The 72,089-nt window shown below is 39.6% G+C and overlaps 1 pseudogene; it reads left to right on the top strand.

Moving 5' to 3' along the window:
* Nucleotides 1–33,918: 33,918 nt before the first annotated feature.
* Nucleotides 33,919–34,813, top strand: LOC103288135 (heterogeneous nuclear ribonucleoprotein A1-like; annotated as a pseudogene).
* Nucleotides 34,814–72,089: the final 37,276 nt, after the last annotated feature.

Genomic DNA, 72,089 nt, shown 5'->3' with positions numbered 1-72,089 from the left:
AGTTTTAATTTAGAGAAACTTCAGGCTATTGAAGTAGAGGCAACCAAAATGGTGATTTAAATTCTCAAAGAAAAGTTGGAAATAAATCATGAATTTATGTGCTATTTTTAAACATTGAAATAAATTGCATAAAATAAATTATTTTTTTAGAGCATATGTTACAAAAATGTTAATTTCATCACATAAACTATTATATATATAACAATTATATATGAAGCAACATCTGGAACTAAAAAAACAATATGAATTATAGGTATTGTTTTTATGCATGTTGTATCTGGAACAACATATATTTTATTTTAAGAGTAATGAGAATTGTTTAATATCATAAAATAATCCTCAAGCACCCTGTGCAGTCACTGAGAGCATCACACTAATTCCTGAGTACCTCTAGGACTGTAAATTAATAGAGAAAAAAGCAACAGTTAATATTACTGTAAAATGTATTGCATTCATGTAATCACCGAGGAAGAATTTTATGAGTTAATCTGATTAATTGTGAGTTTCTTAATTGCTTTCTCCCTGAGGATTTTCATCATTTAGATTTTTCCCACATTCCAAAGCAATGCTTCTCACTGATAAAGGAGCAGCACAACCCACACATTTTCACACAGTACAGGGATGCAGTTGCCTTTTTTCAAGTACGTAGGACAAGAGATACGTAGAAGCATTTTTCTGGGTCTCAAGCTATATTAGTCCTAATATTGTATATTGAGGATTATGGTTTGCACAGTATTAGTACTGAGTGCTGGATCCTATGTGTCAATATATGTAAAGGATCTGAGATTTTTACCCTACTTTTTAAAAATATATTTTATTGATTTTTTACAGAGAGGAAGGGAGAGGGATAGAGAGTTAGAAACATCAACCAGCTGCCTCCTGCACACTCCCTACTGGGGATGTGCCCGCAACCCAGGTACATGCCCTTGACCGGAATCAAACCAGGGAGCTTTCAGTCCGCAGGCGGATGCAGTCTATCCACTGAGCCAAACCGGTTATGGCTACCCTACTTGTTAATATGTTACATAGATGTTTGCAGAAGAGGTGAGACTCCTGGGCCAGAGACAGAAGATTTTGTTACTTACGAAATAGCAAGCAAAATGAATTCCATATTTGCTCAGCCCGTGGGGTTGATGAGGAATAGCTCAAGTGGATGCTTTGTATACAATAGATCATAGTTGAAGAACCCCAAGTTTAGAAAACCCCATTCTTAAAAGGGAGATGCTACCAAACCTTCCCAACATTTGCCCAGAAGGGAAACATTACCTTTCATACCCAGATCAGGAAGTACATCTCCAGAGGGCGATGCTATTTCTATCTCCCAAAGCTAAAAATATCCGTGAAAAGACAGAACAAACAAAAAAAAAAAAAAACATGCAGCAATGCAAGAGACCGTGGTGAATATCTTCCTATCTGTGTCCATGTGTTTTTTAATAAATTGTTTTATGTGTGTTTATGACATTCAGGACCTTATAAGGCACTGGGCACAAAGCAGAAAATTCTCTTACCCAGATCAATGGACGATGCTGACAGCAGTGAATAAAATGTCTTATTTCACAGAGCTTATATTCTAGCAGTAGTGAATAGCATTTAAAATAATTAAATCCACTATAGAAAGTCTGGTAAGAAAATATAAAGCAGAGTAGGGAAATAAAGAGTTGGCATAGCCTGGGTGAGGAGAGTAAATGCTTACTTTAGAAAGGGTGAGTAGGAAAATTATCCCACAGAGACCTAAATAAATTGTAGAGGGCTTATGCAGATATTTGAACTAAAATTGGTCCATGAAGAGGAAAACAATGTTTATAAAGTCTGAAAGCAAGGGCCTGCTCATCATGCCTAAGACGTAGAAAAGGACCCAATTTGAGATGAATAGAGTGAAAGGGAGAGAAATAAGAAAGTAAGAGAGATGTAAATAAGGCAGCTGTGTAGGGCCTTACATACCATGGAAAATTCTTTTTATTTTAGTCTGAGTGAGATAAGAAAAACTTGGAGAGTTTTGAGTGACATGATGACTCAGGACTGCAAATGCCTACTCCCACTGCTTTATGCAGTCTAGGTGGTAGGATGACAAGGGTGGAAAAAGATAGATTAGTTTAGGTAAATTACAAGAGTTAAAGTTTTATCTGACAGTAGTAAGGGTAAAGATTCTGGATACATTTTGAAGTTATTGCTATCAGCATTTATTGATGGAATGAATGAATGTGGGCTATGAGCATGAGAGAGAGTCAAAAATTATTGCAAGGATTTTTGAATGCAGTAACTAGAAGAATGGATAAGGGACTTTGGGATGAAATGTTTTTTGGAGAAGAAATCAAAGTTTTTATTTTTTGACGTCAAGTTTCAACTATTAATTTTTATCTGAGAAAATACTTTGCTAAGGAGCTGGTGAGCCAAACAACACTCCTATCTCTTCCAAATAGGGTAGGGGTTAATTAGTGTAAATTATAATTTCAAAGGCAAAAATATTTTATCTGATAAAAATTAGAATCATTTCAATGGTAATGTGAGGTTTAGAATTTATATTCCCAGAAAATTTGTAAAATAGGTCTTTTAAATAAGTACATATTGAGGATAATTTTATTTCTAGCATTTGTTATGAGAGCTGGGAAATCCATTAATTAATTGCACATTTTTATTATGAGTTCTAGGAAACCACAGGAGCCAGGCCATTGAGGGTTAAGTAAGGAAGCTATTAATGAGATTAGCTTATATTGTAAAAGACATAATTCAACAAAGACTAATTAAAATGTCTTAGAAGGCTAGTCATGATGCAAATATAAAAACAAAAACATGCTCACATATCCATATACATTTTTAGACATACATGATTGTCAAAAGTTAGTTGCATCATAAGCCATATAAATTTTCTTTGAAAAATAACTTTAGTGATTTCTTCTGTAAAACAAAAGTTGCTCTGAGAAGTGTTTTTTTTTTATGTCAAGTTTCAACTATTAATTTTTATCTGAGAAAAGACTTTGCTAAGGAGCTGGTGAGCCAAACAACACTCCTACCTCTTCCGAATAGGGTAGGTGGGAATTAGTGTTGTAATTAGTGTTGTAATTAATACACAATAAGGTTATACTTCAAAGTAAAAGTATAGGGATGCATTCTTATATTAAATGCAAGTCACCAGTGTGATAATTTCTAAAATTTCTCCTATGTTTTAAACAAATCAATGTAAGGAAACTGAATGCAGGGAACTGCTCTCAGTGTTTGAGCCATTTTTCTGGCTTTGAAGAATCAGAGCATTGTGTTGTTGTTTTTCTCTCTAAATATATGGAAAGAACCTGAAAACTCATTGCTCTTGGCTGCTTGTAAGTTCAATGTCTTGTGAGTACTGCTTACCTTTTGTTTCCTACTAAAATCTGCTGTCTCTGAAACAGCATAAGATGAGAAGGTCCTTATTGATAGTTTATGAAAAAGGAGAAATAAAGCTTATATTTTTAAAAAAAAGCTATCTTCAAGAATTTGCCTAAAAATTTGGGCTAGACATTAATCCAGTGTCTCAAGAGATGAGTTAAGATGCAATATTTATAGATTATCAGCAGTTTTTCATTTTTATATTAGTCATTCATCATCAATATTTACTAAGGGTAGGGACTACAAAAATGATCAAGGCAGGGTCTCCACCTATCTTCAATATGTCCAGTGTGGTGATAGCCAATTAAAGAAAAAACTGCAATTTACTGAGATTAAGAGCTAGCTTTGAGGTAGGGATGGGGCACTTAACACGGTCTTGTTTATTAGGAAAATGTTCTGAGAGAAAAGACATCTGAACTGAGCCTCAAATGGTGCAGAAGTAAGCCTGGTAAAGAGAGACATGAAGCAGGTCAGTCAGGTATATGGTCAGGGCTAGATAGTCCTTCCAAGTATTTTATGAGTTCTTCACAATTTAAGTCTAAGCTGTCATGGAAGATTTTCCTGACAACTCCATTCATATTTGTCTACCCTAATCCCACTATAGTTTTTACTTCATCACATTATCCTGTGTTATTTACTTCAGAGCACTTATCTGAAACTAACTTCTTTATTTTTAATTTATCTACTTTACCTCAACTAGAATATAAATTAGTGCCTGATGTTTTATCATCATCATATTTCTACTACTTAAAAATAAATCAGACATGTATGTAGTATTCTAAATACTAGTATTTGTTAAATGAATAAACATGTAGAGTGCCAAAGGTGAAAAATAATTTAGCTCTCTTGTAGAAAGCCAAACAGTTATAATAGGACTAGAGGCCCAGTGCACGAATTTGTGCACTGGTGGGGTCCCTCTGCCTGGCTGGCAATTGGGGCTAATCAGGGCCATCTCGCCCAATCCCAATCAGCCAGACCCCAGCAGCAAGCTAACCTACCAGTCGTAGCATCTGTCCCCTGGTGGTCAGTGCACATCATAGCAACCGCTCAGTCGACAGTTCGGTGGGACATATAGCATATTATCCTATATAATAAAGAGGTAATATGCAAATTGACCATCACACCCTCACAAGATGGTTGCCTACGACCAGGCTGGCAAAGGGGGTAGTGAGGGATGACCAAACGACTGAACAAGCAGGCTGCGTGGGGTGACCAGGCCAGTAGGGGGGGCGGTTGGGGGCAACCAGGCCAGCAGGTGGGGTAGTTGGAGGCCGGCAGGGGGGCAGTAAGAGGTGACCAGGCTAGTAGCGGGGGGGCAGCTAGGGACAACCAGGCCAGTGGGAGGTGCAGTTGGGGGCAACCAGGCCAGCAGGGGGGGCAGTTGGGGGTGATTAGGCTGGCAGGGGGGCAGTGAGGGGCAACTAGGCTGATGGGGGGGCAGGAGGGGGGAACCAGGATGGCAGGGGGGGCAGTTAGGGGCAATCAGTCCAGCAGGGGGGGCCGTTAGGGGCGACCAGGCAGACAGGTAGGTGAGCAATTAGGAGCCAGCAGTCTAGGATTGTGAGAGGGATGTCTGACTGCCAGTTTAGGCCCGATCCCGAGGAGCCCAGATTGGAGAGGATGCAGGCTGGGCTGAGGGAAGCCCCCATGCATGAATTTCATGCACTAGGCCTCTAGTGCTTTTATATATAGAGATTGTAACTCATGGCGTGGAATGCTTGGCATGCACTTTCCCTCCAGCTCCTTGGAGACCCCATGTCCTTCTAAGGCTCTGCTCACCCGCTTCAGCTGCCACACAAAGTAAATTGCATCATGTGCATGGAAACCCTTTGCAGGCTCCATGGGTGTGTCTTTACTTTGCTGCAGTTCCACTTACCCCAACATAAGGAGAAACACCCTCATTATCAGGTAACACCATCCTAGTAAGACCCCTGCTCAGCCTACTACAGTGGTTTTAAATAGGCCATGGGTTGCCTAGATGGTTTGGCTCAGTGGATAGAGCCACAGCCTGTGGACTGAAGGGTCCTGGATTTGAAGGCAGGCAGGAGTGCAGTTGGGAGCCAGCAGTCCTGGACTGATGGGATCGGGCCTAAATGGGCAGTCGGACATCCCTCTAGGGGTCCCAGATTGGAAAAGGTGCAGACTGGGCTGAGTGACACACACACCTCCATGCACGAATTTCGTGCACCGGACCTCTAGTCTATTATATAAAAGCCTAAGCAACTGAATAACTGTTTGACTGGTTGCTATGATGTGCACTGACCACCAGGGGGGTAGACGGTCAATGCAAGAGCTGCCCCCTGGTGGTCAGTGTGCTCCCAGAGCCAACCTCCTGCAGCCAGCCAACCTCCTGTGGTCCCTCCCCCCAGCTGTCCAGATCAGCCCTGATTGGGACTGGGTGAGACGGCCCCATTGGCCCTGTTTGCCAGCCAGGCTGAGGGACCTCACCCGTGCACGAATTTGTGCACCAGTCCTCTAGTTATCAATAAAACAAGAAATGACAAATGTTAGTGAGGATGTGGAGAAAAAGGAACATTCATGCACTGTTGGTGCAGCCACTTTGAAAAACAGAATGACGGTTCCTCAAAAAATTCACAATAGAACTACCCTATTACCCAGCAAGCAGTTCCACCCCTGAGTGTTTATGCAAAGAAATCCAAAATACTAATTTGAAAAGATATGTGCACCCCTGTGTTTATTTCAGCATTGTTTATAATAGCCAAGCAATGGAAGCAAATTAAATATCCATTAATAGATGAATGGATAAAAAATGGGACATATATACCATGGAACATTACTCAGCCATAAAAAAGAATGAAATCATGTCATTTGTGAATAAACCTATTGGTTATTATGACAAGTGAAGTAAGTCAGACAAAGAAAGACAAATATATAGTATGATTTCACTTATATGTGAAATCTGAAAAAACACAATAAATGAACAAACTAAACAGAAACAACCTAATATATACAGAGAACAATTTAATGGTTGCCAGATGGGAAGTAAATTGAGGGGAATTAAGAAGTACAAGTTTCCAGTTATAAAAATAGTCTTAGGAATGTAAGCACAGCACAGGGAATATAGTCAATAATATTGTAATAACTACGTATGGTGCCAGGTGGGCACTTGGCTCATTGGGATGATCGATTTGTAAGGTATATAAATGTCTGATTGCTATGTTTACACTTTATCTTAGCCAAAAGGCCAAGAAGTAATAATTACTATGTTTTACACTTGAAACTAATATGATATTGTATGTCAAAGCTTTAACGTAAATGAAAGATTTTAAAGAAACAGAAGAATGTGCCTGGATCAGTGACTACCAATCACAAAGAAAAGCAAGAGAAGGGCTCATTCCACTGAAAGAGACTCTTAGCTTAAGAAAACTAGAAGTTGGATTGTAATGTAACCAATATGGTTTACATAATTTGAACTTTATCTGCAATTTTACAACTATTCATCTGTAAGTCTGTTGCTCGCTCTCATTCCTATTTATACCCCTTGAAAATCTTTCATTTTGAAATTCAAACAATCTAAGGTTTACCACAAACTATTTCCTCTTCAATGTCTTTCTTAACTATTCCTGTGACAAAAGAGTGCTTCCCTACAGTTGTTTATAGTCAAAACAACATATAACAATATGGATGACATTAATCCATGTAATATTTCATCTCCCAACATTAACCTAGTTTAGGTTTTCATATTTCTACTATTGCAATTCTTTTTCAGTATATGAATATTTGATAAAAATTTATCAGATTGGATTAGAAGACAACTATTGTGTAATTCCAATATTCACCAGAGGTTTTCCAGCTGAAAGTAAGCCACAAAATGCCATGATTCCAATAACTGAATATCCAAAAGCTATCTAATTTCTGTGATATAGACAATAACAATCTCTAGAGGGAATGCATTTTTTTGTTGAAATAATAAGCCATAAAATCTAGGGGAAAGATTATTGAGGACTTTGTCCAATACCCTGTTTTTATAATTGTGGAAACTGAGAGCAAAAATATAATGAATAGGCTAAGATGCCAGGGATCCTGACCGCTACTTCAATGGTCTTTCTATTCTACTTGGTCAAATTATCTGTATATATTACATCCAAGGCCAGATTTTTTTTTTTTTTTCCAGAGAGGAAGAGAGCAGGAGAGATAGAAACATCCTATATAATAAAAGGCTAATATGCAAATAGACCGAATGGCGAAACAACCGGTCACTATGACGTGCACTGACCACCAGGGGGCAGATGCTCAACGCAGAAGCTTCCCCCTGATGGTCAGTGTGCTCCCACTGGGGGAGCATTGCTCAGTCAGAAGCCGGCCTCACGGCTGGTGAGTGCAGCGGTGATGGCAGCAGCCTCTCCCACCTCTGCAGCAGCGCTAAGGATGTCCGACTGCAGGCCTAGGCCTGCTCCCCGAGGGGAGTGAGCCTAAGCCATCAGTCAGACATCCCCTGAGGGCTCCCGGACTGTCAGAGGGCACAGACCAGGCTGAGGGACCCCCTCCAGTGCACGAATTTCATGCACCAGGCCTCTAGTCAATAATAAGAGAGAATCATTGATTGGCTGTCTCTTGCACGCCCCCTACTGGGGATAGAACTTGCAACCAGGGCATGTGCCCTGACCGGGAATCTAATAGTGACCTTCTGGTTCATGGGTTGATGCTCAACCACTGAGCCACACAGGCCAGGCAAGGCCAGAAATTTTAAATTAGTTATTTCATACTTTGATTCGGCTTGAAATTTTTTTCATATTCTGATTATGCTCTCTAAGTTAAATAGGCTATTCACTGCCTTTACATGCCTTAAATAAGTTTTGTATCCACACAACTTCCTTTCTCATTTTGGTACTATCATGACATACTAAATTTATGAGGAGAGTTATGGCAATGGACAAGAGGAAGCTTAACAATCCATCAAATTTTAAGCATTTTAATTTTTAATCATATTTCTAAACTGTTCTATTATGCCTAACTATACAGCGATGTTTTAAAAAGAGGGACATTTGCTTGAAAACCCAAAATAACCTATCACTAATTATGTCAAAAATTCTAGGCAAGCCATTTGTCAGAATTGCATTAACATTTTATGGACAATAGAACAAGCTCTATCTGCTTTAAAATAAAATACACTTTAAAATCAGATATGTATTTTTGTCATCTTTAAAACAACAAATACTGTACCTAATTGAAATCTTGCTGTGATGTTTAAATATTAGTAGATCTTAAGTGAATAAATGCTCTCTGGCCCATTAACTCTTCTTCTGTCTTAGAAATAAATGATTGATTTCACAGTAAAGCCTTAATTAATATAACTCAGAGTACTAGATATGCTGTACAACCATGCTATTTAGCCAGTTTGTTTATACCATATACAAATTTCTCTTTGTACTCATTCATTTTTTAGGCTTGTTTTAGTCTCTATTCAGAGGCAGACCTTACAGAGCTGGAAATAATGTATAAGAAAAATAAATATGCTAAAAACAATTCCTATATGAAAACCTTCATTAAGTAGTGGTATTCAAAGTAATGAAACAAAGGAGGGGAAATATGTTATTTCTATATGAAGACAACAGTGGCCCCGTATTATTCATTCTAAAAAAAGGGCATGACCAGTAAAAATACTTGTTTCTCTAACAAAAATATCACAATTTTCTACTTTGTTCAAAGATATAGAGATTATATTCTTTTTTTTTCTCTTTTGAAAGAGTGATTATAAATATCCCCCTAATTTTCAGTCACTTATATCCTAAGCTGCAATTGATAAAGCAGAACATAAATTTTACAGAAGAAAACATAGTAAATATTTAAACTTATATTCATTCACTCATTCATTCATTCATTCATTCACTTGTTCCCTATAGAGTTCTTTAAATTATTTAAGACTGCTGATTTTTCTCTATTGTTTTATTACCTTCACTAATGTTCTATCTGTAATTGTTTTCCCTCTAGCTTAAAAAATATTTCAACCTAAAAACCACATTAGTACTTAGTTACTTGACAATTTGTTAGTTCATGTTCTGCCAACATATTTAGATGATGTATTTCAAGTAAACACTAGAATTTAATTAATATATTATTTATTTAATATTAATGTTAACACAATTGTTATCCCTTTTATATGAATTATTTCTCCTCTAGAAACTGATGAGCCAAAATATGTACTGTGTTCCAAAGAAGGTTTACCAATCATGTGATATTACAAAATTTTCTTTAGTCTTGAGCTCTGCCTTGTAATTTAATTCACAGATATGAAGTCATTAGGAAAAATGAGAATGCCAATGTTTCTGTTGCTCTTTGAAGTAAGATTCTCTGAAGATGCTGCACCAATAGGTATCAAGCCAGAACCTCAGAAAAGAGGAGCCTGACTACTTTCTATAGTCACCCAGGCACAATTGTTATATCTTCAAGTCATCTAGCATTCTAGAACTCTCCTTCCTTTTATTATTAGGTAAACTAGAGGCTTGGTGCATGTATTCGTGCACTGATGGGGTCCCTCAGCCTGGTCTGTGAGGATCGGAACAAAACCAGCTCTCCAACATCCCCTGAAGGGTCCTGGACTGTGAGAGGGCTCAAGCCAGGCCAAGGGACCCCACCGGTGCATGAATCCATGCACCAGGCATCTAGTATGCATATAAGATCTTTGGTTAATCGCTTCCTGCCCTCCCCTCTCCCCACATCCCTCTGAGATTCATCAGTCTGTTCCATGATTCCATGCCTTTGGTTTCTGCTCCTGCATTGAACACCTGCCCCTTGGTGGTCAGTGCGTGTCATAGCTACTGGCCAGTTGGCTGGTCAGCCTGTGGGCCAGTCGCTAAGGCTTTTATATATATACTAGAAGCTTGGTGCACGAAATTCGTGCATGGGAGGGGTTCCCTCAGCCCAGCCTGCACCCTGTGGGATTGGGCCTAAACTGGCAATTGGACATCCCTGTCACAATCCGGGACCACTGCCTCCTAACCCCTTACCTGCCTCCCTGCCTGATCGCCCCTAACCACTTTGCCTGCCTGCCTAATTGCCCCTAACCACTCTGCCTACCTGCCTAATCACCCCTAACCCCTCTGCCTGACTTTGTGATGCCCCTAACTGCTCCCCTGCTGGCCTGATCATTCCTAACCACTCCCCCCTGCTGGCATGATTGCCCCTAACCACTCTGTGCTGGCCCTGGCCAAAGTGGCTTTGTCCAGAAGGACATCCAGAAGGACGTCCAGAAGGATGTCCAGAAGACGTCTGGTCTATCCAGTCTAATTAACACATTACCCTTTTATTAGTAGAGATACTAGAGGCCCGTTGCACAAAGATTCGTGCAAGAATAGGCCTTCCTTCCCCTGGCTTCGCTCCCGGCAGCCTGGGAGCCTGCAAGTCCTTGCTCCCAGTGGAGTGCCACTCCTGTAGCTCCCTCCACCCCCCCCATTCCCCTCATAGCAGGTGTCCCGCCCTGCCCAGCCACTCCACGCCTGCCTATACAAATGAACTCAACATCTTTGTTGGGTTAATTTGCATACTCACTCCTGATTGGCTTATGGGCGTCATGGAGGTATGGCCAATTTGCATATTTCTCTTTTATTGGTGTAGATATCCTATCTAATAAAGAGGTAATATGTAAATTGACCATCACTCCAACACACAAGATGGCTGCCCCCATGTGGTCAAAGGTGGCCGCCCCCATGTGGACACAAGATGGCCACCACAAGATGTCTGGCAGGGGAGGACAGTTGTGGGCGATCAGGCCAGTAGGGGAGGGCAGTTGGGGGTGACCAGGCCAGCAGGGGAGGGCAGTTAGGGGCGACTACGCCTGCAGGGGAGGTAGGTTGGAGGTGACCAGGCCTGCAGGGGAAGGCAGTTGGGGGTGACCAGGCCTTCAGGGGAGGGCAGTTGGGGGGAACCAGGCCTGCAGGGGAGGGAAGTTGGGGGTGGGGGAACAGGCCTGCAGGGGAGGATAGTTGTGGAGGGGTGACCCAGGCCTGCAGGGGAGGGTAGTGGGGGGGGGGACCAGGACAGCAAGAGAGGGTAATTGAGGGTTACCAGGCCTGCATGGGAGGGCAGTTGGGGGTGATCAGGCCTGAAGTGGAGGGTAGTTGGGGGGACCAGGCCTGCAGGGGAGGGCAGTTGGGGGGAAACTAGGCCTGCAGGGGAGGGAAGTTGGGGGTGGGGGAACAGGCCTGCAGGGGAGGATAGTTGTGGAGGGGTGACCCAGGCCTGCAGGGGAGGGTAGTGGGGGGGGACCAGGACAGCAAGAGAGGGTAATTGAGGGTTACCAGGCCTGCATGGGAGGGAAGTTGGGGGTGACCAGGCCTGAAGTGGAGGGTAGTTGGGGGGACCAGGCCTGCAGGGGAGGGCAGTTGGGGGGAAACAGGCCTGAAGGGGAGGACAGTTTGGGGGGGGGGACCCAGGCCTGCAGGGGAGGGCAGTTGCAGGGGGGACTAGGACAGCAGGAGAGGGCAGTTGGGTGTGACCAGGCCTGCAGGGAAGGGAAGGCTGGCAGGGGAGGGGAGGGGAGGGCAGTTAGGGGCAATCAGGCCTGCAGGGGAGCAGTTAGGCATCGATCAAGCTGGCAGGTGAGTAGTTAGGGGGTGATCAGGCCTGCAGGCAGTAGTGGTTAGGGGCAATCAGGCAGGCAGGCAGGTGAGCAGTTGGGAGCCAGCAGTCCTGAATTGTGTGAGGGATGTCCCAGATTGGAGAGGGTGCATGAATTTCGTGCACTGTGCCTCTAGTATATATATAGATTAATGTGTGAAATCTCCCACATAAAATTTTGGTAAGTCTAACATCCTTCCAAATATTTCTATGGGTATAAGGAAGTATTTGCTCTTGAAGGTTACCTATTACATGTTGCTCCTTAGTCCATAGTTACCTCAGTCTTCCTTGTAATTGGATCTGTGCATTGCTGCTGATGTCTTGGTTCCCTTTTGTGTTTTATTAATAGCTTTGTTGTGCTGTAATACATATACCATATGACCCTCCCATTTCTTAGTTCTGTTTTAATAACAAAAACATGAGAACAAGCTCCTTCTCTTTCCCTAAGGCAGAAATTTCCTGGGTTATAACAGACAGAAAAAGTACTGAATAATTTAATGTCAAAATGGGGTGCCTCTTGTCTTTACGCCCTGTGGGCATTCCTGCTTTAGAAGAATCCAGTGTCAGGCTCCTCTTTTCTGAGGTTCTGGCTTGCTACCCTATTGGTGCAGCATCTCCAGAGAATCTTACTTCAAAGAACAACAGAAACATTGGCATTATCATTTTTCCCAATGACTTTGCGTCAATGAATTAAGTTAAAAGGCAGAGCTCAAGATCAAAGAATATATAAGGAAGAAAGTAAAAGATTTATTCTTCCTCTTCTGGTTTTTTGGTTTCACCTTCCAGTAATACAAGTAAGGCTTAAAAGTGCTATGTTGTAATGCTTGTGCCAATATGGCGTTTGGAAGTTTTGCCTAAAGCTAGATTTTCTCCTTTCCATTTAGTAAAAAGCATTTTGAGTTGAATACTTAGCTACTAAAAGCAGTCCAAAGATAACCTGCGTTAGAATTTCAGGAGAATTTTTAAAAGGTTGATCTCTATTCCCCAACATAAATGTAAACAATCAGGATTTCTGTAGATTTTGCATTTTATTTAAGCACCCCAGATAATCCTCAGATGCAACAAATTGTGCTTAGTTTATTCATTTTCATTCTCGCTACATAATTACAAATTTTCAAATATTTGGCTTTATTCACGTTCCTTTAATGCTGATGAGTAGTGTTAGGGTTGCAAATATTTTCTGTATATTTTGTATTTGTAATTACCATTTTCAATCAAGTTAACTTTAATTTAAAAGAAAAAACAGTTAAAATAATTATTCCATTATTTTTAAGATTTAGAGTAAACCCATTTCTGGGATTCAAACTGATGACTGACAAATTATTTTCTATATTATTTTACCTTTAATTTAATTTTAATATTCTTCAAATTATTTTGTTAAACTGCCAAAAAGTTATTGACTATTTCCATTGTTTTGTTTCCCTATTTTAGTGCAACTTAAAGTATTTTACATGTCATTATTTTTTAAATAATCTTTTCAATGAAATTTTAAAAATTTATTTCATTGTTGAGGGGCATTTGAGTGTTAACCTTCATAGATTAGTGTTATGAACATACAAGTGTATGTTAATTAGTAAATGTACGTATGCATTTTTAATGATACACTAGAGCAGTGGTCGGCAAACTCATTAGTCAACAGAGCGGCAAACCGCGGCTCGTGAGCCACGGTTTGCCGACCACTGCACTAGAGGCCTGATGCACAAAAATTCGTGCAAGAGTAGGCCTTCCTTCTCCCCACTGCTGGCATCGGCTTCCCTCCGGCCCCAGCTTTGTCAGGAAGAACATCTGGAATGATGTCCGGAGGGACATCCGGTCTAATGAGCATATTACCCTTTTATTATTATAGATTCTTCAGAGTGAAATTATAAAACCACAGGTTATACATATGTCTAGATATAGTCTATGCCAGTGGTCGGCAAACTGCAGCTCGTGAGCCACATGCGGCTTGCGAGCCGCAGTTTGCTGCTCTGTTGACTAATGAGTTTGCCGACCACTGGGATAGGGGCTTAATCACAAGGAACAACAACAGCCTGTAATTATTGGAATTGAGAGTCTAGTCCAGTGGTCGGCAAACTCATTAGTCAACAGAGTGGCAAACCGCGGCTTGCGAGCCGCATGTGGCTCGCGAGCTGCAGTTTGCCAACCATTGGTCTATGCTATCAGTTTTTCAAGTGGCAGTTATGGTAATTTCAGTCACTTGACTTCCTCACCAACATTTTGTATTTTAGCCAGTCTGGAGGGCTGTGAAGTGGAATTCTAATGTTATTTTAAGATTAATTTCCTTGAAGACAAAGACGTTGTGGATAGTTTTATGCATTACTCTCCATTTGCATATCCTCTTTTGAAAAGTATCTCTTCAATTTTTGCTCATTTTTGGTTTCTTGCTAATATTTTTCTTTTTAAACATATTTCTCAACAAATAATAAGTTAATTCTTATTGCTACAATATTTTATTGTGTAATTATTACTCATTGTTTTAATTCCTCCTTCCAAGTATCAACTTCTCTTCAAGATAATCCTCCTTTCATTTTTGATGTACTTGCACATTTTAAAGGTCTAACTAGAAGGCATTTTGGCTATACAAAAATGTATACTGTGTAGGTTATAGCACTCCAACTTCTAATTAAACTTAGAAGTTAATATTTGGAGAGATAAAAGATAAGACATAATTTCATCATTGCAGTATTTTCAATGTTGATAAATTGGAAGCAAACCAAGTTTAGTACAGGATGGTAAAATAGTATTATCCACACTTATGATTGAAAATATGTAGCCATTAAGTTTTTATAACAGATTTATACTTATTGACAATATAAAATTTTATTATATTGCTGAAAAAAATTATAAATATCAATTTTGTAAAACACTATGTATCTATTACACATATATCAGTGCTCTGAAAGATAGATAGAAGAATTTTAAGTATTATCAGTGGATATATCTGGTTGGTGGAATATCAGGTGTTATTCTTTATATTTTTAACTTCTCTAAACTTTATTTATTATATCATTTTACAAACATAATACAGATCATGGGGAAAATAAAGGTCTTTCTCTTCTTACCTCCACCTTTTAAGTGCAATTCCCAATCCTGAGAATGTTCTGTTTCTATAGCTCTACTTATTTAAATCTCACCTGTTAAGGCGCAGCTCAAATAATACTTCCTCTAGAAAGTTTGCCTTATTTGGAACACTATAAAAACACATGGTCTTATGCTTTGAATCTTAGTTTTAAATGATACATTAATAAAACAAATAAATTAAAATAAATAAATGATACATTAAAAGTCTCCTTACAATTTTACTTTGATAAAATAAGCATAGAGAAATTAAATACTTTTCTCAATGCCAGGTATATGACAGACTACTAACAATGGTCTTAGATCATGATAGGCCACAAAATAAGGTACAACAAAAATAATCTTCTCAAGATTCAAAACACATGAACTTTTAATGTGTAAGAACATAGATAAAGGCTGTATAAAAGTAGTTAATTTGATAAAATAACTGGGGAAATTAATGAACAGACATGTAATTTGATCATTAATACAATTAAAATGGGAAACCCCAAATTCAGCAGTCACTCTTAGTGATATAGAGAGGAATGAATCTTATTTTTATTACTAGAGGCCCGGTGCAAAAAAATTTGTGCATGGGGGGTGAGGGAGGTGTCCCTGAGCCCAGCCTGCAACCTCTCCAATCTGGGACCCCTCGAGGTTCGGACATCCCTCTCACAATCCAGGACTGCTGGCTCCCAACTGCTCACCTGCCTGCCTGCCTGATTACCCCTAACCCCTTCTGCCTGCCAGCCTGATCACCCCCTAACCACTCCCCTGCTGCCTGATCGATGCCTAACTGCTCCCCTTCTGGCCCGATTGCCCCTAACTGCCCTCCCCTGCAGGCCTGGTCCCCCCCAACTGCCCTCCCCTGCAGGCCTGGGTCCCCCCAAACTGCCCTCCCCTGCAGGCCTGGTCCCTCCCAACTGTCGTCCCCTGCTGGCCTCATTGCCCACAACTGCCCTCCCTGCTGGCCATCTTGTGGTGGCCATCTTGTGTCCACATGGGGGTGGCCATCTTTGACCACATGGAGGCAGCCATCTTGTCTGTTGGAGTGATGGTCAATTTGCATATTACCTCTTTATTATATAGGATTATTTCAAATATAATAATTCTCCTGCCCCATTGTATCACTTAAACATTTAAAACACATATTGAAGCCATTCTAGAGATTATATTCTCATTTTTAAAAGGAGATAAGACATCTAGTTACCTGAGAATAATTATTTCAAGTTAGAGGTGGTTCATTTATCTTGCCAGTTTGAGGTTGCGCTTGATAGTGATAGAGTCTAACTTTAGTGCACTGTAATTTTTTACTAGTTAGAGTTCTTGATTGACAAAACAGAAATTAAAGCTGATTAAGTTCAGCATGAAAAATATTTAAAATTGGGTGGCTCACAGACTTAACAAAAATAAGTCAAAACAGAGCCCAGAAAATGGCCTTGGAGAAAAATGAGCCCAGATAGCCAAACCATGGACCTATCACCCTGGAGTATCTCAGGGATAGTTAGAATGTTATGCAGGATTCACTCCCATTGGCCCTTTTATTTTTGTGTCTAGACTCCCAGTTCTATTACCATCCTCACCAAATATACTAGATTTATCCACTAGGATCATCTTCACATTTTCCATGATTTAAAACATCTGCTTTAGAACTCAAGTTTTGAGTAGAGCATCCAACTCGCAAAATCTATGTGACATGATTATATTCTTCATGCCAGGGGTTGTGGAGACAAGCGTCATTTTCTAATCAAGAATAAAAAAATAGACTAATTTCTCAATCAAGAGGACTTTAATATTTGGTAGAAAAGATATAACAGTAGTTTTTCATGTTCAAGCTGACCTTGGGTTTAAATATTTGAAATAACCAATAGCTTTATTTTCAATACACATACTTATTTTCAGGCCTCCCTAAATTAAATTTATTGTGAAAATAGTTAAAGGTAAGCCCTAGCCTGAGTGGCTCATTTGGTTGAGCATCATCCTGTTCACCGAGAGGTCACTGGTTTGACTCTGGTTAAGACACATGCCCAGGTTATGCGTTCCCCCTCCAATAGGGGGCATGCAGGAGGCAGCAGATCAATTTTTCCCTCTTCCTTCCTCTCTAAAATCAATAAAAAACATATTTTTTAAAAGTTAAAGGTAAGTTATGTTTGCTATTTAAACTTATATGTAAAACACTTATGATAAATTATGTAAAATACTAAAGTTGCAAAATTTTATAAAATGTGTAAAAATAATACTTATTAAAATATACACAGAAAGATGCTATGTGGTTGTTTTTGAGCTATATAACTAGGCATTATATATTCTTCTGCACATTTTATTTTTTCAAATTTTATAAATATGACATGTACCTGCACTATTTATAAAAATAAAATAAAGTTATTTCATTAAAAATTATTAAAGAATGAGAAATAATAACTCTTCACCATTTCTAACAAAAATGACTTCATAAGGCATTAGGAAATATATTTTATTTAAAAATCAGTTATTCATTAACAGACGCATATTAACTAAACATGAGATAAAATATAAAGAGGCAGAAGAGTTGTGCTTTAGAGAAAGCATAAGATTATTCTATTTTATGAGAAATCAAGTGGTTTTGTGGTATTAATTTTTGTTAGATAACAGCTTTGTTTGTGTGTTCAGTTTTTAGTTAAAAAAATACTCCTTTTTAATAGACAATTAAATCACATCTTATTGAAAACTAACATTCTAAGAAAATATTTCTCTCCACATCAGTTTTTCTGTACCAGAAGAAAATATATACTTAATTTGCAGTCAAGACAAAGTACAAATCTGTAGTACAAGTCACCTAATAAATACATGAAATTTGGTCTTTGCTTGTATGCTTTTTTTATTATAAGCATTTAAATACATATAAGAAGCACAGTAGAAACCTTTTCTGATCTATTCTGTCCTTGTAGTTAATTAATAAAAAAAAATAATGGTGGTAAAATAAGGGGGAAAAAACAAACATGATAATGTAAACTTAATCTACAGTAGATAATTACACGTTTATTTACCAAAACTTGGACTTACTGACAAAGATCTGATTTGAATATGTATGGATCCTCTGACATCAGCTCCACATCTGTTTTTTTTTTTTGTTTGTTTTTTAAATTATTAACCCAAATTATTCCTTTGTTTTTTAAATTATAATTTCCAGTTTAGGTTTTCCTAAAGAGAAGCAAGAATAAAGAAATTTAAGAAGTAATCTGATTGAAGAATGCTCCAAGATTTTAATCTTTTCTTACCTGATTTTTATATGTCCCTTTCTTACACCTAATTCAGTAAAAATATATTTTTAGAAATCTAGCTTTATTGAATTTTTCTAAAGTATTCAACTTATTTCATATAGAAAAAACACACCTTTCCTTTCATGCATAAATCTTTTTTGGATTCTTTATTCATCATTACCAGTCTATATATCCATCCTTTTCATAATTATGTGCTGCCTTAACTTAATTATTATAATTTTATAATATCTGGGAGCAGTTATATCTGAGAAAACAAGGGCATCTACATAGTTCATCTTTTAGAATGTCTTTATTGGTCTTTGCCTTTCGCATTTCTATGTAATTTTCAGAATTAGATCACTGTTTTTCTCCCAAACTGGGATTGGGATTGTGGTTGCATTGCATCTATTTGAGGAAAATTGGCATATTTAAAACAGTAAGTTTTCCAGACATTAACATGGTATAGCTCTCTTATTTTCAGGTCTTTGATATTTCTTAATAACACTTTGGAGTTATTAAAGTCATATTCTTCTTACTGGTCTATTCCTAAGAATTTCATTTTCTGCTGCTGGCATACAGAATGAAATAGTTTATTTTTACTTTTTTTTTTTCCTCATTGACCATTGAATTTACTAAATCACCATAGATCTTTATGGAATTATTAAGTAGACAATCATGGTCATGGCAAATTACAAATAATAACAGCTATTTCATTATTTTTAAGCCTTTTGCATTTTATGTATTTTCCTTGACTTATTGCACTGAGACTGATAGTACAAAGTTAAATACAAAGAGTGATATTATGCATTTTTGTCTTTTTATCTCAAAGTGAAAGCTTTCAACATTTTATCATGAGGGTGATATTTGCTATAAAATTTTTGTTAATATTATCTCCCTAATTAAGCTCTTTTCTTTTTCTACTCACTGATAATTGTTATCATGAATGAATGATGAATCATAGTTTTTCTGTCATGTTTTAAAATATTATGTGATTTTCATCCCCTTTAATCCCTTACCATGGTTAATTATATTGATTGATGCTTGAATATTATATTTATCTTAAATTCTAGAGACAAATATAGTGTGTTTGTGACATTAACTATTTTTATATTGATGGATTTAAATGGCTAATATTTTATTTGGGATGTTTTGTATACATAGTTATCACTCAAGTCATGATAAATAGAAAGATTATTTTATAAAAACTTGCAGGAAGAGAATCAGAAGTTGCATAATCTTCCATGTCTATCATATTTTGTGGCAATTTACAAGTGGCAAGCAGAGCTGTAAAGGAGGTTCTTCTCAAGTAAACTTGTCCCCAGGGTTCTAATGCTTTTAAGCTGCATGATGGTGACTGGTAGCCAAGCCTTTTGGTCACAGAATTATGCCATGAGAACTTTGGCCTCAATCACAGAGGTCCTCATTGGTTGGGAGAGCCCCCGCCCTTACCCAGGGGTAATATGACAGCTGGATCTAAACCTTAAATGTTACCTATTTGGTGTGACAGAACCGTGGCCTGTCATCCAGATCTGCCATGTCATTTTTTGTGGCTAGAGAAGGACCCACACATCCATAGACATGAACGGACCTATTCTTTGTAAAGTAGTCTGAGGGAAGAATCAATAAAAAGACCATTATCTACCAGACTGTATTATTCTTCCATATTCCATCATTTTTAAAATTGGATCATCATAATTTTAGATCAATTTCAATAGTTCTATAGGAAAATGTAATTGAAATTTACATCATTAGGATTTCCATTACCACGTCGAACTTGTGCTCTGCTTGAATGATATTTTTCAAAATAACAAATAAATATTATAAAAAAGTAGGAATATCTTCCCTATTGAAAATTGTAATATTATATTACATGGGCTAACTAGTAGCAAAAGAATAGAATATATTCACTAAATTCACATAAACAAATTACAGATGATTATTATACAAAGAACATAGCTTGTTTTATTATGTAAAAAGAATGATAGTGAAATTTATATAAAAGAGACTATTGATAAAAATAGATCCTCAGATTGCACAATGTGCTTTGAAAGAGTGAACAGATGGATTTTAAGAAAGGTACTCATCTGACCTTTAAAATCCAGTTGCATGATCTTTTATATGTTTGTACAATTATCAAATGGTCATTGATGCTTTTGTAAAGATAATTTCAGATATTAACATTTATCCAACAAGATGCTGTGGGTAAAAGAGTTCACAGTGCACAATCTATGCATTATGTTTGTAAGATTGCATGGCTTTTAACATCCTTTCCAATTCTGGTAGGAGGTGATTTGACACTGTCCATTATGGATAGCTTCCTGGAGGACACTGTGTATATATACGCCTCTCTGACAGCAGTTATCAGCATTACATGTCTTTCTCCATTAGGTAACTTGTTTTACAATTCATTAAACATTCCCTCTCTGAGTTATCTGCCCTCCTCCCAAGCTTCAGAAAGATATATCCCAGCCTTGCAGAACTGAGCAGTACAAAGTAAACTTGCTTTTGCCAAAAGATATGGGAGGGGATGTTATGTGTGATTTTTGGGAGAAGCTTTAAAGTCAGCTTCTATGTTTGCTGTTTTCTTTACCTCTGCCATAGTGATCAGATATAGTCTGTTTCGTCAGCCTGGGTTCTGAAATGTAGATCACAAAACTGAGCCTAGCCCTAGCCGGCTTGGCTCAGTGGATAGAGCGTCGGCCTGCGGACTGAAAGGTCCCAGGTTCAATTCCGGTCAAGGGCACATGCCTGGAACTGGTTCGATCCCCAGTAGGGGGCGAGCAGGAGGCAGCCGATCAATGATTCTCTCTCATCATTGATGTTTCTCTCTCTCTCTCTCTCTCTCTCCCCCTCTCCCTCCCTCTCTGAAATCAATAAAAATATATTTAAAAAAACAAACAAACAAAACAAAACAAAAAACCGAGCCTAGCTGATTGTTAATGGACATGTACTGTCTTTATTCCCTCTAGCCTAGTATCTAAAAACTAGCATGTAGTGAGTATTCAGTAAATGACAGGGATTAAAGTAATTCAATAAATTTTACCTCAGACAATATACAGATGTTTTTTGAATTATGATAGAGTTACATTAGATAGACCCATTGTAAGTTGAAAATATAAGTAAAAAATGCATTTAATACACTTAAGCTACCTACCCTACTGAACATTATAGCTGAGCCCAGCCTACCTTAAACATGTTCAGAACACTCAGGTTAGTCTTCAGTTGGGTAATTATCATGGGTTTCATCTGAAAGAGTTATTGCCTTCCTCATATTTCACCAGAAACAGGAGACACAGATGGGCATTTTGTAGACATGCTAGAACATGAAAATACAAAACACAATATTCCCAAGACCCTGTCGACAAAGTATACTGTGGAGTATCAATTGTTTACTCTCCTGATTGCATGGCTGACTGGGAGCTGTGACTCCCTGCTGTTGCCCAGCATCAGGAGAGTGTCCTACCTTATATAACCAGCCCTGGGAAAAATCAAAAATCAAAATTTGAAGTATGGTTTCTATAGAATGTTTAGCACTTTATACAAAATTGGAGGCCCAATGCATGAAATTTGTGTAAGGGGCTCAGCCCCTACTGCCGTGGCTTCATCCGGAAGGTCATCCGGAAGGACATCTGGAAGGAAGTCCGGTCTAATTAGCATATTATGCTTTTATTATTATAGATAGTATATCATAAAGTCAGACACTTGTAAATCTGGAACCTTCTGTATATACAAAGATATATAATCATTTCTAGCCCTCAAAGGTTTACAGTTTAGTTGAGAACACACAAAAGCTGAATTTTCTAAATTGTAAGTTTATGTTTCTTTTTACATTCAGTCTGCATGGGGGGAGGGAGTCAAGGAAAACTTATTCTGAAAAACATTAACTTGATCTGACACTGGAAATAAAAGAGACAAAGATAGTCTGTGAGGAAGAGGGAAAGCATTCATGTAAGGAAAGGATCATAAGCAAGGGTGCAAAAGATAAATATTAGATAAAGAAGAGTATGCATTTTTCCTATAAAATAGTAATAAGAAAAAAGTATACTAAAGGTAAAGAAAAATAAAATTAAAGTAAAAATAAAGTAATTCCATGTCTGGTTTATTCATGATTTTGTAGATTTGTATGAGCTGTCCAAAATAACATATGAGTTCCCTGCCAAGTTTTACTTTTCTATGATTATTCAGCAATTATACAATCACTAGAGGCCTGGTGCACGAAATTTGTGCAGGGTAGAGTCCCTAGGCCTGGCCTCCCCACCTTCCCGCCTCCTCCTTCCCTCGCTCCCTCAGCCCCCGCTGCTGCCTGCCCCGTATGCTGGTGGTCAGTGCATGTTATAGCGAGTGATCGAACTCCCCCTCTCTTAGTTGAACTCCCTAGTGGACAATTTGCATATTATCCTTTTATGTTTATAAATGGGTTTTACTATGTAATTTAAGCATATCATGTTTTTTGCAGTATAGAACATTAGGAATAAATATTGGAGACAAATGAATAATGAACAAAAAATTCTAATTATTTTTAACAATTTAGTTAATTACTTACTGTTTTACTACATATTGTAATTAATTCACCTATGTATCACCTAAAGAAAGCACCTCATAAGAATGATCCCTGTCATACTAGCCCTGTTTAGTCTTATCATTCTGAATGCTCTCACCTTGTTCTCACCTTGCATCTTGCGCACACATAGCTATGTTCTTCTAGCTCTTGGCTTTTATTTTTTATTTGTATTTTTAATCTCAGATTTTGTATATGTTTCAAATGTCCTGTCTCTAATACTTATAGTGTAACATAATTATTTTTAATCTTATTTTTATGTCATTTCTTGATGTACCTCACTCTGATTCAGCCTATAATATCGGTTACTAACCTTGCATAGCTTATGCAACAGAAGTGTCAGAAAACAATGAGCCTCACATTGTGCTTTCCTGCCCATGTAGTTCTTCAATTCCACGTGCAGTAGTAAAGAGAAGTGGCATTGGCTTTGAATTCTGGTGTCGGCTTGCCTGGGTTTGGTAACAACTTTGCTACTTGTGAACTATGCATACTTGGACAAGCTACTTAATAAATTTATGTCTCTCATCTTCAGTAAAATGGGTTTAATAATATTACTCATCTCATTGGGTTGTTGTGGGATTCATTGAAAAATTCAAATAAATTGCTTGTTAGAGGAGTCTGACACTCATATATACACCATTCAATAGAATCATGATTACCAATCTTGACCAAATTCTGTAGTTGTGACAGAATTCATCACAGAAAAAAAAAATATATGAGATCTACTTAGAAAAATACATCTTTATCTTTGATCAATGCCAACAGTTCCAAATCTCAGCATTTTAGATCTTGACAGAAGGTTTCTGTGCCTTGGCAGTTAGAATCTTATAGATCCAAGGGAACTTTCCAAAATCTTGCTCTTTTAGGGGACTCTTGCATTGGAAAAATACAAAACTCCCTGCAGAACAAGGTCAGAGAACAAATAGTTATAGAAAGTTTCTTTCCAGTTGATTAGCTTTGCCCTTTATAAATTTTCGTCTTACATGCATACTCACATACTAGTCTCCAATTGCCCCAACTAATCTCTTATTATGCACTAATTTTCTAAATTACTAAATAATAGCCAGCTTTATCATAATTGCATGTGTTCATGTTTAACATGATTATAATCATTTTATCATGTTTCTAAAATATTAATAATCTAATGATTATAATCATCAGTAATTGCTATTAACTTCATACTCTACCACATAACCTCAGATAATGCAACACAGAAATGTGACAAAAAGAAGACTGCCATGGATTCCTTTTTTTCTCCAGTAAGCTATTTTAGTGGTTTAGAAGGAAAGTATATGCATGCAAACTTTCCTGAGCTAACAGTTCAAGTTCTCCTAGGGATGTAATTTTATCATGCAAAAATATGTCTGTTGGGGGGGGGGGGGTTGATGACAAATATGTGATACCTTAATCAATAAAGTAATAAAAAAATATGTCTGTTATTTATTCTTATGCATTGGCCCTCAGTCAATAGTATTTATTCTGTCTGCAGAATATCTTGACAATGACTTCTCCCCACATTTGCAGCCACCCACAGAGACAATTATTGCCACCATTTAGACACACAAGAAATTAAGTTTTTATTAGTTTAACTAGAGGCCCAGTGCACGAATTGGTGCACGGGTGGGATCTGGCAGGCCAGCCCCAATTGGGGCAGTTTGGGGGTTGGCCAGTGTGGGGATGGGCTATGGATGGTTGGCCAGCTGGCCCCACTCTCGATCGGGGTGGGGGTGGTCAATTGGGGCCCCCATCGGGCCGGTTGGCTGCCACAGTGCGCGTCATAGCGACCGGTCGTTCCAGTCGTTTTGCCGTTCTGGTTACTTGGTTTTTATATAGAGAGAGTTTCCAAACAAATTATACCATGCTAAATTACAACACATGGAAAAATTTTTTAAAAGATAAAGAGAATATAAGAATTTGCATTTTTATTAAGTGAGCTATCTGTAATTTCAAGTAATGGCCTATATTACACATTTCCCAAATGTGCACACACATGTGCATGCTGAGTGAGCATTTTAGCAAGCATCAAAGTTTCCTGAACCCTTTTGAAATTAAATAGAGGAAACTATGTAAATCATTCTCATTCTGGAATTTTATAGCTCGATAAATTTGGAATTAAGCAATAGCTGACAATCTCAAGGTATTTGCATTCTCCAATGGTGTATTTATGTTTGGTAATTTAAAACTTACTATATATTTATATACATATATACATATACATGTGTTAATGAGGAATAACTTTATTCTATTTTGCAAAGGTTTTTTGGCTGGTCTAATAATCAAATCAACATGAGACAGATTAACAGGAAAAACACACACATTTAATTTCTTATGTACAGGAACCACACATACATGAGAAGTTCAAAGATAGAAAGGTAAAAGGAGGTATACATACTATCTTGAGCCAAGGAATGGGATAGGAGCCTGGGACTTCAAAGGAAGGGAGGTAATTCACAGGACACTAAGAAGAACAGATGTTCTGAAATTAGAAGTTTGCCCTGCCATACATATAGGCTATAAACATGTATTTCTTGAGAGAGCTCTTATTATGGGCAAGACCCCCCTCCCGCCCCCCAATTTAAATTCTTTAAGGGAGAGTTAAACGTTTTCCTGCAGCTCCTACGGGCTTGAGTGCCTTCAGTTCAAAATTATCCTCAAGCCAAAGTGGCACATCTTGGTGAGGCCTGTTCTGAACCCCTGTACATGGTATTAGTAAATCCCTAACATTGAATTTTTATGTTTATTTGTGGAGCCCACAAAGACTAACAGAATTGGTCCTGAAGAATTTGTTATTTGAATTGCCACAGAATGATGTTAGATTAGGAGTCCAGATGTCCTCTGAAGGTTAACAGGGAAAGATTAAACTAATATCAAGGAGCTCCAAACAGGAAATATTCTTTAGCAAAGTTTCTGCATTTTTCCAAGATTTTCAGGAGAACAACCATAATCTAGGGGAAGATGGAAAGTATAGTATACACTTTTAGTTTGGAGAAATTGGAAAAATTTTGTCTAACCATTATCATTTGCAGTCATGCTAATTTTCATAGTGTTGTAAGAAAGAGAATCATCTTTGAAAACAAAATCGTGGGAGCGTTTCAGGATACAAATTCAAATGCCACCCAGCTGAATAATGACCTGGTTGTCTTTAACAAACTTATTATTTTATGTGTGCTCAGTGATTGTCATTTAAAATTACTATATCCTTCACTTCACTCCCATATGGACAAATGCCACCATTCAAACATCATTATCATGTAACCAGTTTGTCCTGAGAAGCTATTGAATATTTCAGTGCTCTCTTCATGTTTAATAAAAGATTGAATAAAAGAGTGCATGGTCTGATGTTATTGTTTATCCCTATGAGAGAAATTGATTACTGCTTATTTTCATGACCCTGTAGGGCCCATTCAGTGGTTGATTTCAGGAAAACTGATAGCATCTGGTCACAATTCTGGCCATATATAGAACCACCTGGGGAGTATGCATATCTATTTAATTGGGCTTTAACCCAAAACTACTGAATACAAATCTCCAGGGGTTAGTCTCATCAAATTATATTTTAACACTAGCGGCCCGGTGCACAAAATTCATGCACGGGGGTGGGGGGTGTCCCTCAACCCGGCCTGCAGCCTCTCCAATCTGGGACCACTGGCTCCTAACTGCTCGCCTGCCTGCCTGCCTGCCTGATTGCCCCCTAACTGCTCCCCTGCCAGGCTGATGACCCCCAATTGCCCTCCCCTGCCACTACCCACCTCCTCTGCTGGGACCCACCTCCTCTGCGCAAGGTGGCAGAAACACCGGGACCGGCCTCCTCCATGCTATGCAGAGCCACGGGACCCCCAGGCCTCAGTGTGCAGAGTGGTCGCCGGGCCCCGCCTCCTCTGTGCGCATGGCCATCTTGTGGCGGCCATCTTGTGGCAGCCATCTTGTGACGACATCACACATGAGGACCACCTAGGCTTTTATTAGTATAGATTGTGGTATGTCCTATTTTACCAACTGTGGAACTGATCAGAAAGTCTAGTGCTCATGAGATACAAAGGCACTTTGCAGATTCCTGCAGCCATAATAAGAACCCTCTGTGTCAGGGAATTATTCTATCCTTTAAAGATCCCTAGATACCAGAGACCAAACTCCAAAATCTCAGTGTATCTCTCTTTCAACTTTTAGGGAGAGTAAGATAGATATGCATCGTAGATTATATTTAGAGAATTTATTAGAATTCATAAAGGATGTTGTACTTTGGGGGTTCCAAAGAACTGCAGGTGCTCATGCTCCTCTACATGTCACTTATTTATGAAAAACTACTTATGAAAAGTATTTCCTATGATCATAGTAATTACATTTCTCTTTCCACCACTGTTGTTTGGGATACTCTTTCCCTTCTTCACCTACTACTTCTAAGTAGCACTTACCTTCATACCAAAACTAAAAGAGCTGGTCAAGAAGGATGTTACTTTGGGAAGAACAGGGATGGTGTGCAAGAGAGAGGATAGGGGAGAATAAAACACACTTAAAAGTAATCTTCTCAAGGGCTCTTTTCCCCACTTTTGTCTCAGGGTAACAGTTTCAATGCCCTATATACTATTTTTCTCAGTTTACTTATATGCCCCGATATTATTCTACATCCTGCATTCCTTCATACTGAGTTCATTTGATGCCTTAGAGAGACAGTCACTGCTTTACTTCTTAGATATAACTAAATCTTAATCCTTTGTATACTCAAAAACTCATGATAGCAAATTTTTATGGTTTGATATTTTCTATAGGATGTAAGTTTTAGGTCATGAGTATAGTTCACCTTACTTGATAACTGATAAATTGTTAGTGACTTCTTGAGATGCTAAGTTTAGAAAAGTTTTAAGACCAATGTATAGTCTCAGCAAGAAAGAACACCCTCATCAATTAGGAATGTCTTTCCAAGTTGCAGGAGGAAAAAAATGGCATTCGTGCCAGGTCTTTGTCTCTGAATTGTGCCCTTCCAAATAAATAAATAAATAAATAAATAAATAAATAAATAAATAAATAGGAAAATAATAATTATGACCACAAAATAAAGTTTAAGAGAGCAATTCTTTTCGTCTTTAGGAATGGTGGAGTGTGGACATGCCTTTTCAGAGGTAAGAAAGGATCAATCTTCAGGCATACTTTTGGGATCTAATTATATTAAAAATCAAGGAAGTACAAAACAATATTATACATATGGTGATATATTTTAAGTGCTTAACAACTAAAGACATATGAATACCATCTTTCAGCTCTTTTAATGTATCCCCATGGCTTATATGCATAAATATTTTTGATGATAAAAGTATAAGTCAAGCCCAACTAGGGTTGCTCAGTGGTTAAGCATCAACCTCTGAACCAGGAGGTCACACTTTCATTCTGATCAGGGTTGAGGGCTTGATCCCCACTAGGGGACATGAAGAAGGCAGCCAATCAATGATTCTCTTTCATCATTGATGTTTCTTACCTCTCTCTCCCTCCCCCTTCCTCTCTGAAATCAATAAAAAAAAATATATTTTTTTAAAGTAGAAGTCAAAATTAGAGGTATTTTATTCATGAAGAACTAGTCAAATGGCCCTTGAATTCAACTCTGAAAATGAGCCATGTAATCAGACTGATTTCTTTTGTACAGTGAAAGAGAATGGGAAACACTTGTCAAAAGGAAGAATGAAAGAGGAAACATCAGGCCAATTCCCAAAGCAAGTGAAATAAGAGAAAGGTGGTGACGGGTAAACTATTTCAGTCTGGAGGAACATGGTATCAGTGGTCCCTTAGACCTGTAATTCTTTAGGATTTTTCTTCTGGAGTTTCCATCCCTGATGTTTTTCTTGAATTCTTTTTCATCAAAGAGCTGTTAAACCCAGCTGCTAACTATCAAGTTACTTGATGGATTTTTGACCCCAAGTGCTGTCAGTCAGTATCAGCATTAGGTGTTTGGAGATATCTTACTCCTGGTGCTTGGTAGAGATAAAGGCTGTGGACAGAAGTTTCTGATCCATTGCCAAAGGGGTGAAAATGTGCCCAGAAACTCAAATTGGATAGCATATTTTATTTCCTCACATACACATTGATTTTTCTGGTAGCCCTTTTATACTTTGAATACAATTCTAAGCCACCGACTCATGATATGAATTACTATAGTCTTTCCTGTGATGAATGGATAATACTCATTGTGTATAATAGTATGTCTAAGGCTAAATATGTCACACATTCCAAATAACTGACTTCCAAAGAACATTTGCATTACATCAATTTGTAATAGTAAGCTCATTCCCCTGATTTCTTTTTTCAATTACATAATGAAATTGAATAAAGCAGGTGTCAGATCCACATCTCTCCATACACTCGCTTTACCAGTTCAGAGAAGAAAGGTGAATTTAATGCCAAGTCACTGACTTGGTTAAATGTTTTTTTTTTATCAAATTCTATTAATTTCTCACACTACTGCGTTCCTCTATCACCTCCATTTTGCTTAAGAGGAGACAGAGCCACAGAGTAAAAAATTGTTTACTGAATTGTGAAAGCCACAAGTTAAATATCACAAATGATAAACATGTATATTAACCTTTCTTATTTTATGTTCTTAAATATTTTTTTATGAAAAGTTGACAAAAAGAAGCTATTTTTGAGATTTTTTTCTATGAATACAACTAGATAAACATTTCATCTCCCTTTATTGTGATTTTCCTTATGATTTGGGGGAATTGAAGAAATGAAGTGGTATGTACAAGATAAATTCACTTATGTAAAATTTTAAAATCACAAAACAACACTATTGTCAATGGCATAGACATATATAAGAGTATAAATATGTGCACAGAGGGCACATGCTAATATCAGGCTATGGTTACTTCTGGAGAGGCAAAAAAAAATGAGAATCAATTATTTAATTTAGGTTTAAAAAATTCTCACATTTGGTGCTAATTGTGAGTTGAGTAATCTAACTTTGATACTATCTTACTATTTGACTCCACTTCATCTTCCTCAATAGGGTTACTTTGTTATCTAATATAAACTCATAAATTTTAAATATGAACTTTAAAAATAATTTGCTTAGTGTTTTTAAATTTAGGAATAAATTATCTTACTATAAAATATACATATTAAGGCTCTACTTCAAGTTACATTATATCAAGTGAGATAGAACTGAACGTGATGGAAGTGGATTATACTAATTATATCACTGGATCATTGTAGAATAGCTCTATTTCAGTAAGGTTCCTTAAGGAATTATGGAAAAATATCTGGAGAATGAATGAAATGGATAGAGGAAAAGTTTTCATTTTTTTTCCTTGAGAATAGACTTTAGGTAGCTTACAAAATTCCCTTACAGCTTGAAAACAACAACACCATATTACAAATTGGTACCTGAGTTTCTGAGAACAAGAATCAAAATAGAAAACAAAATTAATATAAATGCTGGCTTTTCCATTTAATGTAAATGATTACCTTTAATAGGGGGCCTCCAACTTCCAATTATTCAAACACCCTCTAGGATTAAAAAAAAAAGTTTCAGAATTAAAATGAGTCATACTCTAAATTGAGATCTAAAACAATGGTGTTTTCTTTTTTTTAATTTTAGTCTAGCATAACAAAGAATATTCAAATGTAGATTTGGAACTTACCAATGTTCTTATAACTTTAAATGAGAGTCATTATTAGAATTCCACTGATTTACAACATTGCTATAAGAACTGATCAACATCAACACCAATTTAATAAGAACATTAATTGCATATGCAACTGTGTGTGATAAAATAGAAAGAAAATCAATTAGAGCAATTGTCATTGTCTTTATCATTATGATCATCTTTATCATAATAATGACCAACATTTTTTAAACTCTTCATAGCTGGCAAAGTGCTTTCATTTTTGGTACTTCTCACATCTCACAATCTCTTTGTGTACACCGTGTTATTTATTCCCCTAGAATTGAAAAAAATTTAAAAATACAGAAAAGTAAAAGCAATAGCAAATAAGAAGATATTGTTTCTACGTCTGGTGGCATTTTAAAGAGATCAATGCAGGAGAAGGGCCTTGGAGGAAGGAAGTCAGGAAGATGTGTTGTTAGCTGAGCAATGGGATTGTGACTATTTCAGATCTCTAATGCTTGGTTAGAAACTGCCCAAATAACATTAAAATACATGGATAAATATATATTTTAAACTAATTATTATGAAAACATTTGAATTGTTCTAAAGGAAAATGTTTTAATAAATTCACATGTAACCATCAGCAATCTTGTTTTCTCTACATCCCTACCCAGGCCCCATATAACACATACTAGATTATTTTGAAGCAAAACTAAGGTATCAGATCATTTCATTTAAGAAAATGAAAATATATTTTATAAAAGAAAACTAAATTCATTTGAATTGAATGTTGATTTACATAGAAGAAAATACTCTTTGATCCAATCACTCACAATTGGTATTTTATTTATTTTTTATTTTTTGGGGGGGGGGGCGCGGATTTATTTTCAAACTCCTGTACAAATTTGGCCCTCTTCTGTCTGTGTGAATAACATTCTACCTGACATTTAATAATGCTGCAAACTTTTCCTAAGGCTACCCAAAGGTTTTGTACATTTTCATTTATGTGATACAGCCTTGAGTAAAATGGATTCATATAAATGTTCATTGGATGACTGATACATGGGTAAAGTGATATAAACATGGCTAATTTTGGGTAGATGACCACAGTAGACAAGTGTTCATCAAACTCCTGTTAGCCAAGACACTCAATTTTTAACACTGCTTGCCACAAACAATTTTGTGATCTTGAGCAAGTCAGATAACTTTTATGGATCCTTTGCTTTCACTAATAAAATAGAGGATTTATGTGCTAGATTACCTCTAAAATGGATAGATATTATAGTTTTCAACACTAGATTGCGTTATTCTTTTTCTGAAGTACTTTATTTCTTACTTCCACTGTATATATTCAGTATTTTGAGGCCAAGAGTCCTTGTTCAACAGTGACTCTAACCCCATTTAAATAAGCTTTATTCCCTATGCAAGATAGGTATGCCAAATATAGAAAAGGAGCAATGATGGACAAGAAGTCAGCAGTAATTATAGTGAGCAAATCAATCTTCAAGGAGAGGACTTGAACACTGAAAACAAAACCATTATATCTATCAAATCTATGAACTTACATAATTTGATCTTTCTTTAAATGTTGAGTTCAAATTGACCGTTATCAATTTATTTGGTGATAACCCCAGGTAAATATATGTGGCATCGTATTAAACTCTAAAAGTTTAATGTCAATAAGTGGGTTATTATTTTTAGTAGATGTTTTCCTATTATTTTCACTGCTGAAATCCAATGTGAAATATAAATGTTAAAAATGCAGGATTGTGTTTTAGAATTTTTAGAGATTTTTAAAGAATATATTGGCTTTTTAAAAAAATCTGTCCAGTGATGAAACACAAAGGAGAAGCCACCTATTTCCTGAAAGTTACTTTCAGAAAAGAAGGTCATCAAAGCTGAGTTATAGTGTTGCCTTTGGCAATGCTTTGTGATGGTCCTTGAGCATCTATTATTCGCTCATCATATATTAAAACATGAAGAGACATCTGAAAATAGTTTTAATATTCTAAATAACATTAGCTTTTATTCACATTAGTTTTACCTGACCTAGGAATCAGTTACTGCAAAAACCATTATGCTTTGCAGTATTTTCCTGTATGGCTAAGAATACTAATACCAAACTCATTTCTCAAGAGTTAAAGATAGAGCTTTTCAAAGATTAGTGGAGACAGAATTCCAAAAAAAAAAATATTTTATGCACCAACAACCAAAAATCCAAGAGAAGAAATGGTTCTCCTTGGGAACAACAAAACAGAGAGATGCATATAGGTACTCAAATACACACACACACACACACACACACACACACACACACACATTTCTAACTGTAATTCAAAAAGTAACTGAACCATGCTTTTGCTTATAGAGAACAAAAATATACTTTGAAAAAATATTCTCACGTTCTAACTTTAGCTTGTTTCTATATTCACACAGGATGCATCATACTCAAAAGAATGACCAGGGAACTTTTGAAAGATTAGAGGGATTGCTAAAACAGTTATTGTGTGTAAATATACTATTTGAGCACCTTTATGTAATGGAAAAATCAGACATGGTCTTAACATTTTAGCATTCAAGGTGAAACCTTAGGCATCTTGAACATCTGTGGCAAAGATTAAGAGACTTACAGTCTTGTCAACTTGAAGGTAACAACTTCAAGAAAAATATTTACCCATCAGATATGTTTTATCAGTCAGCAGTCTTAATGAATTGTATTTTGGATAACTTATAAAATTATTTTAACAGACTGTCGAATCTCAGAGGGAAGGTGGGGGGCGGGGTGGGAAGCAATCAACCAAAGAACTTGTATGTATATATTTATAACCCATGGACACAAACAATAGGATGGTGAAGGCTGGGGCCTGGGAGTGGGGGGAGGGAGGGTCTATATGGGGTATTTGGGGGGGGGGGAGGAACATATGTAATACTTTCAATAATAGAGATTTTTAAAATTATTTTAGCTTATATATAAAAAATCACTCATCCAAGATATAGCTTTAGACTGAACTATCTCATTTGTAACAAAATTGAGGAAATATTTTAAGAAAATTATAAAAACTTCATTTTTAAAGGATAATGCTGTGAACATATATTTAAGAAATAATTTTCTTAATTTTCTGCCTATTTTTCCTCCTTAATTATTTAAATTTAGGTTGTATTTTATAACTTAATTTTGAAATGTCTTGAACTTCAACCCAAATTTCCAGGTAATGAAAAAGCATTAAAGCTCTCTAAGTACTACAAGAAAATGTAGTCACTTCATCACTGCAATAACTTGAGGGGAAGATTAAAAAGGCTTTTTGAAAATGGTATAGTAAGTTGTGGTAAATAAATTAAAGCTCTTGTGATATACATAAAAACCCTAAAATGTGTATTGTATGAGAATAGTGGGAAAGTTGGTAGAGCAAAGAGTTGAGGAATGCAGTTCAGCAGCTGAACACAGAACACTTGCCTGGAAGTCTGCATTTCAAAGGTACACCTCCATTATAAAATCTACTGTATACAGAACTTTGGAAAAAAAAATCTATGCATGCTGCCAGTGGACCAAGTCTCCCCTCTTGCAGTCTTTGTGTCTAAGTCAGAGTTCCCTAAAGAGCTGAAATAGAAGCTTTGTATCAGCAGTTTGAGCTTTGAAACACCTAATGAGAGTGTGAGGGGTCATGTTAAGCAACGGAAATGCTCACAGACTGTATGGTGATGAGAGATCCTAACAGGCTTTGGGTTTGCCATGTGTGCCACTGTGGAGGATGTGGATGCAGCCATGAATGCAAGGCCACGTGAGGTGGATGGAAGAGTTGTGGGACAAGAGAGGGCTATCTCAAGAGAAGATTCTCAAAGGCCTGGTGCCCACAACTGTGAAAAATATATTTGTTGGTGGTATTAATGAGGACACTGAAGAACATCATCTAAGAGATTATTTTTAACATATGGGAAAATTGAAGTGATTGAAATCATGACTGAGACAGTAGCAAGAAGAGAGGCTTTGCTTTTGTAACCTTGATGACCATGACTCTCTAGACAAGATTGTCACTCGGAAACACCAAAGCTTGAATGGCCGCAACTGTGAACTAAGGGAAACCCTAGCTAAGCAAGAGATGGCTAGTACTTCATCCAGCCAAAGAAGTCAAAGTGGTTCTGGAAACTTCAGGGATTGTTGTGGAGGTGGTTTGGGAGGGAATGACAACTTCAGTCATGGAGGACATTTCAGTGGTCAAGGTGGCTTTGGTGGCAGCCGTAGTAGTGGTGGATATGGTGGCAGTGAGGAATGGCTGTAGTGGATTTGGCAATGATGGAAGCAGTTTTGGAGGTGGTGGAAGCCACAGTGATTTTGGCAATTACAACCATCAATCTTCAACGTTTGGACCATGACAAAAGGAAACTTTGGAGGGAGAAGCTCTGGCCCCTATGGTGGTGAAGGCCAATAACTTGCCAAACCACAAAACCGAAATGGCTAGGGCCACTCCAGCAGTAGCAGTAGCCATGGCAGTGGCAGGAGGTTTTAATTACTGCCAGGAAACAAAGCTTAGCAGGAGAGGAGAGCCAGAGAAGCTACAGCTTATAATGGATTCCTGAACTCAGCCAAGAACAGTGATGGCAGGGTCTAGCTGAACAAAGAAGATGTGTTAGGTAATACTAATGTGTATGGGCAAAAAACTCAAGGACTGTATTTGTGACTAATTGTATAAAAGGTTATTTTCGTTTCTGTTCTGTGGAAAGTGTAAAACATTCTAACAAAGAGTTTTAATGTAGATTTTTTTTTTTTGCAACCGTGCTATTCATCACTAAATGTAATAGTCTGATCATGATGCTGAATAAATGTGTCTTTAAAAAAAATTCTATGATGTCAAGTGCTTGCTGTAGTCATAGCAATGCATTTATGGTGGCTATTTGAGTAAGAGCTAAATGTTACAGCTAAAATCTGATCAAAAACCCTTTGTGTCTATTAAAAACCTAAATATGAATAAGTGTGCCATGTTCTGGCTGTGATGATTTTTGTTGTCAGCTAATGGAAAATTGTTTTGAGTAAATAAAAATACATCTTGATAGCTAGTACATTTCTACCTCTTTGGGCCTACAAGACCCAGTGTCTATTAAGTTTTTCTTCAAGCTTAAGCTTAATCCTATCTATTCCATTATCCCCCTCCCCACAATACTTTCTTACCTCTGGAACTTGGTTAAAAAGAACATGAAGCCTAAAAACAAAACAAAAACCAACCAACCAAACAAACAAAAAAACCCTAGCCAATTTGGCTTAGTGGATAGAGAGTCAGCCTGTGCACCAAAGTCCCGGGGTTTGATTCCGGCCAAGGGCACGTGTTTCTCTCACAGAGATGTCTCTCTCTGTCTTTCCCTCTCTCTTCCACTCTCCCTAAAAATCAATGGAAAAATATCCTCAGGTGAGGATTAAAAAAAAAAAGAAGAACATGAAGCTCCAGGTTCAACCAAATAATCAAAAGGCACTAAGTAGTCTGAGGGAAGTATGTTCTGAGTAAGTTTATCTTGGACTTGAATGCCTTCATAAACATCTATTTTAGTAGAACTAAGTAGTACTATTAACAGTAGAACTCTGCTTTCTGTACTTTATTGAGTCCTTGAATTAATTCATGTGCCAGTCCTGGAAATGGCTGCATTAGACAGGCAGATACAAAACATGCTTGCAGTGAAATGATTGCTTAAAGGAGTACAGTTTCAAAAGAAGTAGGAAGTTAAAATGAGAAAAAAACAACAACTCTAAATTGTAGTCATATTATGAAATAATCCAATAATATCTTTCCTTTGACACAGGCACCTAAACTTGTCGCTTCTGTTATGTTTGGACACTACTTAGAAGTGGATAAGAAGAACATACCCACATACACCCTTACTTTCTTTCTCAGCAGTGAGATCCCTTTTCCAGAAAAGGGAAAATACTAAACCAAGGTGAAAATATAAAAGGGTAAATGCCATGCTAGATCACACCAGAGGTTTTTATCTAGCCTCCATATTTTCAAAATGTGAGATGCATATTCCTGGTTGTATCTGAAATAATTTGAGATGAAACAAAGACATGGCTTTGAGTTGTATAGTGAGGAATATTTAGTTTTCTATACTCTTAATCCTTTTGTTGACCCCATAAGTTGTCTTTGTATTTTCTATTTTTATTTTTGAATATGTAATTAATATATCTTTAATATTTGTTAATTGTTCTTTATAATAATGGAAGCAGACCTCAGCTTTGAATCGTCATCAGGCAACAGTATCCAGTTATAGTTCAGTATATATTTTTAACTTTAGTAATGACTTAGTTACAGTCTTTATTTACAACTAGAGGCCTGGTGCACGAAATTCGTGCACTGAGGGGAGATGTGTCCCTCAGCCCAACCTGGGACCCCTCGGAAGATGTCCGACTGCCTGTTTAGGCCCAATCCCTGTGGGATCGGGCCTAAACAGGCAGTCGGACATCCCTTTCATAATTCGGGACTGCTGGCTCCCAACTGCTTGCCTGACTGCCTGATTGCCCCTAACCACTCCCCTGCCAGCCTGATTGACGCCTAACTGTTCCCCTGCCGGCCCGATCATCCCCAACTGCCCTCCTCTGACAGCCCGGTCACCCCCAAATGCCCTCCCCTGCATATTTCCTCTTTATTAGATAGGGTTTTTTCTTTAACATATTGTACAGTGTACCTGCTGTGGTCTTGACAAACCAGTAAAAATGTAAACCCAAACTAAAGTTGTCATAAAATAAACTCCTTAAACAGGAATTTCATGAGACCTTGGAAAGGTAATATCATGTGGTTGTTGGGCATATATTTGAATAAGTAGAAGGTTTATAGGTGATTTCACACTTTTTCATATTTTCTAAAAGTTTCCTTTTCTTTTATAAACAATAGACATGTAATCAACTGTCCATCTTTCCCTCCAAAAATTATTTTGAAAGGGCAAAGTCAATTGGAGCCAAGTCTGTTAAGTAATGTAGGTGTCAAGATGGAAGGTTTTTTCACATAGAGGTCTACTAACACTGTACTTATCCATTTTCCCACAAACTTTTGGCCCATTTTTTTCCCTTCTGCTAGAAATACTCCTTCCAAGATGCCTTTCTCCTCTTAATAATCTCAATCCTCTCTACCTATGAAAGTTCTACTGGGCCCTTTGAGGGTTGGCCAAGTCTCTGTGGCCCTCTCCCCATCCTTGCAGCCAGATCTGCTTGCTCTTTCCTCAGTGTTCCCACAGTGTGCCGTGGACACAGCTCCAGCAGAGTCCACACATGCAACCTGTTGTCACCATTTCCTGGGAACATCCTGTCCTATTCTCTTCCCTTTATAGGGGAATCAAGCTGGAGTTTTGCAGGTTGGGAAGAAGCTGGCCCCTGCTGAAAGCGGAATGTGCCTAGAGGGGCTCAGACGCCTCCCAGCCAACAGGCCTATGGCCCGGGTCATGGCTGGGAGTGGATCGCATGGGAGAGGCGCGCCCACAGCCCTGGCCACAGCTGGAAGCGGAACACGCTGAGAGGGGCGCAGGCATCTCCCAGCTGACAGGCCTAAGGCCAGGGTCACAGCTGGGGGCGGATTGCGCTGAGAGGGATGCAGGCACCTCGCAGGCGACCAGCCTTGGCCCTGGCGGAGGCTGAAATTAGAGTATGCGGAGAGGGGCGCGGCTGCCTCCCAGGCCCACAGTCCTGACCAAGGCTGGAAGCAAAAGGCGCTGAGAGGGGCATGGGCGCCTCCCAGCTGACAGGCCTACAGCCCTGGCCATGGCTGGGAGTGGAATGTGCTGAGAGGGGTGCAGGCGCCTCCCAGCTGACAGGCCAACGACCTGGGTCACTGCTGGGAGCAGATAGCGCCAGAGGGCGTGGCCGCCTCACAGGCCCACAGGCCGGGGCTGGAAGCCAATCACGGGAGGGGGGTTGGGGGGGCGCAGGAGCCTCCCAGGTGGATGGCCAGGGCTGTGGCTGGGAGCAGATCGCACCAGGGATGCACCGGCCAAGGGCCGAGGCTAGTAGCAGATTGTGCGGGGGACGCAGCCACCTCCCAAACCTACAGCCTGGGCCGCGCTGCCAGCTCTCATCGGCAGCCCTCCCTGGGACTGGGGGTCTCCGGGGGGACTGAGAAGACTGGGCGCCGCCATCTTGTGTCTATGGGCATCACCATTTTTGTCGCAGAGTGATGGTTAATTTGCATATTACTCTATTATTAGATAGGATGACAAATCAAAATCTTATTCAAAATAAATAAGTTGAATACACAGGAGTTGGATAAACAGTCAACGGTACATTGACATTTTCTTCCAAAATGCTAACTTTTGAGGATATGAGATATGAAATATAAATAGTATCTTGACTTTACTATAATTACCTTTAAAAATTACAAATTAATCAATAAAGAAAGATAATTTTAAAAGCTTCTTACTGATACGAGGTATTTCATAGCTAGAAGTCTTTTTTTAAAATTATATTTTATTGATTTTTTTACAGAGAGGAAGGGAGAGGGAATAGAAAGCTAGAAACATCGATGAGAGAGAAACATTGATCAGCTGCCTCCTGCACACCCCCTTACTGGGGATGTGCCCGCAACCAAGGTACATGCCCTTGACCGGAATCGAACCTGGGACCTTTCAGTCCACAAGCCGATGCTCTATCCACTGAGCCAAACCAGTTTTGGCATAACTAGAAATCTTATACTCTATTAATTTTAAGGCTAGAAATGAATATTTTTTAAAAGCCAGTCCTAGTTAAGAACCTTAAGATTTATAGCTTGTAAATCCAAGATTCAAAGCTTTTATCCATCTGACACTAAAAACTCAAAGTCATCCTTCACATTTGTCTTCATCCTTCTGCAGCATCTCCTAGTGTGTCAGCTAAATGAAGCATTTACAAGCAGAACCAAGGAAGTTGGGACCACTGGAGTTCAGAAATAGTCTCATTCATTTATTCAGTCACCATTTTCTCCTTCAATCAGCCAGTATTATGAATCTCTCTGTTGTGTAGCTCTATGTTATAAAATGAAGACATAAAGCAAAGCATGATATGTGATCTCAAAAATATAGTAGTTGCAAAACAAATTACATTTGACTTACAAATGTATTTTTGTTTATCAATGCAAAGGATAAGAAAGAGTGGTATTAAAGTTTTTGGGTTTCTTTTCCTGAAGGACATGCTATATTGAAGTCAATAGCTCTCCACCATTCCCTGTTAGCTGTATTCCCGATCTGCCCCCTAAAATCATTGAATTGAAGATTTCAAGTTTAGAATACAGTGGAGAGTCTCTGTTTTTGAAGTGTTTGTTTAATTATACAAACTGAACAAACTGACCTGCAAAGACTACCGAGTGTTGTGTGAACATGAAGAAGGGCATCTGATCATGGTATAAGTGAAAACTGAGATAAATTTTAAAAAACAAGTAACTGTTATCCCAGTGAAAAGATAATACAGAGAAAAAAATTGTTTCTTAACCAAAGGGAACAACACATAAAAAGACTTAGCAGCTCAAGGTAGATACTATGCTGTAGCATTACACATAGTAAAGCTCTATGAGAATAGAGGAGAAAAAGAGGAGTTGAAGTCTAAAGGAGACAGTCTGAAGACAGATTAAGAAAGGCCTTTTATACCATAACTAGAGGCCCGGTGCACAGAAATTCATGCACGGGGGTGTGAGGATGTGTCCCTCAGCCCAGCCTACACCCTCTCCAATCCAGGACCGCTGGCTCCCAACTGCTCGCCTGCCTGCCTGCTTGATTGCCCCTAACCACTTCTGCCTGCCAGCCTGATCACCCCCAAACCACTCCCCTGCCAGCCTGATTGACGTCTAACTGCTCCCCTGCTGGCCTGGTCCCCCCCCCTGCTGGCCTGGTCCCTCCCAACTGCCCTCCCCTGTTGGCCTGATCACCCACAACTGCCCTCCCCTGCCGGCCATCTTGTGTCCACATGGGGGCAGCTATCTTGTGTGTTGGCATGATGGTCAATTTGCATATTGCCTATTTATTATATAGGACTAGAGGCCCATGCATGAATTTGTGCATGGGTGGGGTCCCTCGACCTGGCCAGCAATCGGGGCCGTCTCGCCCAGTCCCGAAGGGACTGATTGGGCTAATCGGGGCTGTCTGGCTGGGCATAGGGACTGGAGGAGGTTGGTTGTGGGAGCACACTGACCAGCAGGGGGCAGCTCCTGCATTGAGCATCTGCCCCCTGGTGGTCAATGCGCATCATAGCGACTGGTCAACCAGTTGAGTGGTGGACCGGTCATAATGGTCGAGTAGGCTTTTATATATATAGATAAAGGGTTTGGGACTTATCTGAAAGCAGCGGGTTGATACTAATGGTAGCTCCTATTTTCCTAGGTAACAACCAGCTCGAAGATAATCAAGGTTTGATGATGACACTATCTTCTGCTCTGGCCCCAAACCTAGTTGATCTTCAGGACTGTAAGTCTCCTCCTCTTTCCCTTACTTTGGGTCCTGAGTTAATTTCACTCTCCTCTTTGGCATTTTCTCTTTTGGGCTTCTTTCCTCTGGCATCCTGAAAGTTATTCATCCAAGGGCGCCAAGTCACATCAGATGACTAAACCAGGTACCTTAGCCTCCAAGCTGCTCCTTCACATCAGAGTTCTGGAAGAGGCTGAAAGTAGATTAAGGTTCAAGATGATTGTGGTTTCCTTTGGCATTTCTTCCTTCCTCTCCTCTATTTTCTTTCTACCTACTATTATTCAGGGAGGATTAGGATTTTTTTTTTCTTTTGTAATCAGCTAAAGTGCTCCTCCAATGTACATTATTTTAGAAATTGAATTAAAAAAAAGCATTTTGTTAATGCCAAAAAGATAACATGCTTCAAAATAAAAGAAAACATTCAGAGTATCATTTATATGTTTAAATTGATTGTTAAAATGACCAATATTAAGATAATCATTTTTCCCCTGTGCTTCGTGTCTTAACACCACAGGTTAGAAAATTAGGGCAGTTTGTCCTTTCTTTGTCAGGTTTGACTGTTTCTTCTTTCTATGGCTTTAGTGAAAATTTATAAGCATTTGAACTGAGGTTAAACACCCCAAATAAAAAGTTAATAAGAATTAGGAAAACCATCACTTATGAGTGCTGGTCATAGCTCCAGAAAGTCTTTAAGAAACTCACAAAATAGATGGGCTTTTTTTTTTTTTTTTTTTGTCATTTTAGAATTATTTTTATTTGGATTAATTTATCTTGATTTTTCACTGCTCTTCTTGAAATCTGTCATTGGTTTCTCATAAACTTCAAGATAAACAGAAAACTCTAACCAAGGCATGTATAGTTGTAATGGTTCATTCATTCATTGATGTACCTATCATCCAATAATTATTTACTGAGCACCTACTATGTCATGCTCTTTACTAGTTGTATTGCCGATCTGGTTTCTGCTTAGTTTTTAGGCCTTTCTCCCCCCCTGTTTCCATTCATACTCTTCATGACAGCCATCCTAACTTACCCGAAATTCCCTAAGCATGCTCAGCTCAGTCAGACATCCTCCACATTATCCCTATCCTGTTTCTATGCCAACAATGCCTTTTACCTCTTACCTGGGTAGCATAGTAGTTCAACAACTGATGACATGTTTTTTTTTTTTGTGTGTTTGTTTTTAATACACATTCCTTCTCTGCTGGTGTGTCTCAGTTGGTTGGAGCATCTTTCCATACACCAGAAGTTCATGGGTTTCATTCTGGTCAAGGCACATACCTAGGTTGTGGGTTTGGTCTTGTGTAGGGTGTGTACAGGAGGCAACCAATCAATGTTTTTCTCTCCCCCTTCCTCTCTCCAAAAATCAATAAACATAAAAAATACCATTATTAAAAACACTTATTCCAGGCACCCAACCTCAATGATTTGGATTCAGTAGATTTCCAGTGGAACCTGCAAGTCTCATATATATCAAACACAGGGATTGAGATAATCAGGGTGATTTTGAAACAACCTTATTCCTTCAGGCTCAGCTTAGTTATCATATCCATTAACAACATTAGTTGACCTCATTGGTTTTCTTAAGCTATCCTATTATGCATCCTATAACAACAGTTGTACTCCTCAAACTGTACTCAAGGTAATTATATTTTAGGTATTTGTTTTTGTCTTCTGACTCTGAAAAAGTGACTATCCTGTTTATACTCTATCCTCACTGATGAGCACAATGCAGGCATGCAGAATCCTGGATCAATGTTTATTCAATGAATGAATAAGCTTAAAGACCATTATATTTAATTACATTATGACACCTTAAGAAATAGTGGAGACTTTTCAGTGTCTAGACAAATATTACTGACTTTTGTCAGCACTGATTGACTGAAAAGTAAGTAAGACAATCTTGCATATTTCACTCCCAGCTACCTCTACACCTAAATGCAGCTGTATAGATGAGCCAAGGTAAATATAAGAGGAACTACCAGTCAACTAACTTACTAATTATTAAATATAATAAAGTGTCATTTTTTGGTATGCAACTGAGATTTTTATACAGTAAGAGTTAATAGTCTGATATGATCTTCATTCCAAAAATCGATGCAAATGACTACAAATGCAAATACTAATAAATTAACAGAGATGGCAGTTCTCAGAGTTGAGTTAAACATCTTTAAAATTAAGGTTCTTATGGTTGAATTATGCCTTTTAAGTGATTAGTAAATATGAAGTCTTTTATATTACAAATCAGCTTTTTTAAAATAGGGCTTATACCAGTTTTTTACTTTGCTGTCCATTTTGATTGCTCTGACTGCCCCTCATGATTCAAATAGTTGTGGAGGACTGAGAAAAAGTCTTCCACTTTCAATATATTTATGTTACTTCTTTGTATTTTCTGCTATTATTCTCCATATATTTGATGATAACTTATTGAGAACATAAAGGTTTTTTAATATACTCTTGTAATTTTGACTGTTTATTCATTGTGATAAAGAAACCCTTTGCCTGACTTAATGCCTTTGGATTTGATTTTGATTGCACTCATCCTTGTAAGGTAAAAATCACACCTTAACCAAGTGACACTTATAATACCCCTAAATTGTCCATATACCCCACATGCATAATTTTATTTTATATATAAAGTAAGCACAGTAATTTTTATGCTCACTGAAGTTTGATAAACACTAATCTGAGAAAGGAACAAACTAAGTATCTCTTTGCAGCTGTTCAAGTAATCAAACCATTCTGCATTTAGAATAACCCTAAAATTGCAAAAGAGCATGAAGATGGGTAGAGAGCTTCAAAATGTTTCTCTTCTGCCTACAGGATTAATTCTATGCTGCATTAGTATTAATCCTAAATAAGTTTTTCTTAAAAATTAACAGTTGATTTTTCTTTTTATTGAATAACATTGGTTAACAAAATTATATGTTTCAGGTTAACAATTCTATAATACCACACCTGTATATTGTATTGTGTGTTCATCACCCCAAGTCAAGTCTCCTTCCAACACTATTTACACCCCCTCATCTTTACCCTCTTCTCATGCCCCCACCTGTCTTTCCTTTTGGTAATCACTATACTGTTGTCTGTGTCTATGAGATTTTTTTTTCTTTGCTTAATAACTTCACTTTTTTCACCCACCCCTAACTCTTCTCTCCTCTAACAGCTGTCACTGCGTCTTCTGTATCTATAAGTTTGTTTCTATTTTATTCGTTAATTTATTTGAAAATCAACAGCTTTTATAATGTGATACTGAATTTCACTTTATGGAAGGGTAGCATTTAAATATATCTTAGTTAAATAAATACCCCTATGATAAAACTCCATTGAATTGTAATTCCTACATTTTTTACTTAGTTTTTCCCTACTATATTTTTGTCCAACTGTTTTTTGTTTTTGTTTTTGATTTTTTAGAGAGGAAGGGAGAGGAAGAGAGAGACAAAAACATCAATGATGAGAGAGAATCATCGATTGGTGACAGGGAATTGAACTGCAACCACCAGGTTCACAGTTTGATGCTCAACCACTGCGTTATGCCAGCCAGGTTGTCCAACTGTTTTATAGAGGCTTTCTTAACAATTGACATTAAAAATCTATACATATTTAAAGTGCAAATTTTGATACATTTATGAAAGTGAAAGGAATTTTAGAGACAAGACAGGCAGTGTTAGGGAGTAAAGAGGGTCCATGAGAGCGGGATGCATATATGAAGGGCAGAAATAGCTCCAAGACACTAAAATGCTTTCACAGAAGATAAAGAAAATTCACAGGATACTGGGAAGAAGGAAACATATTTTCACAGAGGATAGAGGAATGTTGCAAGATAAGGAGGAGAGAAAGAGGGAAGCACCATGTGGGCTTTGAGCTTGAAACTGATACTATGTGGAAGAGTGACCAATGGGGTTCCTAAATTAAGGAAAAGTCCAATTAGAAAGGGTCAGGTTCAGACAAAGAACTAGAGTCTTTATAAACCTGGACACAAAGAGACTCAGGAGATGTTGGATTTTTTATTTTTCCATTAGAGAGAGAGAGAGAGAGAGAGAGAGAGAGAGAGAGAGAGAGAGAGAGAGAGGTTTGTTTGTTTGTTTTTTTTGTTTTGTTTTTTTGTTTTTCATTTAGGGGTCCCTACCCAATGGGTCTCATTTGGGGACCCCTTTCTTGGGAAAGTTTGTATATACTTCCAATAAACTTCCACATTTTTATTAAAGAAGCCTTTAGTCTCAAGTTTATTCTTTAACTTCATTGGACAAGCACCCATGGAAGAAGAATCTGCACTCTGAACCCCACATTGCAAAAGAATCACCACCATCAAAATAATTCTGGTATCAATAAGCCCCAAAAGTTTTCCTGTGATCCCCTGTAATCCCTCCACCACACCTGTCAACCTGCCCCTCAGACACTCCTGTCACAGCCAGGCAATCACTGATCTGCCTCCTGTAGCTATAGACAAGCTTACATTTTTCTAGAGGTTTACATAAATAAACTGGTACAGTATATACTTAATTTTGTCTGGCATTATTTATTTAATGTTCTTAATTTAAGTGATTGTGCTTTCATAATTTTCACCAGTTTCACTGAGAAGTAGGTCCATGGAGTGCCTCACACTGTCAACCAGAAGTGGAATTCCTTCTTGTATTTCTTAAAGTACAAGTATGGTTTCCTTTAGTACTTTGAATATTTTTACCATAGTTGCTTTGAAGACTTTGCTAAGTCAGATGTCCACTGCTTTCACAGACTGTTTCCTGCTTCCTCCCCTGTGTATGAATCACATTTTCCTCGGTATGGATCCCTGTTTCTATGTATGGATCACTGTTTCTTTGCATGCCTCGTAATATTTTGTTGAAAGATTGCCATGTAGATAATGTATTGTGGTAACTCTAGATATTGATCTTTCTTGTTCTGTTCAGAACTTATTATTGCTTGCTTCTTTATTTGATTAGGAATTTGGCTGGATTATTTTGGTGAAGTCTATTTCCCTGCAATGTGAAACCTCTGATATCACCCCTCAGAGGGTTCAGGCATGGACATGCGCACAGTCACCCAAGGATGGGAGTGCTTTTAGCAGAGCTCTCTTTGACTCTTCTGGTTTTTGTTTTTGTTTTTCTTTTCCTGTTAAGGTGGTTTGAGTTCCTTGGAATTACACCCAGCTGTTAGGCTCTACTAATTGCCGACTGATTGCACTCTTGTTTTTGGCAATATCCTGGGGTGGAGATTGCTTTACCTTCTGATCCATGAAACCAGATTTTATGCATCAGAAGGGCTAGTTTTATTTATTTGTTTTGTTTTTGGTTTTGCTTGTGTGTGTGTGTGTGTGTGTGTGTGTGTGTGTGTGTGTGTGTGTGTTTTATAGTAAATCAGGTCTTGTCATCGCCTTGATTAAAACTTCCCAGTGACTTCTCATTACACTTCCAATAAAATCAGAGCTCCTTCCTGGGGCCAAGAAAACACCTCTCCTCCTGACCATCCTCCCTGTGTCTCCGGTTCCAACACGCTGGGTCTCTTAAATGGGCTGTGCTGGTTCCCACCTCCAGTCTTTGACCTTCTTGCTTCACTCTGGTCCTATCAAATCCTTACATGGTTGGCTGCTTCTTGTCATTCACCCCAGAGGTGTCATCCCTGACCACCCCATATAAAACAAATCCCTCCCTCCAACTCCCTCAGGACTTCAGCCTCTGTCATAGCCCCTGGTGTTATCCTCTTTAGAGCACTCACACCATTGCCCTGAGTGTCTATTTCAGCTTCCTTACTGACTGCCTGTCTTCCCCCTAGATGAGCATGCACTTTCTCTGTTTTGGTCGCTGCTACACCCCCACCACCAGGAATCCTGGGTCTTGGATGCAGGAGTAATTTTTGAAGTCAGTCTGGTAGGTTTGTTCTGAAACTGGAAGAGTTTTGTTGTTTTCTTTTAGCTATTTCTTTCCCTGCTTCTCTCCTATAAACTAACTGGCCTCCAGTTACTCTGTTTCTCTCTTAGGGCTACCAGCCTCCTGTTAATTGCTTGTCATCTAACATCCCCATTGTTTTCAGGAGTATCCTTAGGCTTATTCTCCCCAATAAAGTCAGTTCTCCTGAGGAGAGCTTTGGAGCTCATTGTTGGTTTGTTTTGTGTTTTGTTTTGTTTGCCCTGCCTCACCCCATGGGCAAAATCTCTGAGTCACTGCCTCTGAGCTGGGGAGAGAACAAAGGACAATTTCTCTTAGAGTGCCTGCTATGCTTTATGAGCTGGGTGCTGGGTGAAGATGGAAGCCTCTGGGTTTTTTGCTTTCTTCTACCAGCATTGAGCCTCTGAGGCAAAGACCATGTTTATAACATATGGGGAACCATTATTTTCTACCTGCCTTGCCTGGATGATGCCTCCATCATGAGTGAAAGCTGAATGGAAGAAGGAAGCCCCTTACCTCTTGGCTCCATTTCTTTGGAATTGAGCCTCTGCATGCAGAACTTGGGAGGATAAAAAATGCTGGCAACCTTCTTTATACCACAGTTTCTGATGCAGACCTGGGGTAAGATAAAGCCCCATTATTTTGCTCCCATCTGAACAGAGAGGAGCTTTAGTCATGCTGACCTGAAGCTGGGGAAAGAGGAAACAGGTTGTAGTTCAAGAGTCACAGATGCTCATTGTTCTTACTGAGATTTAATAAATTTTATTGAATATGTGTTTCCTTATTTGCTGTATATCCTTAGGACAATTTCCAACACTTTTAAATGATTTATTTTTATTTTTGTAATTTTCACTCTTATGGTTATTTTACTGAGATGCAAGTTCACAAAAGTCCTGTTTCCAGTTTTGACTATTACTTATAAAGCAGCTAAAATATTATTGTATGAGTCTTTTGCATGGGTAAAGTCTTACTCTTTGGGTAAATATCTAAGAGTTGAATGGCTGGGTTATTCAGCAGGTATATGTTTAACTTTTTTAAAAAACTGTCTTCCAAGATGTTTGCAACATTTTACATTTCCATCAGAAGGGTATAATAGTTTTAGCTACTCCACAGTATCTCTCATAAATGGTATGATAAGTCATTTTAATTTTCAGCTTTCTACTAAACAGTATTCTCTCATTATGACTTTAATTTGAATTTCCTAAGGCCTAATAATGTGGAGCATCTTTACACTTGCTTACCTATCATCTGTGTATATTTGGCAAAGTGTCTCTTCAAACCTTTTGTTTATTTTTACTAGTATTAATTGAATGTTTATTTTCTTATTAATAATTTTTTAGAGTTCAGAATGTTATTATTTTGTTCTTGGATGTTTTTAAGTTAGATAGATTGCTTTTTTAAAAAAAATGTTTTTATTAATTTTTATGGAGAGGAAGGGAGAGGGAGAGAGTGATAAAAACATTGATGAGAAGGAAACATTGATCTGCTGCCTCCTGCATGCCTCCCACAGGGGAAAGAGCCTCAAACCCAGGCATGTGCCCTGACCAGAAATCCAACTGTTGAGTTCTTGGTGCATGGGACAGTGCTTAACAAACTGAGCCACAGTGGCTGGGTAGTAGATTGCTCATCTACACGAATAAAAGAGAAACATGCAAATTGACTGTACCTCCGCTACACCCACCAGCCTATCAGGAGCGAGTATGCAAATTAACCCAACAAAGATGGCAGCTGGCCACAGAGCTGGAGCAAGCAGGAGGCTTGCGTTGCCCCTGGTGATGGAGGAAGCCAAGCTTCCCGCCCGCCCTGGCCTCCACTCAAGGTTATAACGTTTCAATTATAGAATATAAATAAATCCCAGATACCTGCTTCCAGCCAGCCCTGGCCTCCACTCAAGGAGGCGCTGAAAAAAAAAAGGAGGGCTGGGAGTCTGGATCACGGGGAGGGGGGGATGGGGGCGGAGCGTGGTGGCCTGAAAGCAGCCCTCAACTCCTCACCCAGGCTGGCCACACTCCCATGGGGTGAGAGTGCCCTCTGGGGGGCTTGGCCAGCCTACAAACAGCCCTCAGCCCTTCTCCCAGGCTGCCTCACGTCTCAAGGGAACTCCCACCCTGATTCACGACACCCTTCAGGGCAAACCAGCTGGTCCCCACCCATGCACCAGGCCTCTATTCTATCTAATAAAAGAGTAATATGCAAATTGACCATAACTTCAACACACAAGATGGCTGCCCCCATGTGGACACAGGATGGCTACCACAAGATGGCCGGCAGGAGAGGGCAGTTGTGGGCGATCAGTCCAGCAGGGGAGGGCAGTTAGGGGTGACCAGGCTGGCAGAGGAGGGCAGTGGGGGCGACCAGGCCTGCAGGGGAGGAACGTTGGGGGGAACCAAAGCCTGCAGGGGAGGGCAGTTGGGGAGGACCAGGCCTATAGGGGAGGACAGTTGGCGGGGGGACTAGGTCTGCAGAGGAGGGCAGTTGGAGGGGACCAAGGCCTGCAGGGGAGGGCAGTTGGGGGGAACCAGGCCTACAGGGGAGGGCAGTTGGGGGGGATCAGGCCTGCAGGGGAGGGCAGTTGGGGGGCACCAGGCTGTCAGGGGAGTAGTTAGAGCGTGATCAAGCTGGCAGGCAGGACAGGCAGAAGCAGTTAGGGACAATCAGGCAGGCAGGCAGGCAAGCAGTTGGGACCCAGCAGTCCTGGATTGTGAGAGGGATGTCCGACTGTCCGTTTAGGCCCAATACCACTAGGATCGGGCCTAAATGGGCAGTTGAACATCCCTCAAGGTGTCCCAGATTGGAGAGGGTGCAGGCTGGGCTGAGGGACACACACACACACACACACACACACACACACACACACACATAAACCCCGTGCACAAATTTCGTGCCCTGGGCGTCTAGTCCTATATAATAAAGAGCTAATATGCTAATTAGACCAAACAGCAGAATGACTGGATGACCTTCTGGACAAAGCCTGGGCTGTGAGGGCCAGGCCCCTTGCACAAATTTGTGCATAGGGCCTCTAGTTTACTTATAAAAAATAGAAGTAATATACAAAGCTGAGTAGTAAATTCAGGTTACAAGTTTGTACAAAATTACTTGTGATAAAAAGCAACTTTCCTCTGTTCTACCTAACTCTCAAATTCTCAGGTCTTTGGAAGACTAAATCACTTTATGATTTTAGTTGTTCTGAGAAGTCCCTCCATACATGTAGATATATATTTAGATATAGCTTTATTTTTATTATCTTTCCTCTTCATCTTACCTATTTATTTTTTATCTTATTCTATTCACTGTGCTAGTTGAGAATTAGTTAACTTACAAAACATATTCACAAAAATTGACAATTAAATACCTTTTCATTGACAGTTTTAGTTACAAGATCCTTAAACTTTTATTTCTTGATTTTTCAACTTTGTAAAATATTTAATTACTAAATGAAGAGTTCTTCATCTCTAAATGTTGTCAATTTCACCTAAAATTGTGTTAATATTGGAAACTTATTTAGCAAATGGATTTTCCTCTCTTATATTCTACCAACTTCTCAAAATAATGCCTTTTGTAGTTTGTATCAACTACAAACGATGACTTTCTTCTATAGTTATATGTGAGAGGGGTATGTGTTTCTGACTGTTTTTCTTTTCTCTTACTGGGAGAAAAAAGAAAAATAAAGTATGCACATTGTTTACTCAATTACTAATATCTTCCAGTTTCTTAATACTTTTTTCTGTTACTTGGGTCACATTTTCGAAAAATCCTTCTTGGAACTTTCTTGAAGGCAATTTTCCCCCCACCATGTGACTAAGTACCTTACAAAATGCACATTTGTTTCCCTGCATTGCACTGTTTCATTGAGTTTTATGCTGCTTCTCCATTTCAGGGTCTTCCTTTTTCTTGATTCAGTTAGTTTACTCAAGTATATAAAATAAAAAAAGAGTGAATGGGACTAAAGTGATACACTTTATTTTGGTTATGAGTGAAAAATAATCAAACTTGTATTAACTAAACCATAAAAGGATATTTATTAGTTCAAGAAAAGTCCAGGAATATAATAGCTGTATTCAAGTTTTTAATAACATCATCACAGCTCAGTCTCACTTTTACTTTCCTGTCTGGCCTCTTTTAAGCAGTATGTTCTCATGATGCCTGTTGAAGGATCTAAATTTATATCTGCCCAGAGTTTAGTCCAGAGAAATTCTTTCCAAATCAGTAACCATGCCACTATGTAAAAAGTACTGAGTTTTCCCTCATGACTGAAAGGGTCTTGTACCCATTTCTGACCCAATCAGTGTGGCCAAATGAGGATTGTCTCATCACAAACTTACCCCTCCACCCCCCGCAGGGAGTGAGGAACTGTACATAAAATCACCTGAAGTATTTGAATGGAGCTTGGAAAAGAAGTAGTTTCCAAAAGAAAATCTCTATTAACTTTAGAACAAAGGGGAAATTAATTCTGAGAATACAATACATTCCCTCTTCAGAAGGTAAGCGTCACCTTTATGTCTGTATTTTCAGTTTTGCTCTGGTCCTAAACACTCCAAAATCTCAGTGAATTTAAACATGTATTTATTTCCCACTCACCTCGCATGAAGGCTGTGGGTCAGCTTTGGCTCTGTTTGACTCAGCATGACTCGTTGGCTCAGCAGCTCAGCATGGCTTCTGATGTTCTCATTCCCAGCCCCAAGTTGAGAGAGCGGCTCCTGTCTATGATGTGAATTATCTCAATAGAGGGCAGGGACTCAAGGGTGATGTCAAACCAAATCATGCAATAACGTTGAAAGCTTCCAACTCAGGTCTGGCAAATACCATGTTCATTCACATCCCAATTACCAAAGCATGTCAGCTGGTCAAAAACCTGTGGTCAGTGCCAAGGCAACATATGTATAAGCAAATCACAGGTCAATTGACAGGAATGTTTAATCTTATTACTCAGAGGAAGTGAATATTTCAGTAATTTTATAATTTACTACATTGAGTATATAATTCCAGATTATAAATTATTTTACCCCAAATTTTGAAGGTAGTTTTCTTTGCATTTAGTTTTACTGATGAAAAATATGAAGTTGATCTGTTTATTTTTTTATAGCATCTAGAGGCCTGGTGCACAAAAATCGTGCACTGGAAGCAGGGGTCCCTCAGCCCAGATGTCTGCCTGCCAGCTGACATCCAAAGCCAGCAGTCAGACATCCCTCTCACAGTCTAGAGCTCTCAAAGTCCAGGAACCCTCGCTCCTTACCGCCCGCCTGCAGCCGAGGCTCCTGCCATCATTGCTGCACTTGCCAGCCATCAGCCTGGCTTCTGGCTAAGCAGCACTCCCCCTGTGGGAACACACTGACCACCAGGGGGCAGCTCCTCCATGGGGCCGGAGAGAATTGTGGGAGGTTGGCCAGCCAGGGAGGGACCACAGGAGGGCTCCAGGGCATGTCCCGATCATCTCACTAAGTCCTGATTGGCTGGACCCCAGCAGCAAACTCACCTATCAGTTGGAGCATATGCCCCCTGGTGGCCAGTGCACATCATAGTGACCGGTCAACCAGTCAACTGTCTGCCCCTTGGTGGTCAATGAACATCATTGCGAGTGGTTGAGCAGCCTTAGCATATCATTAGCATATTACATTTTGATTGGTTGAACGGCTGATTGGACGACCAACACTTAGCATATTAGGCTCTTATTATATAGGATTGTATTCTCTTTGGAAGTTTCCAGGATGCACTCTGTCTGGGTTTGGTGAAATTCCCATTGACTAACTTTTCAGATGCCTTGTTTTGCTTCAAGTCCTAAATCTAAACACTTTTTGTTATATCATATGTGTATCACTTATTTTAATTATTTTTGTTAGTCTTTTTCTTCTATCTTTGCTAATTTTGAAGGAGTATAGTCTACTCATTGTTCTTTCTAAGAGTGATTACCTCCGTATCTTTAAATAATATTGCCTACGCTTTTCACTTTTCATTACCAGCTATAGAAAGTAAACAATATCCTTTGATTCCCTACTGTGAAAGATGGATACCCTTTCCTGTCTGGCCAGTTTTCTCAATTTTTGATACACTCTGGGGTATTTTTATATTTCTATTATTTTCAATATATTGGCTTTTAATTGCATCTGCAAATAGACTTTGCAAGAGATGCTATGTTTTTTAAAATTCTTATATATTTCAAAATGCCTTTCTGTTTTCTTTTTATTTGAATGCTGGCCTTGTTTAGAATATATACTTAATATCTCCCCCTGCACATACTTTAGGTATTAATTTACTTCTCTCAGTACTTTAATGTTATGCTTGAGAAACCTGGGTTCAAAATAATAATTATATTTTATATGTTTGGTACATATAGCAGTTTATGTTTTATTATCAGGAGTTCTGTTTTTCATTTTCTCCTGATAGATGACAAAGTCTCCATTCACATAGTCAAGACTTGCATTTAAGCAAATAGCTCCTTCTATGCTTCCTAGCCTATTTGTTCTAGTTTCTTTGACCAGATACCCATTTGATTCTCCATTTATATTTGCTCCTCCTCCTTTTAGTATGTTTTAATTCCGAAAAAATATTGTACCAGGAGTTAATCTTTTAATAAAATGTTAATTTTCCACATGGTTGAAAATAAGTTGACTTTAAATATACATGATGCATGAGAGAACCAAGTGAATGTTGTGTAATAGCTATAGCACGTTCTATTTTCTCAAAGCTTTCCACATAATACAACTTATCCTGGGGAAATATTTTTAAGAGGTTCCCAAAATTCATTATCCTCCACAATGGAAAATATAATCTCAATTATATCAAAAAGCCAGGAAACTCAGATGACTCAGGCTGAAGCCACAATTAATCTTTCCTATTCTCAATAATTGGCTCTGTATTCTACCTCTGACATTTATTAGCAAGATAAGAAAAATGGAGTAATACGTGCTTTAAAAAATGCTTTATTTCTTACTGAAGAATTTTAGGCATATATGTGCCAATTCAATCTCATCAGAAGGAAATTATCCATTAGGGAGATCTCCTATTTTTAAAACATTTTAGTTGGAACTAGGACTGGGAACTCTTTTTACTCTTCAGTTTATAGACCTAGACAACCTGAAATTGTTTCTTTTTTCTATGTTGTTAGGCAACCATCCATTAGTTGAGATTAGTGGTCATCTGGATAAATTTTTGCACAGCAACAGGAAGAAATGAAGTACAGATAACCTCTCTCTCTCTCTCTCTCTCTCTCTGTCTCTCGTAGGTAGGTAGGTAGATAGATAGATAGATAGATAGATAGATATAGACATAGTCTCAAAAACATATTTTAAAATATCAACAATAGGAAATTTTCCTAGAAATCGTTAAAAATGCAAACAATATTATTAAGTTCATGCCACATAAAATTATTTAAAGAATTATTGATAACTAGAGGGCCAGTGCACAGATTCATGCACATTGAAAGGAAATTAATTAGAAGAAATATTTTAGAGGCCAGGGAGGAACTGTGGGAGATTGGCTCCAGGGCATATCCTGCCGGTCTTGCCCAGTCGCCATCAGGACTAATCAGAGCCAGGGAGGGACCACGGGAGGGCTCCAGGGTGTGTCCAGCCCATCTCGCCCAGTCTCTATCGGCTGGACCCCAGCAGCAAACTAACCTACTGGTCAGAGTATCTGCCCCATGATGGTCAGTGCACGTCATGGTGATTGGTCAAATGGTTGAACAAATGGTGGGGCACTTAGCATATTAGGCTTTTATTATATAGGATTACTGGTACATGGCTTACGAAAGTCCTATATAATAAAAGCCTAATATGTAAATAGTCCCCTTGACTGGGAGTTTGACCACTTGCTATAATGTGCGTTGACTACTAGGGGCCAGCATGGGACATGGCAGGTGTTGGCGACACAGCATTGGCAGCAGGCAGCAGTGGAGGTGCCGCCAGCCCCCATGGGCTCCAGTGAGAGCCGGACCACAGCAGGATGGTGGAGGAGGTGAGCAGGCAGTGCCAGGCCAAGGCAGGTGTGAGCAGGGACTCAATTGCCCTGCCAGTGGCCCAGCAGACAACAAACAGTGGCAGAGGCAGAGGACGGGGCCACTACCATGTTCCCAGGAGCTGAGGGAGCCGGGCGGGGGGCGGGGGGCAGAGAGGGCCCCCAGCCCCAATCAATTGCCCCACAGATGGCAACCAGTGGCCAGCAGGCCCTGATCGCCTAATCGGGGCCAGACCCCGCGTTGGGATGAGGAACTGGGGGTGGGTGGTGGCAACCAACCTCCTGGGCTGCAACCTCTCACCGGCTACCTGGGGGCGGGGGTGACAGGGGCAGAGGTGCGGTGAGAATGCAGAGTGTTCACCGAGTTCGCTCTCACTCCCCCTGCTATCCTCCCAAGGGATGCCAGGGCTTTCATGCTGGGGAAGCCCCCACGCTCAGGTGCCAGGCGCCCATAAGGAGCCCACCTCACACCAGCTCAACCTCTTCTGGGTGAGCTGGGCCGCAGCTGCTGGGACTGCAGGGGCCGGACGGACTCACTGTGGGTTTGCGCAGGAACTGGTCTGCGAGGCCAGCCGGGAGAGAGCACACTGCCTGCCTGGCTTGTGCCCCCGCTCGCGGTGTCCAGCTGTGCTCACTGCATCTCCGCATGGGGACTCAGGCACCATGACTCAAGCAGAGGGAGGCGTGTGGGGGGCCTGGGGGCTCAGGTACTGCCCAGGGCCCAGAGGTCAACTGGAACCTGCTCTTCCATGCCAGACACTCATGCTTTGATCACCGGCCAGGCCTAGGGACAGCACCATGCACAAATTTCATTCACCGGGCCTCCAGTAAATTTATAAAAAAGTACCCAAAGTTACCATTTGTTTATTTTTTTTTTACTTTAAAATCAAGGATTGGCTTAGATATTTGGCTTTTTCTCAAATATGTTCTCAAAAATGACTCTACCAGTTTTACTGAAGGAGATGATTTAATGCTTATGATTGCTGGAAAATAAATTTGAATTATATGTGAATATATTTTGGACTATTTCAAAAATATTTTAATATTACTCTAAGCTTCTTATTTAAATGGCTGTGATTCACAGAATAAACATCCATTCAAACATGTTTCAAGATCATGATAATATACAGTATTCTCCCAAATACTGTATATTAAAATTCCCTATGCACACATGTATTTACCACAGTCTTGGTGATCGACTTTTTAACAACAAAACATTGCTGTTGCCAAGAATTTAGATTGATGACTATGTTTACCTTGATAGTAATGGAAAATATTAAACAATGCAAAATTTATCCTTGGAGGTGTGACTAATACTGCAAAAGTAATTCAACTTTGCTTAACTCAAGCACTTTGTCTGGAAAGGATAAATAACAGCTCTGTCTTGTACTTTGCTATTCAATGTCAGTAAACACATTTTGTACCAGCATGAGTATTTTTATTCTTTCTTGTGACATTAATTCTATATTTAAATGTTTGTTTGGACACTATCATTTGAGCCTATTCGGTGATGCTGAGTTCTCACTAATATGAGCAATAAAAAGGGGGAGGAGGGCTGAGAGGATGTTAAGTTTACATAGTATCTAAAAATAAAAGTTTGCCCCTAGAGTTGGATTGCTGAAGGGCAGGCTGTATGACAGCGAGCAATATCCAAAGGGATGAAAGTTCAGACCTAGTCCTAGGAGGATTTGGTACATAAAAGAAGGATTGAAGAGTAATAATCATTTTCAGATTGGAGAAAACCAGAATCAGTGGTAACTTTTTCAAGAAGAACTCAGTTCCTAGGAATGATAGTTTTATTTCTGGTCAAGTGGTTTTAGCACAGGGTTCTATTCCTAGCATATTGTTGAAGGATCTGGTAGAAAATTTGAAGAAAAAAAATAGTCATATAGATGGGTTCACCCTGTTGGTGAGGGAAGGAAAGAGGGGGAACAAGGGGAAGAGAATGTCTTGGGATACTTGGAAAGCTAACTTGAAGCTCCATAGGTAATTAGATCTTACCCAACATGTCTGGTATGGAAGAAAGACTAATCCTAGGCACTAGGAGGAGGAACGTCCGGCCTGAGGGCCATATAAGGCCCATGAAATCATTTGGTCTGGCCCTGCCAAGGCATTAGGGGTGAGTTAATTAAATGTTTGACCAAATATAGCAGGCTAACTTTTAAGCTGATAATTTTGTATGGCCTGCAAATGATGTTATAAATATCTAAATGGCTCTTGGCAGAAAAAAGGCTCCCCACCCTTAGTTGAACAGAGGCTGCTAATTTCCTTTTGTCTTGCTCAGAATTGACTCAAAAACTAAGAAAGCCTAATAAATTAAGGGCTTATTTGAGGATTTCCAACTATGATAAATTCAGGAAGTCAGGGAAAAAAATCAATAAAAACAGTCCATCTACTCTTATGTTATTTATTAGGGTTGGGAACATGATGATTTATAAAACAGCTACAATATATTTTATAGACAATGTATATGTGGATTTAGTAGGATTTAATAAATTGTGGGATAATTAATTTCTCAACATTTGAATTTATACCATGCTATAAAAAATAGATTATATAGGAAAGAAAGCTTTTCTATAAAGTAGCAGAATTTTTTTTTTTTTTTAGTATCTCCATGTATCACTAACTTTCTGCATTTGTCTTCTATCCCTAAACACAACCTTCCTGAAAGCCTGTGTTATTGTTTTTGGGGGGCAGGGTTGTTGTTTTTTTGTTTGTTTTTGTTTTTTAGCACTGTATGCTCAGCACCAGGAACCTACCCAGAGAAAGGCCAAAAGGAGATATGTGGACTCAACAATACTCCATCATATGCCATTATATGCTTGGAGTGAATTAGAATAATGGGATTTCTTGACATTGGTAAAATTCATATGTCTATGTTAAATTTATGTCTGTAGTACTTCCTTGAATATGCATAAATATCCACGTCTACTAGCTTCTATGCTTTTAGTATCATTCTGTACACGTATATAAGAGAATATTAATCAGCCATAAAAAAGAATGACATCTTGCCATTTGTGACATGGTTAGACCTAGAGAGTGTTAAGTGAAATAAGTCATTCCAAGAAAGACAAATTTTGTATGATTTCACTTAGATGTGGAGTCTAAAAAACAAACAAACAAGATGAAACAAATTCATAGATACAGAGAACAACTTGCTAGTTACTTATTTTTGATAGTTACATATTTGTGAAAAAGCCAACTTGATAGCCAGGGTGAATGGGTGGAAAAGGGGAGGAGGATTAAGAAGTACAAACTTCCAGTTACAAAGTAAGTCACAGGATATAATCTAAAACATAGGGAATAGAGTTAATAATATTGTAATAACTATGTATGGTGGCAAATGGTTACTAGCCTTCTTGTGGTTATCACTTTGCAAGGTATATAAATATTGAATCACTATGTCATACATATGAAACTAGTAAAATATTGCATGTCAACTATAAGTAAAAATAAATTTAAAAAAATAAGTAGACAGATATAACAGCTTCTTACATTGGAAATACATTGTTATCCTCATCTCAAAAATAGTATATCAGATAAGGACTAAGAATAGGGAGTTAAAAATTAAGAAAGAAATGATTAATTCTATCACCTAATGCTTGATACCTATTAATTTTCATTTTTCACCAGGTCATTTGTGATAAAAGACTTTTAGTCAATAACAATAAAATACAGAAGAAAAATGTGTTTGCTACACAAACAATACTTACTTGATTTGCTTTGGCAAGTTTTAGCTAGATAAATTATCCTATCTAATAAAAGGGTAATATGCAAATTGACCATCACTCCAACACATAAGATGGCTGCCCCCATGTGGACACAAGATGGCTGCCACAAGATGGCCAGCAGGGACAGGCAGTTGTGGGCAATCAGGCCAGCAGGGTAGGCCAGTTAAGAGGGACCAGGCTTGCAAGGGAGGGCAATTGGGGGGGGGGGCAGGCCAACAGGGGAGGGCAGTTGAGAGGGGACCAGGCCAACAGGAGAGGGCAGTTGGGGGGACCAGGACAGCAGGGGAAGGAAGTTGGGAGGGACCAGGCCTTCAGGGGAGAGCAGTTGGGAGGGACCAGTCCAGCAGGCTAAGTCATTTGGGGGGGGAGACCAGGCCAGCAGGGAGGGCAGTTGGGTACAATCATGCCTGCAGGGGAGGGCAGTGGGGGGGCAGGCCTGCAGTGGAGGGCAGTTAGGGGTGACCAGGCCTGCAGGGGAGGGCAGTTGGGAGTGACCAGGCCTGCAAGGGAGGGCAGTTGCAGGGGGGACCAGGCCTGCAGGGGAGGGCAGTTAGGGGCAACCAGGCTGGCAGGGGAACAGTTAGGCATTGATCAGGCTGGCAGGGAAGTGGTTAGGGGGTGATCAGACTGGCAAGCAGAAGCAGTTAAGGGAAATCAGGCAGGCAGGCAGGTGAGTGGTTGGGAGCCAGCAGTCCTAGATTGTGAGAGGGATGTCCAACTGCCCATTTAGGCCTGATCAGGTAGGATCAGGCCTAAATGGGCAGTTGGACATTTCTCGATGGGTCCCAGATTGGTGACGGTGTAGGCTGGGCTGAGGGACACACCCACTGTACACAATTTTCATGCACCGGGCCTCTAGTATTTTTAAATAAAAGCAGTGAACTTGACACTTTTCTTATTTCTTTAAGAAATCACTTCATTTTGTAAGTTGTATAAATTTCTAATCACTATGTTGTACACCTGAAACTAATATAATAGTGTATGCCAACTGTAATTGAATTTTTTTTAAATGATTAAAGAAATAAATCTCTAAAAATGATCTTCAGGTCTGAAGTGGAAGAGTTAATAACTCTACATGTTGCTAAGTTCCTATTGTAATTACTGTACAACATGTGAGAAGTCAATATAGATAAAGGTATTGAAGTTCTCAGATAAGAGACAACAAATGTCTACTACACACATTGTTAAAAGAAGCACTGATTACCCACCATCTTGCTTCAGTAGCATTTCAATCCACTGTCCAATATAAAAATATTGAAGAAAAAACAAAAACACTTCTCAGTCTTCCCTTCACCCCTTACTTGTCAGACTACAAAAAGAAAAAAAAAAAAAATCAGTCATGGCCCAGCTGGTTTGGCTCAGCAGTTGAAGGTCATGGTTTGATTCCCAGGCAGGGTACATGCCCAGATTGCAAGCTCGATCCCCAGTGTGGGCATGCAGAGGACAGCTGATCAATGATTCTCTCTCATCATTGAGGTTTCTATCTCTCTCTCCCTCTGCCTTCCTCTCTGAAATCAATAAAAAAATAAAAACAAAAAATCAGTCACTTATCTAGTTGGTAGAATTAATAAAAGGGGGACTGATAATGCATCACTCATCTTTCTCACTAATTTTCTCTCATTCAAAACCTGCCTCTTGAACTAGTCTCCCTGAAGGAACATAAGACCTCTCTGTTCCTATACAGGAAGCAACATAGTAAAATCTATGTGTGTGAAGCTGTAGTTGTATAATTTCATTGCCTGAGATAAACCTTTGGGGTACATTGTAGGAAGACAATTTAGGCCTTCATTCAAGCTGTGTTTTCATATATTAATTCAGCTTTCCTATCCCTATTTTACTCCTGTTTCTCTATCATAATTGGTTCTGAATTCAGAAGGGAATAAGTTATGATTTATCATCTAAAGACCAAAACATTTTTATGTGAAAAAATATGTTGAATACTACAATGGATACAAAGGTTAATTCAGTCTCTGCCTTCTAAGAGTTTATGATATAAATAGGGACATGATTATGTCTTTTTTTGTCCTATCTTCTGCATCTTGTTGCTTAGGATGTATCTTCTGTGAGTCTATTTGGTCTGTGGGGACATGGGTCATACCATGGTTTGAGTAAAATATGAAGCTCAAAAGAGCCTGGGTCCCCCATGACTGAAAAAGTCTCCCTTCATTCCCTAGACACTGCTCATAAAGAGAAAGTTTTAGATTTCCTCTCTGTAAAACACAATTTCTATGATTTTTGGAATGCACAGGCAAACTGACCTTTAGATAATCAGTTTTAGAGTCATTTTAAGATTGATGACATATGAAGTAAGATTGAGTGATGAATATGAATTATATGTGATACTAGGTTTGTGGGAGTAGAGTGTTCCAGATTTGGGGGCAGCACATGCTAGAAAGAAATGAAAAGAAAATGATAATAAAAATCATCTAATTTTGTGTGGGTGAAGAGTATATGAAAGGGGCCAAAGTCTGGAGGACCTTCAAGCCAGATTAAAAATAATGAGTAATTCAGTAAACAGAGATTGTTATAGGTTTTTGGACCAGGAAAGACCTAATTATTCTGTATTTTAAGAAGATACCTATGGCGGCAATGAGGGAAGGGTAGGGAGAGGGAGACTGAGCACAAGTGTGATAAACAGTTAGGGTGATTACCTTACTCTGTGATGGTACTAAATACCACTGACTTGTATTACTTAAAAAAAAAAAAAGTAAAGTGTGTGGTGTGTGAATTATATATCATTAAAGCTGATATTTAAAGCAAAACAGGGAGTGACTACACAACAGGAAGAGGGCTCTGACTCAGGGATTGGCAGTGAGAATGGAAGGTGCAGATAAATAAAATATGTGACATTATTAAATGTCTTGAAGGGGTTGTTGAATCTAATGCCTCCAATCCTTATATTTACCCACTCTTTAACTCATTACAATTTTCTTCCAGCATGCCACTGAGACTCCTCTTATTTAAGTTACCATTGATGAAAGATTTTTACCCAACGGTTTCTTCTCTTGTAAAATGTAAAGCATTCCATAGCATTTGACATTGCTGAATACCTAACCCTGATTGAAACTGTCAGAGGCCTGGGAGATAATCTCTTGTGGGTGTTTGCCATTAACTTTTTAAGCCATTCTTTATCATATTCTATATTAATTATACATATATTAGAGAGAGAGATTTGTTTTAGGGAATTGACTCACACTATTGTAGGGTTGTGGGCTGGCAAGCTGGAAATCTACAGAGCATGCCAGCTGCTGGAGGCTCAAGAGAGTTGATGTTTGGCTTGAATCTAAAGGCAATCTGGAGGAAGAATTCAAACTGTTTTCTCTTAAGACCTTCAACTGATTGAATAAGGCCAACCCATATTATCTATCTCTCTCTCTATATATATAAAAGCCTAAGTGACCATTACGACTGGTTGACGGGTCGCTATGATGCGCACTGACCACCAGGGGGCAGACACTCAATGCAGGAGCTGCCCCCTGGGGGTCAGTGCACTCCCACAGCCAACCTCTCATGGCCGGCTAACCTCCCGTGGTCCCTCCCCATAGCCGGCCAACCTCCTGCGGGGAGGAACGACTGGGTGAGACGGCCATGATTGGCCCGGATGCTGGCTAGGCCAAGGGACCCCACCTGTGCATGAATTCATGCACTGGGCCTCTAGTAGAGAATAATCTGCTATTCCCAAAGCCTGATTTAACTGTTAATCTTATCTTAAAAAAAAAAAAGAAACACTTCACGAAGTTATTAATATTGGTGTTTGACCAAATATCTGAGTTTCATGGCCTAGCCAAGTTGACATAAAATTAACCATCCCAGACTCCTTCAATAAATATGCTTTTTCCCACTTATCTAGTTTTTACTCTTTGGTTATCTTTGTTACCAAAATACTATTTACCTTTTTTTTTTTTTTTTTTTTTTCAGAAATAACTTGTATATCAATTGTTTTTATTCAGCAACCACTATATCATTAAAGAGAGGTGAAGAGGTTCAAGGACAAAATTATAGCCAAATTTGGAGCACAGGAGGATAAAAATAGTCATAACCTGCAAGAAGAAAACAGTAAAGGCTGATGGGTCAGGTGGGGAAATCAATAGAACCAGCCAACTATCTCGTCTCTGGGGACAGTCTCACTAGCAAATGAATCAGGACACACAGAGAAGATGAAAACTGACTAAAGATAATTGGAGATCTTATTGGAAGGAGGCACGGATTCACCATAATAGAGATATGTGGAGGGAAATGGCTTCAAATAAAAAAAACAAACAAAAAAAAAACTGCAACAATAGTCACAAGGGGGAAAATACCCCAAGTAATAATGTTTGAAGGATATACAAGCTGGCAAGCAATCCTGCTTATAAGCTATAAGAACTTGATCAAACTAATAAACTGGTATTCCACAGTTTCCTCATCAATTATATAAAGATACTAAAATGAGGATACATATAATTTATATAAATATGTGTTCAAGATTTATAGTAAATATTTAATAAAAGATGGTCCATTGATTGCTTGACACATAGTGGAGACTAGCTGAGTCTATTGGCCATTTGAAAGGATGAAATTTCTTATGCAGCCACTTTCTCCCCAGAAGTACAAGTGCAGTTTCTCCCACTCTGTCCCTATCCTTTCAGTTACTAAAGCCAAAAACAACTAGGTAAATATTTTAGTAGTCACCGATATATGTGTCAGGTGTAAAAAAAGACCTGTACATTGTGTGGCAGGAAGGCAGGATCTTCTCTCACCCAGGATATTGTGCTTGTCTCAGTCTTCTATTTACCAACCTGGGTTGGTTTATGCTTGTTTCTCAGATCAGGGCTTGATAACGTATAGCAAGGGTTGATCATATTTACTGGACACCCTACAAGAGGATTTCTTAATCTGAAAACTATTGACAGTTTGGATTCCATAATTCTTTCCTGGAAAGTGTGGGCTGCCCTGTGTGTTGTTTGAGGTTTAACATAAGGTGACCAGACGTCCTGCTTTTGGCGGGACAGTCCCGATTTTTAACAATTTGTCCCACGTCCTGTGGCGTTTTAAAAAAGTCCCGATTTTTGGAAAGAATGCACGACAAGCTAGGGAACGGCGGGAGAACGGGAAGGGAATATACTGTTTTCAGCGGCCATGTGGCTATTTAGCCAAGATATGAGTTTTATATTATTTTTGTTAATTTTATAATGTTAAACTTTAATAATAACAAATAATTGTTGAGAACTGATTATCGAGAACTGCTTATCAAAGTTCGCATTGTTGATCAGTTGTTAGAATTCGACCACCATTGTTTGGACTTAATGAACAATGGCCATTTTTGGGATTGGCAACGACGAAAACATTTTGTAACTGTCTCTCAGACGATACACATTGTACTGCGTGTTAGTAAGCTAGTTAAACAAGTGATGTCATTACAAATCAGCTATTCAGATAATTTAGGTAAGTAATTTATTTATTTATTTCATAAATACATAAATTTTCTTGAATTTAGCAGACAGTACTCGTATTATTTATATTTTATAGTGGCGGCAAAAAGTCTAGCACCGGCCTTGAAAGTGACACTTACGACTTACGTTACGGCAAATTCAGAGGAAAAATAATACAAGTTAGTATTGTTATTATTTAGAAAGAAATATAGGATTAAAATTAAAATAATTTTTAAAATATAGTTACTTTATAACAATCAAATTAATTTAATTTATAAACTAACAATAAAATATGTTAATGTAATTATGTACCTACTTACTGTGTTTTTAAGCAATATGTATATAATAATTTATAATATAACTAGAGGCCCGGTGCACGAAATTCGTGCACTGGGGGTGGGGGTGGGGGGTGTGCCCCTCAGCCCAATCTGCACCTTCAATCTGGGACCCCTCAGGGGATGTCCAACTTCCAGCAGTCGGACATCCCTCTCACAATCCGGAACCGCTGGCTCCTAACCACTCACCTGCCTGCCTGCGTGATTGTCCCTAACCCCACTGCCTGCCTGCCTGCTCGCCCCTACCTTGATCTCCTGCCAGCCTGATTGCCCCTACCTTGTCCTCCCCTATCAGCCTGATCACCCCAAACTGCCTGTGCCTTGGCCCCCAGTCTGGCCTCCCTCTGGAGGCACCACCCCCATAACCCCAATGCTGCTGCCACTGCAGCTGGTTATGGCTGCCTGAGCCTTGGCCTTTGTAGCCACTGCGGCTTTGTCTGGAAAGATGTCCGGAAGACAACCACTCTAATTAGTATATTATCCTTTTATTAGTATAGATTTGGGGACCATTAAAACCACGCAGAACTTGAAGAAAACACATGGCCCTGGTCAGTTTGGCTTAATGGAGAGAGCATCGGCCTGTGGACTGAAGAGTCCAGGTTTGATTCTGATCAGGGGCACACATGCCTGGGTTTTGGGCTCAATCCCCAGTAGGGGGCCTGTGGGCGGCAGCTGATCAGTGATTCTTTTTTTTTTTTTAATATATTTTATTGATTTTTCACAGAGAGGAAGGGAGAGGGATAGAGAGCTAGAAACATCGATGAGAGAGAAACATCGACCAGCTGCTTCCTGCACACCCCCCACCAGGATATGTGCCCGCAACCAATGTACATGCCCTTAACCGGAATCGAACCTGGGACCTTCCAGTCCGCAGACCGACGCTCTATCCACTGAGCCAAACCGGTTTCGGCTGATCAGTGATTCTTATCATTGATGTTTCTATCTCTCTCTCCCTCTCCCTTTCTGACATTTTAAAAATATATATTTTTTAAAGAAAACACATGAGCTTCACTTTGGGCTTTGTCATCTTACAATATCCTTTGTGCAGTGTTTTAACTTCCCTCAACTTTCCTTTACCCACCTTTAAAGTGCAATCTATTTTGGGGAAGATGATCAGGAAAGTGATTCCAATGGGTAGAAGTTTTTTTTGGAGGGGATGGGTCATGAAGATATTTAAAAATTGAGCATGGTGATGGTTGTACCACTCTGAATTTACTTTAAAAAGCCAGTTCATTGTACACTTTAGGTGACATGTACAGTATATGGATATTTCTCAACAAAGCTGTTCTTTTATTTCTTTTTAAATAAAGACCAGTCTTATAATCAATTGCAGATGTTTACAGAGGCCCCTCAAGATTTGCTCACCATTTCCCAAATCACGGCTGTGATTCCCAGTTGCCTCCAGTCCTGGTGGATCTGGATGGTGTGGTTTGCAAAGGAGAAGGTGGCAAGAGGCTTATGGAATTTCGGCAACCCCATTCCCCCGGTCTCCTCATAGGGCACCAGGGCCATTCCCACTGTGCCAGCTCTGCTCCCTTTAACCTGTTGGGCAAAAGAATCCTGCGTGCTCTGGCCAGAAAGTGCATTCTTTCTTAGGTGGCCCGAATGCTTTTTTTAAGGTCGTTTTATGGATTCAAAAGAATAAACAGAGATGTGGAAAGCTTTTGTCAAAATCCTTTTACATGGTTCTTCCAGTCTCATGGGAAATGAGATGTGGCTCTGAATTCATCCCAAAGTGTGTCTTTGGGCAAAAGCACCCAGAACGGCACAACTCCTGCAGAATGCCCCACACACTTTGCTGTCAGGACTCAGGGGGGGCTTGAGGGTGAGCGAGGCGGCGGTGCCAGCACAGGACCTGGGAGAAGGTAGCGCTTTCTACACTGCCCAGGCCACGTGGACTACAGCAGTACCCGCCCAGGTGGGCAGGGTGTTTCTGCTGTTTTGTTTTGGTCTGGCCTCCACCCCGTCAGCCACAGACCTGTGCCTGCACTGAGACTGAATGCTTTGATGGCCCTACTTTTTGGTGGACAGTGGATGCACTCCCAGAGACTGGCAGTTAGACTCTGGTGGCTTCTGAGTCCCTTGTGGGGAGAGTCCGGCCCTAGGTCAAGAACAGACTCAGGCATCCTCGGCCAGGAGGCCTCCTTGGGCTAGGGGCCACCACAGTTTGAAGGCTGGCCATGACCCCAATCCTGGCAGGGGTCTCCTCTGGGGTGCTGGCAGGCCTGGGCTAGGGCTGCGGGAGGTTTAGAGGCTGGTCACGCCCCCGATCCTGGTGGGGATCTCCTCTGGGGTGCTGGCAGGCCTAGGCTAATGGTCACCCTGGTTTAGAGACTGGTCACGCCCCCGATCCTGGTGGGGGTCTCCTCTGGGGTGCTGGCAGGCCTGGGCTCTGGCGCCGCAAAGGGAGAGGTTCCTGAATCTGCTTCCCACACACCTAGGCTAGGATACATCTTGTAGGAGGCGGCTTTAATGCCCGGGGTCGGTGACCAGGTCCTCCGGAGCCTCGCTTTCTGGGCTGCAGTCCCACGTCTCCCAGTGCCCCAGCCTCGGATGCGCCCATGCAGTTGCCCCCACCACCAGCCACCTCAGCGCAGGCCACAGCAGCTGAAGCCAGCCTCTTGGAAGCCAGGCCACCACACCCACCACCTCTAGTAGCTCTCTGCTGCTTGCTCTCTGTGCCCTGTCCACTGGGACCCCCGGGAGGCTGCTGGCCGTGCCTGGCCACACCCCCCCCCACCCACGGGTCGCGAAGGGTCCCGGGACCCCCGGGAGGCTGCTGGCCGTTCCCGGCCACGCCCCCCCGGGTCGCGATGGGTCCCGTGACCCCCGGGAGGCTGCTGGACGTTCCCGGCCATGCCCCCCCGGGTCGCGATGGGTCCCGTGACCCCCGGGAGGCTACTGGCCGTGCCCGGCCACGCCCCCCCCCACCCACGGGTCGCGAAGGGTCCCGGGACCCCTGGGAGGCTGCTGGCCGTGCCCGGCCACGCCACCCCGGGTCGCGATGGGTCCCGAACCCCCGGGAGGCTGCTGGCCGTGCCCGGCCACACCCCCCCCCACCCACGGGTCGCGAAGGGTCCCGGGACCCCTGGGAGGCTGCTGGCCGTGCCCGGCCACGCCCCCCCGGGTCGCGCTGGGTCCCGGGCCCCCCGGGAGGCTGCTGGCCGTGCCCGGCCACACCCCCCCCCACCCACGGGTCGCGAAGGGTCCCGGGACCCCTGGGAGGCTGCTGGCCGTGCCCGGCCACGCCACCCCGGGTCGCGAAGGGTCCCGGGACCCCCGGGAGGCTGCTGGCCGTGCCCGGCCACGCCCCCCCGGGTCGCGATGGGTCCCGGGACCCCGCGGAGGCTGCTGGCCGTGCCCGGCCACGCCCCCCCCTCACCCACGGGTCGCGATGGGTCCCGGGACCCCCGGGAGGCTGCTGGCCGTGCCCGGCCACGCCCCCCCGGGTCGCGATGGGTCCCGGGACCCCGCGGAGGCTGCTGGCCGTGCCCGGCCACGCCCCCCCCACCCACGGGTCGCGATGGGTCCCGGGACCCCCGGGTGGCTGCTGGCCGTGCCCGGCCACGCCCCCCCGGGTCGCCATTGAACCTGGGACCCCCGGGAGGCTGCTGGCTGTGCATACCACGCCCCTCTAGGGTTGCCATCACTCACCAGGACCCCCGGAACTAAGAGGATTTGGCGCCGCCATCTTGGTTTTCTCAATGGCCAGTTAGGCCACCCGGAGTCCCGCCCCCAGCCTCTGGCAGGCCCAATCATGGGCATAGCGGAGGTGCGGTCAATTTGCATGTTTCTCTATTATAATGTAGGATTTTAAATTATTTTTTTTAGATTTTTAACATAATGAGTAAGAAAAGAGGATGCAAATTCAATGATGATCTAAGAAGTGAATTCCTTTTATTAAAAAAACCAAAAGCGATTACATGGTAAAATGTGAGAAATGTAATGGTGAATTTTCTATTTCGCACGGCGGGAAGAATGATATTTCAAAGCACTTGGAGACACAGAAACATAAAAGATATTTAAATACTGCTGCATCTTCCTCCAAAATACAGGAATTTTTTTGGAAAACAACTTATGGAGATGAAGAAAAGAAATTAGCATTAGCAGAAGGACTTATGTCTTTTCATGCTATTAATCACAATCATTCCTTCAGATCTATGGACTGTACATCACAAGTTGTCAAAAACTTATTCAACAAAAAATTTGCCTGTGCTAGAACAAAATCCGAGGCAATTGTGTGTAATGTGCTTTCCCCATATGCATTTTCAGAATTAAACAAAAATCTAGAAAAAATTAATTTTATATCCATATATTCTGACGCATCTAATCATAAGGATATAAAGTTATTTCCAACCATTATTAGATTTTTTGATTCGGAAACTGGAATAAAAATTAGAATTTTAGATTTCATTTCTTTGCCCGGCGAAACTTCTGAAATAATTTTCAGTTCCATTATTAATATTTTGGAAAAAAACAATTTAAAACATAAAATGATTGCATATTGTGCAGACAGCACAAACGCAAATTTTGGAGGAAAAGCGAAAAGAGGTACAAATATTTTTTATAAATTAAACAAAAACCTTAATCAAAACATTATTGGTGTTGGTTGTGCAGCGCACATAATACATAATGCCATTCAAACAGCTGCTGACATGTTGCCCGTAGATGTGAAAAATATTGTTATTAAAATATATTCTTATTTCTATATATACACTGTGCGTGTTGAAATGCTTAAAGAATTTTGTGAAACTGTGGAAGTCGAATATCAGAAAATACTTGGATACAGTAAAACGCGCTGGTTAGCTCTTTTGCCAGCTGTCGAAAGAATTTTGAAAATATATGATCCTTTGAAATCCTACTTTCTATCACAGGATAAATGTCCTAGAATTTTAGAAGAGTTTTTTGAAAAAGAATCTTCAAAAATTTGGCTAGAGTTTGTACACAATCAAGCAGCTCTTTTTCAAAATGCTATAAAACTTATTGAAGGTGACAAAATTTCAGAAATCGAAGTAGCAAATGAAGTTAATAATTTAAAATTTCAGTGTCAAGAGCGGTTAGAAAATAATTTTCTTCCGTTAACTATCCGTAATAGTATAAGCCTGCTAGAAGAACAAGGTGCAATAAATCATGCAGATATCATGAATCACGTCAAAAAGTTTTATAGTAACTGCATAGATTACTTAGAAGAGTGGACGGTACATTACAATGATATTGAACATTTTCATTGGGTTACATTAAAACAAGAACTTAATTGGAATGATGTGCAAAAATCATTCGATCATATTACTCAAAATTTCCCATATAGTAATATTTCCGAAAATGATCTTTTTAATGAGGTATCATTATTAAAAAATATATTGATAAGGAAAAGGTTAAATCTTGGGCATCAGCAAAAATCACAATAGAGAACAAATCGTTAGAAATATTTCATCATTTTGAAACAAACCATGTTCCATACAATAACGCACTAAAAATTGTGGAATACGCGCTGTCCTTACCAGGAACTAATGCTGCGACTGAACGCGTTTTTTCTACGGTAAATAAATGTGTGGACATCAGAAAAATCACAATTAAGTGTTGAGACTTTGAAAGCCATTTTATGTGTGAAATATAATTTAACAAATTCTTGTGAAAATTTTCATGACCTTTTAAACAACGACAGCAATCTACTAAAAAAAAATTCACTCAAGTGAGAAATATGCCAAAGAATAAAATAATACTATACATATCTTTTTATTTACTATATTTGTAAATTGTACTTATGTTGAAATTTAAAAAAAATATATTACAATACTATTTTTGCGTTCTATGAAAATTTTTGTTGCTCCATATAGACCAAATTGTTAATCAAGAACCCCCCCCTGGTCAATGGTGTCCCGCTTTACCAAGGTTAAAATCTGGTCACTTAGTTTAGCAGCATCCCTGCCTTTACTAATTGTAAGTAGTAATCCCCTTTAATGTAACAACCTAAAATGTCTCTAGACACTGCCAAATGTCTGCCGGTGTAAATGTAAAATCTCTCCTCTCCCTCAGTTCAGAATCACTGCCCTGTAACCATGCAAATGCAGGGCAAAACTATTCTTAGGGTGGCCTAATTTTATGGATGCTTATATGTATGTATGTAGTGAGTAGAAGAGATTTTGCCTTTAGTTTGTTCAAAGTATCATCTGGCTAATTATTAAAGAAAAACATTTTTATTAGAAAGAACACATTAAGGTTTTAGATTGCATGAATATTTTCTGGTGTCTCCATGAATAACACTAAACAATCCTTGAGTAGCATTCCCAGAACCATTTATATTGCCATCTAATGGTAATTGCTGGAATTACAGGAAACTCTTTTTAAGGAACCTCAGGCTATGGCAGGACCAAGCAAATCCTAGGGCGTTTATTGATGGTAAATATCACACTCTATGATATTTCTGGAACACAAAGTCCGAAGGTGTTGGAAGTCCTTTAGGGAAGTGGCAAAGGCTGCCCAACAGGTTCACAAAACCGCTGGCTCAGTGTCTCTCCTAAAATAAGCCTTGCCCACAAACATCAGCTTCTCTCAGCCTTCAAAACCCTCCAGAGATTTTTATAAAATTGTCTTCAACAAAACAGCCTCCAATACAAGAGAATCACAGCTACCTAAACTTAAATGCCTTCTTTTAGGAACCTTGAATTTTAAAGTCTAGATTCTTACAGTGGATTGGATATGAATTCTTTCAAAATAATTAAATCACATCAAAAACTAAAAAGAAGATTATAAAAAACCTAATTTGCCTTCTTCAAAACCTATTCATTAATGTAAATTCAAAAGCTGGCTCATGCTGAAATGGGAGCAGGATTACTTTTTGTTCTTTAATAACATGAGAGTATGCAGTCACGCTGTTACCCTGGATTAAAACCCCTTTTCTGACTATTCTTCTCCTTCAAGATAAAACCCACATGCCTTTTGTGGGGCTCCATGATAAGCCTGCCTTGTGTTTGCCACATTTCTCCTTTACTGCATGGCCTTTATACTCTATGCTCAAGCCACCTACTCTGTGTTTTCCTGAAAGTACTGTGCACCCATGCCTCAGTGCCTTCCTGGTTTGTTTCCTTCCTCTCTTCTCATAGAACTAACTCTTACTACAGATTCATGACTCTGCTCAATATTTAGGTTACCTGGTAGGTCCTCCTGTGATTCAGTTAAACTCTGGATCCAGCATGTTCCCACAGGGTGGCAGCCCAGAGACTGTATCTGGCAGACCTCCCACTACAGGGAGCATCTTTGACCAAGAACCCAGCTGCTGTGCTCTAAAATTTATGGCTGCATTTCTGCTATGGCCACATCTCTCATAGGCCATGTCCAGTCAACTCTGAGTATGGGGAGATGAAGGCAGACCCACACTGGGAGTTATAGAACTCTTCAGATTCTGGCTGTGCCTCATTGACTCCCCTGCATTGCTGGACCTTCCTCAGACTACACAGCAGTCCAGGAAACTTGCACTCCTCTTCCCTCCCTTTCTCTTTCACTCAGAGTGAATTTGAATCATGATCTGACTGCTACTCAAACTTCTCCACTTCCTCCCAGTGTTCTCTCTGAAACACTTCCCCCAAGAAATTCTTTGCATGTTTAATCCTTTCTTAGCATCTGTTTCTCAACAGACCCAGAATGTCACATACCCAGCCCTGCATGTACCTCTAGGCACCAATTGTGCTGCATTGTACTTGCACATTTCCTAGTTTGCCATCTCTTTGTCACTGGGGAATGGGCTTTCCCTCCCTCTATTCTTAGTGCAATATTTAGTAAGTATTCAATACATATTTGTCAAATGAAAGACTAAATCACTTTACAGAGCTTTCAATCCTACAGACAAATATGACTAAATCCATTTAAAAATTGACTTACTATTGCAAGGCATTCTGGTTGCCATAGGATACAGAAAGCTATTAAGATAGTTCTCCACTTTTCAGCTTATAATTTTAGATCTGGAGATAGAAAAATATAAATACATTATGCTCATATA

This window comes from Eptesicus fuscus, chromosome 7 (assembly GCF_027574615.1).
Source record: "Eptesicus fuscus isolate TK198812 chromosome 7, DD_ASM_mEF_20220401, whole genome shotgun sequence".
In the NCBI taxonomy this organism is placed as follows: domain Eukaryota; kingdom Metazoa; phylum Chordata; class Mammalia; order Chiroptera; family Vespertilionidae; genus Eptesicus; species Eptesicus fuscus.
The sequence above is the reverse complement of the archived record's forward strand: the minus strand, read 5'-3'. Positions and strand labels throughout refer to the sequence as shown.